This window comes from Jatropha curcas, chromosome 9 (genome assembly GCF_041381405.1).
Source record: "Jatropha curcas cultivar XTBG-Jc1 chromosome 9, XTBG_Jcur_1.0, whole genome shotgun sequence".
In the NCBI taxonomy this organism is placed as follows: domain Eukaryota; kingdom Viridiplantae; phylum Streptophyta; class Magnoliopsida; order Malpighiales; family Euphorbiaceae; genus Jatropha; species Jatropha curcas.
In genome coordinates, this window is record NC_143159.1 from 9,250,644 (window position 1) to 9,322,732 (window position 72,089).

Genomic DNA, 72,089 nt, shown 5'->3' on the forward strand with positions numbered 1-72,089 from the left:
CGTCCTTGGAGATAATTAATTTTATAAAACATCATGGATGAAATAATTATTTTCCCTAAAATAAATATTATAAAAATATCATTGTCATGAAAGATTTATAAATATAGTTATGAATAATTTTAGAAATCAAATTTGTTGACCATGCTTACATTCCAATTCAGCGAATTGAAGATTGAGGTGTTTAGATGAGTTTCCAACTGCTTAAATAACTTTCAAAAAAACCATCATCCCTCAAACCCTCTTTCCAAACGACTAAATAATCTCTCTTTACCTCGCCTTATTCTCAAACTCACCAAATAACATTCAAATGATATGTAAGTAAGGTAAAAGGGGCTAAAATTGGTATAAAGTAAGTTGGAACTACGTTGTTTTGATTCCTCTAAGCTCCAAGACCAAGAGGATACATAGGTAATTTAAGTTTTGAAAAAAAAAAGTTTAAGCCCTTAATTTTTTTTTTCCTTCAAGTTATTTTAAAAAATTATTTCATAAATATTTAAATTTTAAATTTTAAACAAAAAAATGTTCCCTAATCTTTTGATTTTAAAATTATGCGATCCGCTCAAAAAATTGGCTGGAGAATCGTCTGAAACCATTGGTTTTGGAACCAGTAAGAAACCGGAACCAAGCGTCAGTTTTCAGTTCCACATCATTTGGAATTGGAATCGTCTATTTTGAAACCAAAACATGTGGTTCTAGAACCGAGGCACTCGTATCTCCCAACCGACATCCAAAGCCCCATTAATTAATATATGGAAATTACACTTGTCTAGTCAGGGTCCATGATACCACTTATGAACTAAACAAATGAAATTTAAGATTCTTTAAAAAATGTTCCAACTTTATTCTTTTTTTTTTCTAATTATATGGTCAGAAATACATTTATTTTTAATAAAAATATTTAATTTTATTGGTTTAGTCAATAAATGTAATCTAGAGAAATTTTTCCCTTAATATATAGGGACATGTCAACATGTATATCGACATAACTATAAGAATCAATGATTTGATTGTCAAGATTGATCTAATAACATGATTGTACTAGAGATTATTCAATTATACATCGTTTTCTTTTCCTTTTATATATAAAAATCAGACTATTCGACAAATGAATTCATCTTAAAATCCAAAATTTCTTTTTCAATAATAAGTCCTATAACAATAGGAATAGATTTACATGCCTTTCAAATACTTGAAGGCAAAACATTAAATATCTTACTAATTTAAAAGAAAAGATTGTTTTATATATACATGTCAAAAAACTGTTAAAAGATGGTTGAGGATGCCTGAAATAATTAAGTATTTAATTTCAAAACTACTTATTCAAAAAAAAAAATTTTTTATTTTTTTATATATTATCCAAACGTGAGGATTTTAATTCATGAACTTTTATGCTAAAAACTATTTGAATTTGACAAACTTAACATAATAATTCATTCAAAAAAAAAAACATAATAATATAAAATTTGGTTTTCATGACATATCGGATGTTGCTTATGCTCAGGATGCTTTTAGTTTACTTTTGATTATTCTCATTTTCCATAAAAAAAATAAATAAAAAAAAGATTTGTTTCTCAAAAAATTAATTTGGTTCGACACGTAATCAACACGGGTTAACTGTCTCCCTAATACCGTTAGAATTTGATTAATTATTTGAATGCTCAAGTTTTTTTTATTAAAAATCAACTTCCAAGCCTTACTGTCACTTATAAATAGCCTTCACATATCATAAGCTCTCCACATTCAACCATTGATAGTAAGTGACAAGCTTTTCTCACCTTCATTAATTGCATTCTTGTTATACCACTGAACCCATGGCAGAAGAGAAGCACCACCACCACCTCTTTGGCCACCGCAACCGCAAGGAGGAGGAGGAAAAACCTACTGGGTACTCTCAGACCACCGAATTTTCTGAGACTACTGCCTACTCTTCCGATTACCCGCCAAAAACTGGCGGTTTTGATACTTCTAGCGATTATCCTCCAACAACTGGGGCTTACTCTTCCGACTACCCTCCATCCTCAGGCGGAGCTTATTCTTCCGACTTTGCTCCGTCCTCAGGTGGAGCTTACAGTAGCGATGTTCCAAAGCCGGCAGGGGCGTACTCTACTGATGCCCCACTACAGGATGATGCACCAGATTACAAAAAGGAGGAGAAGCACCATAAGCACCTTGAACAGATTGGAGGGCTCGGGGCCGCCGCTGCTGGCGCTTATGCCTTGGTAATTAACTAGTATAATTTTATATCGGTTTTTATGATTAATTTCATTTACAAAAATTCTTCTTTTTTTAACGATCTGATAATGGTATTTCCCTGATTGATTTATTTCTATAATAACAATCTAATAATTAGATTCTTTCTATTTTTGAATTCTTTATCAAAATCAAATTTGTAAAAAAATCTTGAGGAAAAAAAAATGATAAAAAATTATTTTTAATTGAAACAATCTCATAATATTGGAAATGAATATAATATTTTTTTCCCATAGAATTGTCACTCTGTTTAGCTAAAAGACTAATTTTATTTTGGGGTTTGTGGCTATTTCTCCGAACTCTAGACTGTACATAAGTGCCTGGAAAATCTAAGCGTGTTTTATTATTTGAATCATTCTTTATCATATTCACTTAATATTATATTATTATTAAATTTGGTTGGTTATGAAAACCCTTTTTCATTTAAATTATAGAAAAATAATACAATTTTACCTAATGGTCAAATTTGGAAAGCCTAATTATAATTATATATAAATTATTGATTTGAAATTCTGCTTAATTAATTTCAGTATGAGAAGCATGAGGCAAAGAAAGATCCAGAGCATGCACATAGACACAAGATAGAAGAAGAAATAGCAGCAGCAGCTGCAGTTGGAGCTGGTGGATTTGCATTTCATGAGCATCATGAGAAGAAAGAAGCCAAAGAAGAGGATAAAGAAGCTCATGGAAAGAAACATCACCATCTCTTTTAGTTAATTAATTATTAAATATGTGTGTTATATAATATCCCTTGAATAATTAATTTCTATTTCTTGTATTTTCTTGTGTTGGTAGTTGTCTTTGTCAAAAAACCAGTTCTATCTGGTTCCTTTGCTTAGTTTGGATGCCAAACATATGTATTATTTATGTTATTAATAATAATAATAATATCTTGAGGTGTATACATTTCTGCTGTGCCTATTACCTTAATTATACTCAAATGTATTGTTAATTACCAAAATATATAAATTCACTTTAGTACTTCACCTAAAAAGTTATGACACTCTAAACTTTGTAAATTTCTACTGTGCCTTTTTTATTTTTGAGAACTTGAAAAAATTTATTAATAATGAATATAAGTTGAGTATATTATAATATTCTCTTAAAAATAAGAAATATAAATTTAGAAAATTGAAATTTTCTAAGAAGTTAATTTTCTGTAATATTGTTCAATTTTTTTTTTGGGAAACTTGTTACAACTGATACCTACAGAAGAGTTTAATTAAAATTATGAATTTTACTATATGCACTCCTCTTCGTACTAACAACAATAATTTTTTAATATTTTTAATTTTTATATACAAAATATTAATTTGATTTGTGCTTATTATAACTTTTTAGAACAATATTCATATTTTTTAACTACTCAATAAATATTTAATTGATCTAATTTTATAGGTCTAAAATTTAATATAAAAATTTTCAAATTGAAATGTTCAATATATGCAATTCTATAAGTTGAGGAGTTCAATTTAAAATAGAAGTTGAAGATGTTGCAAAAACTTATTACGTAAAATCTATCGGTGAATTTATGCATTTCGCCTATTGCTAATTAATCCTCAACTTATTAGGATTTAAGTCTCATAATCTTTTTAGATTATGAGATTAATAATCAATTCTAGATGTCTTTTATAATAATTTCACAACAATTAAGGAAATCATTATACAACTTTAATTTTAGCACAAAATAATATTAAATAACTAAATCACCTTTTTATCGCTACTCTAAATAATTATTGTTTATTTTGTGTTCGGGAAGATACAAAAGGCAACGCTAAAATTAGAAAAAAATAATTAATAATTTATTGATATTTGTGACAAAAAAAAAAAAAAAAAAAAAACCTTAAGAGATATTTATAATATATAAAATTGAAGTAGTGATATTCATGTTCTTGATAATGCTCTATTAGGGTTAGATAATTGAATTCTTCGTGATGTTGTTTGCAGGGTAGCTTGTTATAAATTATGTTTTTAGAGATTTTTTCTCCTATTTTGTAAAAAAAAAAAAAAAAGAATAAATAAACCGAACAAATTTCTATATGAAAGAAATAAATTTTGCATATCTCCCAGTTGATTGAACATCACCACAATCAACACGCACCAAAAATATCACATACCACTTAGCAGCATCATAAAAATTTAATGGCCTCTAACCACTGAAGCCACGTATAACTTTTACCACAATTTTTTTTTATACACGGCTTTAAATTAAATTCAGGTCAAGGTAATATTTAAATAAACTTTATATATATATATATATATATAGCTATTCTAAATTTCAAATCTCTATAAATAAAGTTTGTTAGAACACTTTTAGTTAAGTTTGATGCTTCAAGCGGCAGAATATATGACTGTTAGTTGAAGAGACAAAGTTTGGTTATCTCCAAATGGTTTCCCTTTAATTAAATCATACATGAAGATATTATATACACATTTATTTTACAAGATTAGGTAATATTATATATTATTTTTCATATTTATAATTAATTTTAGTTAATGGTAAATTATTTCACACCCAATGTTAAAAAATATATGAAGAGAAATAATTTTTGTTACCATAATATGGTTCCAAGATTTCAATTATGAATTTTTTTAAATAGATGATATTTTTGAATCATAAAATATCAATCGGAAATAAATTTATTCATTAAAATGAGTTAATTTTTTAAATTAATGAAAAAATTTAGATAAATCTTTTTAACTGAGTTATATAATATTAAAGAATTTTTCTTTCTTTTTTTTTTTTTTTGCTTTTTTTAAATATCTTTTTTTGTCATTTATTCATGTTTAAATTTGAATTTTACATACATTTGTTATAAGCTTTATTATGGTCCTCTAAAATGTAAAATCTAGCTTTTATACTGTTTTTTAGTCATCAGGAGACATAATAGGAGAAATAATTTTTCTCAACTCATCAAATTAGTCAATATTCAATTTTCTTATGATTCAGAAAATTAAATTGAAAACTTCTCATTTTTTATATCTTAAGTGGGAAAATCGATCAGACTGTATCGCCAAATTCAGCTTTTATATTGAATATAAATATTTAATATTTTTTAACGATTATTTGACCTGAAATGCTCTCTATCCAATAGAGTGACGACAGCTCGAATCACTATGCTGGGTCATTTAACAAAGCGTGGCTAATGTGCAGTGGAGCGACGGCGAGTCCAAAGGAGAAATATCTCTTCTTACCAATTTTTCTTCCACATCTGTCTGAAGTAGTTAGATAACGACGTACATGAATTTGGACAGGGAAATATCTGTTGCGCTATGTCTGGAAAAGAAAGAAAAGAAAACAGGAGAGGAAGAAAAATATTAAAGGATAATGGATATATATATATATATATATATATATAGGTCCATGTGTATAATATTATTAAATCAATTTAATAAAAACACACAGGATAAATAAAAGTCTTTTTAATAATTTATTTGAAAGAAAACGACAAAAAAAGTCCTAAATGGTTAAAAAAAATTTTGAATTTACCGTGACTCACTGATTTAATTTTTACACCAAGTACTACTTGTTAATATTACAATTAGTTGTCTGTTCTGTGATTCTCGCGGAATTTAAAACTAATATTCAAAGGGTGAATTTACAACTAATGTTTTTTTTTTTTTGTTGTATTTGAATATATATATATACACACACAAATTATACGTGTTGTGTTTCTGACCCGTATACAATCAATTTAATTAAATTTGGTTGAATTTATTTATTCATGCATGACTCATTTAATTAAACGAGTTACATATATTATGTTCACGTCACTTGTTTAAGTTTCATGTTATGTTCGTGTTTAAATATTTGATACGTTTTTTAAACAGAGCGTGTTCATGTTGACTCTAATCGTGTAGCGTATTATGTGGATTCGTATTGAACCCAAAACGTCAACACATTTTGACACTTCCATATTAGAGTAGATAGATACTTGTGTGGAAAAAATATTTGTCTACATTAGATCCCTATTCATTCTACATACACTCAATTAATAGTTAATTAGTCAAATTCCTTTAATAATTAGACTTACAATGAATTACGCTATTTTTAATTTAAAATAACTTAAAATCATTTTGATTAATTTACCTTCTTTATTATATTTCAATTACTAAATATATACTTATCCAATTTGGTATTCTTCTTACATTATCAATACAAATATATACTTATACGTTTATTTAGGTGAATTATTTGTTATTAGATTCTTTTTAATGTATATACCTTTTGTCAAGGACAGATTCAAAATTTGCTTTGGTGGGTGTATATATATAATAAAATATAATATAATATAATATATAATTTTAAATTTTTGATAAAAGAATAAAGTCATAGAATAATATATCTTACAGATAATTTGTGGACAATTTCATATTTTTTAAATCGTGTTTAGTATTTTTTTGAATCTAAGAAATGGAAGTCCATGTGAAAGCCTACGAAGACGCTGCACGCATTTAATATTTTCATTACAGGTAGGTCCAGCAAAAATAAAAATACGACAAAAGTCTGAAGAAAAATGATACACTTTTTTTTTTTTTTAAATTTTTGGTATTAGCTACAGGTATCTCAATCCACTGAATTAGGACTACGAGAATATTTCGTTCAGTTGATTCATGCTACTGATAGCAATGGTGGATCCATTATATAAAAAGAGGTATCAATTGATTCTTTTTTTTTCTAACAAATATATATAATGTCTAATGATAGGTGTCCAATCCACCAAAATCAATTATCTTACTACCAAGTTAAAGAATCGAAGAAAATGGTGAGTAAGGTCAAAATCCACAGAAACTAAAGATTAAAAATATTATTTTTAAAAACTAGAAAATTTAATAAAAATAAATGGGGATTTAGATTTGAAAATATTGAATTTAGCAAATGCAGTAAATTAAAGTAGAAAAATCAATTAGCGAAATATTTCCAGCTGAAGATCATCCTTGTACTAGTTCTACAGTGTTGATCATTGAAATAAAAATTAACTCATTAACACAATCAATAAATTAGTTAGAGGTGCCAAAAATGCTTCTAACAACTTAATGTTTACGTAATAATGGATTAAACTAGACAACGCGCTATGAATAATCCCTTACCAATAATTAAATTTGACACGTGCCTAGAATTAAAATTAATTGGCAACTTAAAAAAAAAAAAAATGAGAAAGACCCAATTCTATCTAATAAACCACATGCGTATCCTATTCAAATAGATTGTTTATCTCCTTAATATAACTTGAAAACATGGTTCTAATCAAGCCATATTAATTGCTACAATTGTTAATTCAATCAAACAATTAAGGATTTGATTTTATTAACTAACACATATCACTCTAAATTAACTAAATAACTGTCCAATTTACCTAGTTAAATAGAACAACAATATCCATCATAACCATTAATTGCAAGAGATAAACAAATATTGAAGAATTAAAAGAGTAAAAAGAAGAACAATTCTCACAACACTTTGATAGAACTAAACACTTAATTAAACCTTGAGCTGGAATAAAATGAACTTAGCCATGTATGGCCATTTTCGAATTTACAAAACTAAAGAAAAGAATATTGTAGAAAACTTAGCTGCCCCAATACTAGCAGCTCCTCCCTTTTATAGAAGAAAAGAGATGATTATTTCAAAGAAAATCAAGAAAAAAATATATTTACAATCAAATCAAACTAACAAAATAAAATCTCATGATATTCTACTCTTCAAATCAACCAAGACCTTTGAATATGTCTTCCAAAAAGAATGCAGCAGCACATTAAACCTTGAATTGGTCAACTTTAGCCAATACTCTAATAAATTTGTCAAAACAATACCTGATATCTAATTAATCATATAGGCAAACAAACTCATCAAAAACACCAAATTATATGACAAAATAATCAACATTTTCTCATGTTATTTAATAAAATTAATAAACCCATTGTCTAAATTAATCCATAATTTCAATTTCTTTATGTGTTTGACCCTTCTTTTTTTCAAAAAATTATATATTGAACTAGATAAAAATATTTCTAGATCTTTCATTAGCTGATAGCTAATTCGTACCGAACAAATATGTTGTAGAAGTTTGGTAAGGATTTTAATCAGCAGCTCATAACTAATGAAAGTGCCAAACAACTGTTGATTCCATCAACTCCATTTTAGAGCTTTTTTTCGTATTTGTATTTATATTATAGTTGGACTCGCCTTATAAAGTAGTTACCCAATCATATATGGTTTGATTTGGTTTCGAACCCTCTCGATCACAATAACTTTCACCAATTTGATGAGTTAAGGAAATGGTTAATCTTGTTATGTAGCGCGCAGTATTATTTTCACCTATCGGCTCTCCCTATATAAAAAATAGTTACTAATAAAATTATATTTTTAAAATTACTATTTTTAAGTAATTAATTTTATTATTAGTCATTTAAAAATAGAAATTTAGGAGGTACTAATCTCCTTCCAAACGCAAAGGGTAAATACAATAAGTGCATTTTTCCAAAATTAAATTTGTATTCTCATTCTTACTGAAATCGAGACTACTTATCATCTCAACCAATATATTATTGGTATTAGAGAAATGATTTTTTTATAATTGAAGGAGGGAATAAAAGAAAGAATTTTTTAGTGGAGTCTCTCAATTAACAAAAAAAAAATTTTTTTTTTTTTGAGCATTGGGAGAGTGGAATTCAAACCTAACTAAATTTATTGTCAGATTGTATATACACTTACCACTAGGCTGTGTTGCGTGCAACAATATTATCTCTTTATTTTTTTTTTCACAATGTAATTAATAATAAAAAAAATGTCTTTTTTTTTTTTTGAAAGGATAAAAAAATGTCTTTAATCTTGATCCTCTACATAGTGAAAACTTCCTCTGTCTTGAATTTTAGAGGATTGAATTTGTTTTATAATGTATAGAGTCCTTAACCACCTTTTTTATAGGATATCCCTTTGATTGAGGAAGCATATAAAAGCTGACAGATAAGGGCAAATGAATTTTGGTCCACACAGAATTGTTTGACACATTTTTCTTAATATAATTGTAAATGAGGTTATCCATTACATTATTAAGTTTAGATCATTTTGCTCATTTTTAGATAATTTAACCTTACGATTAGGTTAGGCACCATTGGATTAGAACTAATTAAGATGAAATAATACAACAAATTTCATGTATTTTACGTGTTGTATTTAATTAATTTCACTAAGTTGCAGAAAAATTGTTTAGGTCCGAAATTTAAATTCTTGAAAGAAAATGAGCATGAACTATAAAAGTGATATTAATTATATAAATTAATTTGTTATTTACTTCTATTATTCATGACAATTCTCTAGTTAAATCCTTTTTAATCTTTATCATGCTAGTTAAGGTAGTGATAATTCAACATTGAAAATACTTCAAAATTAGAAAATTAATATATTATTGTTTATATATGAAACACCCCGAATTTTTATTTTTGAAATCTTTGGACTTTTATTTAATTAAAAATCGGGAATTTTGACCGTGTGGGCTGTAAATGTAATACAGTCTCAATTCGAGTCCAAATTTTCGAATTGGGCGCAAGCCCAAATATAATGTCGAAAATTTTGAATCGAGAACAGTTAAATTTTCGAATAATAATGTGAAGTCCAGCAATTAATCTATTATGTATATATATAAATTAATTTTCCTAAAAAATCAAATGTCACAATTGTTCATATTCTATTAATATTGACTAAATGGAGAAAATATTATGGAATCGAACTGCATAATTAAAATAAATCAAACCGGGCCTTAAAATCAAACTGATTTTTCGAAAACCACACGAAAAATTCGAAAACCGAGAGAAAAACCTGCAACTGAGCAAGAATCGAGCCAAATCGTTGAATTTGATCAAACCGGTTCGAATCGAACCCGAATGACCTAGAAACCGACATACCTTTCTTTTCTTTCTTTTCCTTCCCTTCCTCCTCTCCTTCTTCGCGGGCGGGCGCGACTCCCTCCTCTCCCTCTCCTTCTGTCTCCGGCCACCAGACTGACGATGGTGGGTGGCGATCGATTCCTCTCATGCCGTCGGTCACGTTGCCAGTCTTTCTTCACGCCGATCAGGCCCTCAGCGGCGACAATGCAAGCCTCTTCCTCTTAGCGACGCAGCTTCGATTCCGGCGAAATCCACCCCGTTTACGACTGCTTCACATGCAACTGAGGGACTCAATTGACTCCGCATCACTTGCTTGACGTTTTCCCTGCATCGATTCCGGCGATGAAGCCTGGATGACGGAACTGCCATGAATGGCAATGGCGAAGCCATTGTCGAAGTAATTTTCGGCCAATTAAGGCACAGTCAGTCCAATTTGAACACAGATCCGGAGTCCCCATGAGATTTCGAACATTTTGGTGTATATATTGTAAAATTCTGGGCAAAAGTCGTTTTTCCGACCACCGTGCACGGAGGCGACGGCGGCGGTCCGGTTACCGGCCGGCGACACTCCGGCGAGGCCTCCGAGAGACAGAATTCTCTTCTCTTCATGCTGATTACGGAATCGTCGCCCGATTCCCAATTGGTACGTTCTGAACTAAATTTTCAATTTTTGTATATAACGAATTAATTGATTAATGAATTTAATTGAGTTATTAAATAGATTAAATTGAATAACAAGAAATTAGGTTATTGCATTAGCTTAAAAATATATGAACATTTATAGTCTTGTAAATAAATGAGATTGATTAGTGTGTGTATTTGAATAGTGAATATGATTTGTTAATTGGCTTAGGATTTTAGAGTAATGTAATTGCAAATTAGCTTAGAACATGGTCAAATAAATCACGCATGGAGGTTAACTAGTTGAAATCATTTAAGTATATATGTAAGTGTGATGAATGATATATGTAGCTTGAAGTTGATGGGCTGTCTGAATTGATTGATCTATGATTGAAAAATAGGATTATGGTGAACGGGTTGAGTTGTTTTGAAAGGAGGATGGGAATATAGCTGATTGATTGCCCGACAGATGGGCTGTGTGCATTGATTCATAAAAATATACTAATATTGTGATATTTGAGCAGGTAGATAGTCCAATATTTAGGGGAGGTGCTGCCGAAATTTCGATAGAACTTAGGCTAGTTTAGTTAACAATGTAAAGTAATAAGTTTACTTAGAATAATTCTATAACTCAATACATAGTAAATAAAGTATTCTAATTATTTTACTATCATCACTATTTACTTAATTATTCAATTACTTATTTATTTTCATTGTTATTGTTTATTTTCATTATTATTGTTTATTCTATCATTTTTGTTTATTGTTAATATTATTCATTTATTTGCATTTGAGTATGAATGTCTAATTATGCATTGCATTCCGATGTTTAACTTTGCAATATTTCTGCAATTAATTGCAATGCTTGATTAGTTGTGATGTGACAATGCCTTGCTTTGTTTGTGTGGAATTGGGATGAAGTGGGTCACCATGGGTTTGTGAGACTGTTTCTGTTATATGGATCCTGATTCTGATTCTGTTATATTCTGATTCTGTTATATGGATCCTGATTCTGTTTCTGTTAGCCGGGTAAATGGGAGATCGGCGCCCCCGTGTGCACCTACCGTTACCGTTTCTGTTAACCACGGGTTGGCTTCTTTATTGGGCACACCGGATAATCTAGATTTGATCGCAGCCCGCAGGGTGGCCTCCTGTTGTGAGCGCCTGATAATCTAGATTTGATGGAGACGACCGGGTTGCCTCCTGTTGGTATGGAAAAGAAAAGAGAGAATGGAAAAATAATGAGAGGGCTGGTCAAGTGAGGATTAGACCGGTCGGCCAGTATGGGGGATCGGCTCCCTGGTGCACATGTGAGAGGATGAGCCATGTGGGAGGACGGCTCATCGGGGGTTCGGTGACTCCACTGACTAATTTCCACTTGATGTGATTATATGAAGATGTTAATAATTGTGAGTGCTGGTGATATGCCATTTGTGTGACTGGCTGTGTGAGCATATACCTAGTCGGATGACTAGGTTGATATATTTATACAAATGTGTGAATGTGTGTGTTGTGCAATAATTATTATTCATTTATAAGTCACATCCCTTTTGTTCAATTCTTTCAGGAAGTAGCATTTTCTAAATCCCAGTTATAACTCTGCTCTTCACCGTTAAAAAGAAATTCGCTAATTTTAGTATTGATCAATTAAATAGATAATTGTCCGAAGACTTATATGTATACATCCGTCAGTAAACTCCGCAGTTATAGAACTTGTATACTTTTAAGTTGTGTATTATTATAGATGGAATAATTCTGTGAGCCTGTATTATAACTATAGTGTATTGTAAGCAGGGAAATTTGTAAATGTTTAAAATTTTATTGAGATAGCAAATTTGTAGCGTTTCAGGCTTACTACGGGCCTCGGGGGCCTTAAGCTTACCTGGGCCCTAGTGCCGGTCCGGCCCATGGAAATGGGTCGTGACAATATATATACACAATTCAGGATGTGTATTGTACAAGTTGCTTCTCATTGCAGGTAATCATTATTTAATTTATATTTTTTTATTATCTATCAAGAATGATACTCATTCTTATTTTAATTCCTTGTAAAAAAAATTAAAAATAATAATTAATAAAATACAAATAAAATTATAAAAATAGTTGATAATTAAATAAAATATTTACTATAATCTTACATATTTTATTGTTCTTTTCCTATAAAATTTGAATAAAAATATTAATAAATTAAAAATTCAAAAAAAGATTTTAGAACAATTTAAATTTAAAATTTACTTAATTAGTTATATTTATATTTAAATTAAAATTTTAATTAGTATAAAACTTTTCAAATAAATTTTTTACTTTATTAAATTTATAATTATTTCATACACTATTAAAGATTTTTATTTTATTTTAAAAATTTTTTATTCTATTTTTTAGCCAATATAATTAAACTCAAATAAGATATCAATATAATTAATCAAATTAAATTACTTTGTATCATGATTACTAATTGACTTATAATTATAATTCTTTTATATATTTCTAGTGAGTTTTAATTTATATTTTATATTAAACAATAAATCTTTTAATATATTTCTTAATAATAAATAATAATAAATTATATTTACTTTTTGTACAATAAGTTATTTGTAAAAAATTATAACCAATCAAATTAAATATTTACTAAAATTAGTAATTAAATAATATTATATTGTTACCATATTTAGTATATACCTAATTATATAATATAATATAACTAATCAAAATTAAATTATCTTGATTTTTCAACTAACAAAATTAAATATTTAAAGATATTATATTCTTACTATATATAATATAATATAATATAATTTCTTAGTTTATCCAATAGAATTAAGATTTGCATAAGAAATTAAAATCCTTTGTTTTTTCAATCGATAAATTAAAATCTTTAAGAATATTATATTCCTATCATATTTAATATATATCATATATAGCATATAATATAATTTATTATTTTATCCAATAGAATTTAGATTTAAATAAAAAATTAATATGATAAATCAAAATTATATTACCTTTATTTTTTAACCAATAAAATCAAATTTCTTAATGATATTTTGTGATTACATAAACTTAGTAAAAACATTATTCATAATCTCAATGTTCTCCCATTTCCAGATATATGTATATATACTAGTTTTTTTTTTAATGTGCATTGCAAGTTATTTATACTTGTTAATTTTTATTCATGAAAGTAAATTTAATTTAATTTCTAATACATAATTTTCTATTAATCTTTTGTTATGAATTATAATATTATGACTAAACATCTAAGAGCTTTCACAAAATAATAGAAAAAAATTATATAGAAAAATAAAATAATAAAAAATAAATATTCTTAGAGTGAGGGTGAAACACCCCGAATTTTTATTTTCGAAACCTCTGAATTTTTATTAAATCAAAAATCAGAAATTTTGATCGTGTGGGCTGCAATTAGAATAAAAATCCCAATTCGAGCCCAAGTTTGCGAGTTGGGCCTAAGCCCAAATATATCATCAGAAGTTTGGATTTGAAAACAGTTAAAATTTTCAAGAAATAATATGAAACTTCAGCAATTTAATCTATTATGAATATATATAAATTAATTATCCTAAAATCAAATATCATTTCTATTAATATTTGTAATTTTTGTTGAGTAAATGGAGAAAAAGTTAAGGAACCTAAGTAAAATAATTAAAAATAAATCGAACCGGACCTAGAAATCAAATTAATTTTCGAAACCACGCGAATAACCTAAAAACCAAGTGAAAAACCAAATAACAAAATAAAAATCGAGCTAAATCGCTGAATTGAATCAAACCGGTTCGAATCGAACCGAAATGACCCAGATTTTTCTAGAACCGCCTTTCTTTCTCTTTTCTTTCTTCTTCCCCTTCTTCTTCCTGGGCGCGCGACAGCTCCTCCTCTTCCCTCTCCTTCTCGCTTCCGGCCACCGTTCGACAAGAATGAAGTGGCGATCGATTCCTTTGGCGATACTGGGCACGATTCCAGTCTTCCCTCGCTTCGATCGGACCTCCAGTGGCGCAAATATGGCCTTATCTTCTTCGCGACGCAGCTGCAACTCCGGCGAGATCGAGCGATTCCGGCGACGTGAAGCTTCAAGGTGAGCTCCGATCGACTCCTCCATCCTGTGTGAACATTTTCCATCCAATAAACGACAGTCTTAGTGGAAGAAATCGAAAACACCATGATCGCCGGCAAGGAAGGGACTGTCGGGCTTGTTCCGGCCAAACGAGCCACTAGCTCAACAAACTGATTGTAGATTTGGAATCCTCACGAAAATTGGAGTCGGGTGGTGGTAACCTTGCAACTTTCTGTGCATTCGCGACTTTCCGGCCACCGTGCACGGCGGCGGGCGGCGGCGGTTCGGTGACCGGCCGGCGACACTCCGGCGGGCCCCGAGAGACAGAATGTTCCTCTCTTCACGCTGATCACGGAATCGTCGCCCGATTCCCAATTGGTACGTTCTAAGACTCAATTCTCAATTTTTTTGTATATAAAGAATTAATTGATTAATGAATTTAATTGAGTTATTAAATAGACTAAATTGAATAACAAGAAATTAGGTTATTGGATTAGCTTAAAAATATATGAACATTTATAGTCTTTTGTAAATAAATTAGATTGATTAGTGTGCGTATTTGGATAGCGAACATGATTTGTTAACTGGTTTAGGATTTTAGAATAATGTAATTGTAAATTAGTTTAGAACATTGTCAAATAAATTACATGATTATTATTATAATTAGGTGATTTGAGGAGAAAATAAATTAGAATTAGTTAGTTAGTCAATTAGATAACCATTAGTTTAAAACTAGCCGATTGTGCATAAGAGTAGTAAGGCGAATTTTAGTTGGTTAACGGTTAGAATCGAAATTTTGATAAATTAAGATTTGGGAGGCCTAGCCATTTTCGATATTGATATAAAAATCGAATTTTAATAGGCAGTAGTTATAATTAGTTATTGTTAAAATATGTTTTAGCTGCTTAACAAATTAGTTACCGTAAAGCTAATAATTTAATTAACTAATGACTTAATAAGTGATCTTATATGGATATTATTAGAATTAATTTGTAAATTTTTGGTTGGGTGTTGATATTGTTGTTATGGAAGGAGGATGGGATTTTAAATTGATTGATTGCCCGACGGATGGGCTGTGTGTATTGATTGATAAATATGGAATAATACTGTGTTATCTAAACAGGTGGATAGTCCAATTTTTAGGGGAGGTGCTGCCGAAATTTCGATAGAATTTAGACTAGTTTTAATTAATAACATAATTAATAAGTTTATTTAGATTAATTCTATAATTTAATACATAATAAACAGAGTGCTCTAATTATTTTTATCATCATTATTCATTTAACTATTCAATTACTTATTTATTTTCATTATTATTGTTTATTATTATTATTTATTTTATCGTTGTCGTTTATTGTTAATATTATTTATTTATTTATTTGCATTTGAGTATGATTGTCTAATTGTGCATTGCATTTCGATGTTTAATTGGTCAATATGTCTGCATTTAATTGCAATACTTGATTAATTGTGTTGTGATAATGCTATGCTTTGTTTGTGTGGAATTGGGATGGAGTGGACCACCATGGGTTTGTGAGGACGGTCTGTGATATGGATCCTGAATATGATATGATATTTGACCGTCGGCCGGGAAAATGGGAGATCGGCGCCCCCTTGTGCACCTGATGATATAGATTATATGGAAATTCACAGGATGGCTTCTTGTTGTTGCGCACCTGATAATCTAGATTTGATTGTAGCCCGCAGGGTGGCCTCCTGTTGTGAGCGCTTGATGATCTAGATTGGATGGAGACCACCGAGTTGCCTCCTGTTGGTATGGAAAAGAACGAGAGAGTGGAAAAATAATGAGAGGACTAGTCAGTGAGGATTAGACCAGTTGGCCGTATGGGGGATCGGCTCCCTGGTGCACATGTATGAGAGGGCGAGCCATGTGTGAGGACGGCTCGTTGGGGTTTCAGGTGGCGCCACTGACTAATTTCCACGTGATATGATTACATGAAGGTGATGATAGTTGTGAGTGCTGGTGATATGCTATTTGTGTGACTGGCTGCGTGAGCATATAACTAATCGGATGACTAGATTAAAATGTGTACACATTTGTGTGACTGCGTGTGTTATGCAATAATTATTACTCCTTAGAAAACTCACATGTCTTGTTTAAATTTTTCAGGAAGTAAGTTTCTCTTTAATTCGGCTTAAGCTATGTTTCTTCGCCGCAGGGTTATAAAGAAGTTTAATTATATTGCTATGTAATTATATGTATAAGAAACTATGTATAACAAACAGTTAGTGACTCCGCAGTTGTAGAATTTACATACATCTAGTCGTGTAGTAATACAAATGAAGTAATTCTGTTAGCCCATATTAAAAATGTGTTGTATTGTAGATGGGCTCGAACTGTGAAACGTTGAAGATGATAAATTGGGCCGAGATATAATAAAAATTTTGAGGTATATTTTTCATATTAATATAGGCTGAATGTTTGAAATATATATTGAAATAATAGATTTTAGTGATTCAGGCTTACTACGGGCCTCGGGGACCTTAAGCTTACCTGGGCCCTAGTGCCGGTCCGGCCCATGGAAATGGGTCATGACAGAGGGTTATCTTGACTTGGTTTATAAAGTTTCTAATTTATATTATAGATATAATTGATATATTAATTATTGTATTAGAGCATCATTTATAATTTTGTTTTTTTTTTCAATTTTCGTTAAAAGTCTGTAAGCATATAATTAAGTTTATGGTCACTTTTTTTAAGAAAAAAAATGTCTTTAAAACATGTCATATGTGTTCCTAATATTACATATTATATCATAGTTTTATATTATATATAAAATGTTTAATAATCTTCCATACTTTATGCTCTTTTATATAAAACTTTAATAAATATAATCAAAAATAAAAAGGATTTTAAGAACACTTTAATATTATTTCATTAGTTATATTTATATTGTAAATAAAAAACTTAATTAGTGTAAAACTTTTCAATTAAGGATTGTATTATAATTTTCACTTTATTAAATTTTACAATTATTCTATACACTATTAAAGATTTTTTATTTTATTTTTATCCAATAGAATTAAATTCAAATAAAAATCAATATAATTAATCAAATTACATTACTTGTTTTAGATTATTTAATTGACTTATAATTATAATTTCTAAGTAAGATATGATGAAATTTCCATAAGAGTACAATATATTATTAGCAAATTAATATTATAGTATTATTTAGTTTAATATTAATGTGAAAAGCAAATTAATATTAACATTTTGAGTTTAATATGATTGTGAATAATAAAATAGGACAATATCAGAACGGAATATTCCATAAAAGAAAACATAAAAACATCTCAAGGGGGTGAAATGGGATGGCATGGATCCCTTCTCCTTTAACTAGAAGTTTTGAATTCGAACCCTAAGTATGTAGTCCTTTTAAACACTCGAAAATGAGCGTTTTGCCTTTTTGTGGGCTTGCCCGATGCGATTCCGAATTGTTCGAGAACTGAATTTCGGATATCGGATGATTAAAATAAAAAACTTATAAACACAAAGTTTATTCCTTCTTAAAAAAAATACTGAGTTAATGTAATATTATTGATATATGTTATTAAACATTAAAATAGAATTTTAGGATTTTGTTACGGATCTATTTTGCAATTTATTCATAGTTTTTAAAAGAAAATTAAATATTTTTCTTGTTAATTTTTTAATTTTCTCTTGAAATTCCTAATTAAATTAATATTTATAATTAATTAATGTTTGTCATTTTGTTAAATATTTTTTATTTTATTAACATATTAATTAATCAATAAAATTTAGATTTAAACAGGAAATCAATATGATTAATCAAATACAATTTTCTTTATTTTTTTATCCAATAAAATTAAAATCTTAAAATTTTTTTTCCAATAAAAAAATTTAGCATGATTATTTTTTTTCCGGTCTAAACGTTCCCTCTCTTTACTAATCTCACACATACATCTATGCACACACATTAATAGGGAGAGAGATTGTCATAATCACTAAAATGAGATCAATTTCGTACTCTAAAAATAGGCATAGAGCTACTCGTTGAAAATTAAAAAAATAAAATAATACTAATTCATATTATTTTCTAAAAATTATGTCATTATTGTCTTAGGAGACAGTTACTAATTATATAATTAATTGGATAATATTTATATAATTATATGTGGGGACGTGGAAAAGTAGATGATATATAGATAAGTATTATATTAGTATAATAAAAGGGTTCCTATTAATTTCTGACAATCATATACAGCTCACTAATTGAAAAACAAAAAATAAAAAATAAAAAAATATACTCCGTCAATTTCGCTTCCAACAGCCATAAATAGCCCCATTTCTCCAAACTGAATTTCCACATTGCAACAAAGACACACTAACCATCGGTCCACCACCATGGCAGAAGAGAAACAGCACCACCACCTCTTCCACCACCACAAGGAAGGCGAAGGAGGAGGAGAAGTTGACCACAAGAAGGAGGAGAAACACCACAAGCATCTTGAGCACCTCGGCGAGCTAGGCGCGGCTGCTGCCGGCGCTTACGCTTTGGTAATTAAATCAAATTAATGTTAACCATGGCTTAAAAAGAGTTTTTCTTTTATATTTACTAATATTTTATTATATAAAAACCCAGTTGTGCAATTCATAGTGCTCACTATTTATTTTAATATTTTTATTGAGAAAAAAAAATTTAATTCTGTTTCTTTTTAAGTAATGGGGAGATTTATATTTATCTACTGATATGCAGCATGAGAAGCATGAGGCTAAAAAAGACCCAGAGCATGGCCACAGCCATAAATTAAAGGAGGAGATCGCGGCGACGGCTGCCGTGGGAGCCGGAGGATTTGTCTTGCATGAGCATCATGAGAAGAAAGAAGCCAAAAAGGAAGATGAGGAAGCTCATGGAAAGAAACACCACCATCTCTTTTAATTAAATATAATTATATATCTATTTTGTGTGCTGTGTGTAATGGTTTCACGATATCCATGTTGTTTAATTACCCTAAACTGGAATATTGAGAATCCTTTACTAAACCAGATCATATATACTGTCTGGTTCTCTTTTTATGTATCTAATTATAAAATAATGTTAATTTTGGATATGTTTCTATGAGTTTAATTATTTTCAATAAATTATATTTTGCAATTTGACCTATTTCATTTTATATTTATTGGTGAAAACTACTGTATTGACTTCCTCAACCTAACCTTAATTATCTTGTTAAGATATTAGATGCCCAAAATGTTAGGGAACAGATTTTGATTAGGTCTATTAATTGATGATACTATTGTGTCTTTACTACCTCTTTTTGAAATTTATTAAAAAAAAAAGAAATGAACTGTCTTTAATCTTGATTTTCTACAAAGTGAAAGCTTCCTCTCTCTTGAATTTTAGAAGGGTAGAATTTGTTTTATAATGTAGTGTTCTTATTTTACTTCTTTTTTGCCAATTAAAGTCTGTTTTTAGAATCAAGAAAATTCCCTCTTTTGTTTTTTTTTTTTAAATAGATTAAAAATTTTATTTATTTTTTCATTAACATTGGTATTCCTACCCTATTGAATTAAAATTAAATCTTGCTCGTATCGGGTCGGTCCATTGCTCCATCCATAAGGATCAATTTCTCAACCTCGATTAAGGAAAAAATAAGAGTGTCGAATTACTCATAGATAAATTAAAAAATTTCTTTAATCGAGTGTCAGTCATGTAAAGTGTTTTGTACACTGAATCGCTGTTAACTTGCTCAAACATAAAGGTTGATGGAATTTGGTCCACACAAAATTGACACTATTTATTTGTTATAACATTAGTTGAGGTTATTAATTAATTATATAGAATTACAGCCTCAATTCACAAACCTAACGCCCAAAGTTACTTGATATGTATCTCTACTTTCTTACGCACATGAAGATTAGATAGCAACGTATAGCTATGGATTAAGAATATAATAACTCCTTTTTAATAGCGAAACAATTTTATAAAAAAAAAAAAAAAAAAAAGAAAGAAAGAAAGAAAAAAAAAGAAAAAAAAAGAAGCTAATTTATATAATCTACATACATTTTCCATAAGAGTTGTGCAATTATTTGTATAGCTTTTCCAATGACATAGGCCCAAGACATGTTTGCAATCATGGCTCATGTCGGAAATCAGATATGCAGATGGAAATGAAAAGTGAGGTGGATAGAGATAAACTCATAAAAGGTGAGATATTGTTGTATCTGACACCACTTAATCATCTCTTTCTTACATCTAATCATTCATCACGCACCAATTTAGATATTTATGATTAATCTGCAAAAAAAAAAAAAAAAAAAAAGAAAACATGTGAAAAAGCCCCACGTGATGTCATCTTACGTTTTACCACTCTTTTCAACCTTGTATTAGTGATTTTTTTTTTTATGAAATAACCCTTTATTAGTGAATTTCTTTTTAATTATTTAAATTGAAAGACCAAAATCATTATTATCTGAATCACCATAGTAAATGAGCAATTAATTAATAAAATAACACCAAAGATATCACTATTAGTATTACTTTATTAATTTTTTAATTATTTATCAGAAGTTAGAAATTATGAATTAAAACTAAAAGGCTACACAGATAAGTATTTCTTCAGCCAACTCTGCTTGGAATAAAAATTACAACAGAGAAAGAAAATTTTAAGAGCGTTCCTAGCTAAACCATGAGCTAGACCATAGCTCTCCATAAAAGGATTCGAATGTTATTTGGATTTGGGAGACAACGCACAGATTTCCAAAGTGCAGTAATTATTTATATAGAATCTTATTTCAAATCTAATTTTAAACTAAATTTTCTATACAAAACTATTTATATAGAATAATTATTTTGTTTTCTCTATTTTTAATGTTATTTCGGGAATTAAACGTGGTCGTAGTACGATAAATGTTCTACGACGAGAAGTCTTTATATAATTATATTCTCCTCAAGGACCTAAAGAGCCCAATAGACATTATGGGCTTCATTAGTCTAGTCCATGACGAACCAGATTTTGGAGGCCATTACCAATCACCCTGCCCAAAAAGGCAAAAACCTTGTCCAGGAACACTAATGTGCATGCATGGTAGGCTCTTAGTTTAGGTAATTAGGTATTGGACGATCATTAATAATGGTTTCTATTAATTGAATTTGAGGTATATTAATCAAATTGGCCTAATTTTTTAATTATCTATAAGGGATGATAATAACCCAACCACATGTATCCACACTTTTACTCAATCCACCACGTGTCAAACATTCTTAATGCAAGCACTAAAAAGTTTAGCTTTTGCCCCCAAAAATTAAAAAATTAGTAGAAGAATATGAAATTTTATTTTTTAAAAAAAATGATTTCATGTCTCATTGATCATAATGAAATGCAACTATCTTGCATAGTTTTCTTCACCACTAACTATATATTAAGATCCAATTGGCAATGGAGAGGCTCTTACCTTTTTCTTTATTTCATGATTGGTCATCATTTGAAGCCAACATTTTATCTAACACTTTTTTCGCTTTTGTTTCATTTTATTTTATAATTTGGATTTAGGGTTTTGATTTTTTCTTATGAAATTGTACTTTAGGTATCATTAAACCACCTTCTTATTCCTTGCACACGAGTGGGGAAGATAGGATGGGTTGTGAATCCAACTATTAGCTCCACGATTGCCTTATTGATAAAGTTTACCTAGAATTTAATTTCACCTCCATAAATATTTATGTTCTTAATTATGTTATCAAAAGTATTTTTTTTCCCCCTACTTAATACATATTCAACAACAAATTCATTATGTGATAAAATATTAAAAATGAAGTTCATCTCATAATCAAGTTGGCGTACCATGCTATTCCATTTCGACCTTTGTGGTTTAGTGTAATTTCAACTTATTATGACCGCCATATAATTTCACCTTAATTAATACTCATTTAATATTCATTTAAACTTTACGATAACCACACTCTAAAAGAGAAAGTTAAGAGTGTTTACACCCTAAAATTAAATTAAGGATTGATTTGTAATAAAAAATATATTTTCACGTAGCCTAATGCAAAATCCATTTTTTATTTGTGAATAATGAGAAATATCACCACTAACATCATTACCTTTCGATGTTGCTGGTTGGTTCAAATTATAAAACAAAACTAATTAAATAGATTTTTTAGTTTAAATAATATTAATATATGTATATTGTAAAAATAATGGAGGTGCACGGGCTAATGTTAGTTACAACATAAATTCTAAATATGCATAAATCATTCCAAATTCATCAAATCCTAGGATTATCAAATTATTAAAATTTTTGTTTTTTTAATATTTATTTTCAACTATCCTTCTCACGTACAATAAATATATAAATTAATACATAATACCATATATGTCTATCAATATATATAAACATATAAGAATTAAAATGAAAAAAAATCAACATACCAATTTTGAAGTCAATGTTCGAACTCGAAATGCTTTCTATGAATTAACTGCTTTCTATGAAAGCAAAATTTTGCAATAATCAATTATGTCTTCAAGTGATAGATGATAGCTATTTTAAATTAGAATTTTTTTTTTCCTCCTTACAAGTAATATTTCGAGTTTGGATTTAAATTCTAGTTAAATTAACCCGAGCCCAGTTATGGTCTCATGAAAATATATTTTTTATTGCAAAGTCAACTATTAATTTAATTGTGGAGTGTAAATACTCTCAACCTTTTATTTTAGGATACGGCTGTCACAAAATTCAAATTAGAGCATAAGTGCAACAAACTCCAAAGTTCGGGGTATAAATGTATATTAAGCCTATGAAGTTTACTGCAAATATTTAGACAATGATAACATTGAAATAAAATAATTAATGTTATTTTGATTTTTTAAAAGCATCATCTGAAATGAAAATAAAAAAATAAAAAACTATCCAACTTAACGGGAGGGAGAAAATATTCTTCAGCTCCATAGAATTAATTCATAACATAAGTTATTGTGTATTCAGAATTTCGATCTGGGAGAGTACATGAATCAAAACTAAGAATCATTATTCAATATAAACCTATTATGCATAAATGTTTCAAAAATCATGCTATTCTATACTATTACGTGAATCAAATGATACCCATGGTCAAATGACATACCAATCTTTATATCAGAAGATTGCACACCTACATGAAATGGCTTCATCTTCGCGTTACGAACTACCATTGTAGCTCTTTCAAAAATAATAATAATAATAAAAAAAAAAAAACCCTACGGTTGTAGCTATCTCCAACTATAAAAATACCATTTGGGATTTTTTGAGGCTTGATTTTTTTTTTTTTTTTTTTTACCCAAAAGCTGAAAGTTTTACCTTTTAATTATTCATGGCCTTCAAATTTCTCAATATGCTAGGTTTCTGCAGCTAAGCATCTCTACTATCAGTCCTTCAAATTATTTCATTAGTTTAATAATCAAATTAATTCTTCACGAGAAAAGAAATAATCCTAAATTTATTAATAATCTTTCTCAAATTTATTAATTATTTTATTTCAACTCATTACCTATTTCTCGATAGCTATAATCAAATACGAATTAAATCATTAAAATCAATGATTATTTAAGAAAAATACTCTGAAAAGTCAAATCTTAACTCTTGCATTAAGTTATTGTTTTCATTTTTTTTTTCTTATGAATAAACTTTCTTTCTTCCGATAGCAATTATTGAAATAAATCAATCTAAAAAAATAACTAAGATTGAAAATATTAAACACAATAATAAACTTTATCATAAAAAAATCAAATCTAATATCATAAATTGGAAATCGAATTAAGCTATATTAAATTTCTAGCAACAAAATTTACTAGTTCAACATTATAAAGAAATTAAACCCAAACAAACTTGTAAAAATAAACATGATGAGAATAACTACAAATAAAGTTTAAGAAGAAAAACTTTATAGACGCTTGGCTTGATTTGAATTGCTTCTTTGAATCTTAACTCTATAAAAATCTTGTTTGAAGTCTTTAAAAAGAAAAAGCGATATAGAAAGTAAAAGTATAAAGATTATGGAATATCTTCTCTTATGATATAATTCCCTTTATATAAATATCAATATTCTACGCTTCTTTGAATCTCATTAGAAAAAATAATTTTTCTCAGTTGAGAAAGAAATCAAATCGCATTTGGAAAGCATTGAATCACCAATTCCTTCCCAAATTAGGAGTCAAAAGTGTCCAAATAGAATAGAAATTCAAATAAGACAATTATGTACGTGGTTGAATACAAACATACATGCAGCTACAAGTCCAAATCTCAGCACATGATATGGGCTAAATAATTAAATACAGCCCAAATAAAAATCCATGAATTTCACTAATAGGGGGGCGCAATATAACACGGGCAAATCGTGCTATTTCTATTCTAGAGCGTTTGAAATAGTGTTTAGTATTTTGATTATATTAAAATATTATTTTAATTAATTATTGTGTTCGGTAATATCACATTTATTTTAAACGTTTAAAGTTTGAGGTAGTATTTCATAAAACATTATCTTCGTTGATGTTTAGCGTTTTATAAATTTTTTATCAAATTTATGCTCATCACTTCTCTTTGTTTTGTTCTCTATGATATTATCTTTTTTTTATATATTAAACAGTCAATCAAACACTTATTTTTACCAAACACTTTTATTTTAAACCGCTATAAAAACAACTAACAACTAGTATCTAACCATTAACAGCTAGTAAAACAGTTGATAACTACTACAACAACTAACATATACTATAACGGTTAAAATTGGATAACAGAACCGTATTGTCTCTTGAGATTATATCTCTTTTTCTTGTCTTTTTCAGCTTCAAATTGTTTGCATAACTGGTTAATTCTTAATTAAAATCCTACAAAATATACTTTAAACGAAGCTCAATAAAATCAAGGAAGCAATAACTACCTAAAGTAATTAATTATATATATAAAAAAAAACCTAGCAATGGTCTTTCAATCATTATTGTTTGTTATTTAGTAACACTTACCAAAAAACAATAAAAAGATGAAAGAAAGTAATAATAACAAAGCATGTCCAAACTATTACGTCTTTTTTTATATCTCATATCAAATTTGCATGTCAATTAATTATTATTAAGTGGAAACAAGCAACACAAAAGCTAGACAAATGTCATCACATATGTCAAAAGAGAAATATGCAAAGATAATTGTTTTCCACTAAAAATATTTTTTTGTTATTTTTATTTATAAGCAAACATATATCAGGTAATGATAATTGTTTACACGAGATAACAAATCTCATCTTGGCTAAATATATATATATCTCCCCTATATGATTGACTACGATCAGCAACGTCCACATACACATACATAGCATATGTATGAAAGCAGTATCAAATCCTAATCACCTATATGTGAGATCATTGTATTACCTTGGTCCAAAGACTGATGACTAGGATGATAAATTATTGACAAGTAGTAAACCTCCATGTGAGATCATCGTATTTGCATTCTGATTCTCTTCCAATCAAACAGTGTGAGACTCACTATTTCCATAATCATCAGCATCTCATACTAATCATGGAAAACCGATAGAGGTTCTGGATTAGTCGTGCCCAACAACATGTCTTATGACCATGAACTATTTAAAGTATATGTAGTAGTGAATCTGTCATTCATATGCACATCGTCTTGTGAATAGATTCTCTAATAATTTGCTTAAGACTTATATGTTTAATATAATAAACACATTCATTAAAAATGTATAATTTTATTGCATAAAAGAGGAAATGTTTACAAACATACACATTGAGATATGGGTTAAGGCATATCCTAACACTAATATAAGACACCCAAATGTAACTTAGATTAGGTCACACTTAGTCATATGTGGAATTAAATTAAATTAAGACTTCCAAGTTGGAAATAAATCAAATCACAATCTATTAAGGTAATATTCGGTAATAGCTTTTATGTAATATTTAGTGTTTTAACTAAGATCAGAATAGTATATCTATTATTTATAATAGTTTTCAATGACTTAGCATTTACACTAATGTTCATAGTTTGAGGAAGCAAATTATGAAACATTATTCTCTTTAATGTTTGATGAAAATGATAGTAAAAAGCGTAATATTTGATCAAATTAAATTAAGAAATCCAAATTGAAATTAGATTAAGTTACAACTAATTAAGTCATGTTTGAAATTAAGACACTCTAATTTGAATTAAATCAAGTCATACTTGATTCAGTCGCATTTGGTTATGCATGGATTGAATTAAGTTAAATTAAGACACTCAAATTGGAATTAGATTAATTCTGAGTTAATTAAGTAACATTTGCTCATAAATGTAAATTAAATTAAATTAAGATACCTAAATTGAAATTAAATTAAGTTACCAATTGATTAAGTCACATTTGACAACATTTGATTAAGTCATACTTAGAAGTAGATAAAAATTAAGAGACTCTAATTGAAAATTAAATTAAGTTGCACTTGGTTACACTTGAAGTTAAATTAAATAAAGACATCCCATTTGAAATTAAATTAAGTCATACTTGGATACATTTGATATTAAATTAAATTAAGATACTCAAATTGAAATTAAATTAAGTTACTTTTGATCAAATTTATTATTTAATATGGACTTTAGTTATATAACTTTATATCACATTTCAATCAAGGCCAAATGCATAAACTCACATTTATTATACTTTACGTAAAAAAACATATTAACTTACAAAATTGCACCTATAAACACTTTAACTTTTAATATTATTATATAAAACGCTTAAGTTTATAAAATTAGATTGATTAAGTACTTATTGAATAATTAAAAAATGTGAAAATTATTATTGCAAAAATTATATTATTTGCATTAAATTAATATTTTACATATAAAAATTAAAACATCAAAAGAATATTAATGTTAGTGTGAAGAAATATACAATATTACCAAAATTCATAACTTTAAAATATAATAAAGTCTTTAAAAAAGTTTGCAGTACCATAAAATTTTATCCAATATGTGTATGTTAATTAATGGACGTGCCCAAATTAAATTTACTTTTTGTGAAGCTCTTTGAAATTTGCACACAGTTCTATGGCTAATCTTGACCTTTCTATCAATTTCATACCAATTTCTAACTTTTTATACCAATAGCATTCTCAATTGCAAACTAAAAAATATTTCATAACTTTTTAGACATCATGAAATTTAAACATCATTAATTTATTCAATTTATGTTGCATAGATTAAAATTTTAAAATAAAAAATTAATAATTAATAATTAAATAAGTAAATTTGCTTAACTTACTAAAAAAATCACAAAGTATGGCATAAAAATTAAATTAATAATATATAATTTTTTTTCATTATATCTATATGTTAAAAATAAAAAACACCTAATTATTATTTTTTTTATTAATAATATAGCTATAATAAAAAATAAATAAATAACTTCTTAATTGTTTTAGTTTCACGTTTCAAATATCATATTTCTATATCGGTAAATATAAATATTGTACTTATTAAATGTGAATATAATTTTATATTCAAACGATATTTGAAATTTTTTTTTTATTATTTTTTATTTACTCAATAATAAAAAGCTATACTTAAGAAAGGGTAAAAATATATATTTTTTTTATTTGCAACAATAACTCAAAAATAATTTATGGTCTGGTTCAGTATGATATGATGTTTTACTACAAACCGGATAGCTTTAATTTTAAATAAAAAAAATTAAATTTTTTTCTATAAACTAAATGGATCAAATGGATAAAGCATAAAAATACTTCTTCAAAAGGTCATAGATTTAAATTTTGGGACCTATAAATTTTTCCTCTTAAAAACTCATACCTTGAAATTCACTAAATTTCATAAATAATAGGTCCAAAAATTACAAATAAATAATCTAATTTTCTTTGAAAAATCAACTTCAATAAGGTGTATCCAATTTTTTTAAAATTCTTATTTTATAATGAATAGTTATTTATGTTATTTAATAAAATAATAAAAAAATAACTTAATTATCACACAAATAGTTTTAAATTTCTTTGTGATTTATGAATGATTTAAATATTACTATATTTATATTTTGATACGTATATTATTATATTATATATACAATATAATATTTGATGTGGATAATAAATAATATAAAAATTAGTGGTCATAAATTAATATTAAATAATGAGTAGTTTGAGAATAATTATATATTTATAATTACATTATTACTTTTCAACAAAATTATTTATGAATATATTTTATTAAATTTTTATAGCCAAATTACAAAAAATTAAAAACTAAACAAATTCGGTTGAATTGACTTGATCCGATCCAACTGGTATCCACTCGTTTAAGTCGGTTTAATATCCGGTCCCATATTAAAAGTATTGTTTCACATTACTCTTTTTACAATCCAAGTTGAGTTGGAGTGCTTCAATTGGTTTTTAACCAAGCCATTTTTGTCAGTGACAGTGACTGTAATTTTAACCTTTTAGATATTGTAAGACGTGGCGTGCGTCGCTTTCAACCGACGAAAACAGAACCTATCTAGCTGTCATTTAACACGTGTAAACATGTCTGAATCTGGGACCCATTGCTTACGTATATTCTAAACGTGGCATGTCTGAGTGTTTTTCATGTCTGGATTGTTATCCATGTCTGGAGTGTTATTTTTCTAAAAATATCTTCAATGCAACCGCTTACTGCGCTATCTTATTTCTCCCGTTTAAAAAAATTGAAAGTTAAAAATAAAAAATATTTTAAATATTATTATCTGTTTAATTTGTAAGTCTGATGTGTCAAAATAAAGATATATTATTTATTTTCAGAGGGTCTATGACTCAGCTTTTTATTTTTTTCTATTTATTTATTTATTTATTTTTTATGTTTCTTTATGCATTCTCTTTTATTTGCGCTTAAATTTTTTATTGCACTAAAATTAATTTCTTTTTCGTATATTAAAAAACCATTTTTAAAATATAATATCAATAAATACATATTCAGCCCCGTCACAATCCATAATTTCTATCATAAAAATACATCAACCACAATTCATAGTTACATTGGAGATACACAATGTATTCAATGTCATAAAATGTCATCTTATCTCATCTCATCTACAAATAGTTTATGCCATTCATTAAATAATTTTTACACTACTTTCTTTTTTTATTATTTATCTTGGATAATAATCTTATTTTGTATTGAAGACTTTCATTGTCTCCGATAATAATTATACTTTTTTTTAATTGAAGAGAATAATTTTGAATTTTCTATTATATTTCTATTTAATCTGTATTTTTAATTTTCATTAACAAAGCTATTATTATTGCCATCAATATTAGACTAATTCTTAATTTTTATTGCATTAAGTTTTATAGTAAAAAAGTCAAATATCGATTAGTTTCAGCATAATTTTGACTAGTTTAATTGTAATAAAATACTATAATCATTTAATAATTAATAATATAAAGGTTTATTAGAAAAAATAAGTAAAAATTATAATTTAACCATATTAATTATATTTCCTTAAGTTATGTGAGATTCAAATTAATTATGAGACTGAAGTTTATATCAAAATGAAATTTAAATCAAAATTAAAATTGAAAGCTTAATCAATTGAGAAACAATTAATAAGTAACACTTATCGAAATTTGGTGTATGCATTATGCATATCAAATTAATAAAATAAAAACATTTGGAATAAGCATGTTGGCTCGAAGAAAAAGACAAAATACTAATAAATGATAATAATTTTTTTAATTGACAAATGGCCATTGTTTTAGTATATGGATGAGTCCATATACTAGGTATAAATAAATATTTTTTTTCAAAATTAATACTAATAAACTAATGGTAGCATAGCATTCATATAATAAATTAATAACTCAGATAATATTAACAATAAAAAAATTTACATTTTGGGGAAGTGATTATGTTCTTTGACATTAACGATTTGACGTAAGCTTCTATTATAAGCAAGAAATATTATTATTAAACTAATTATTAACTTGATGTTTTCTTCAGATTTGTTATTAAGCTAATAATTAATGTTTGTTTTGTATGATGTAATAATTATGAATTTAATCTTTATCTTAGCATATGTTAGGTTTCTAAAAGTAATGTGTGTATATGTATAGTGTAATAAACTTTGAGACAGATGCAAAGTGCCTTCACCAATGTCCTTTGAAAAGATTTAGTATATTCCACTATTCTCTTAACAATTTAATTAGTGTTCTTATTATTCTCCTGATACCTTTTAAATATTAAAAAAAACATAGTTAGTTTGGTCCATGGCTCCATTTATGAACTAAACCAATGAAACTAAGAATTTTTTAAAAAATTGTTTCGACTTTATCTCTTTTTTTCAAGTGTATGGTTAGAAATACAATTGTTTCAATAAAATTTTTTAATTTCATTGGTTTGGTTCATAAGTGGGGTTATGGACTAGACTAGTTAAGTTTTTGTTTGCTTTTATTGAAATAAAATTATGGATCTCTCTCTAATTAAACCCTATTTTGATAATTGTTTTTCCTTTTATGATTTTTTCTCATGTGCAATAAAAAAAGTATAAACAAAGAATATGCCCAAATGGTCAAATGGACATGATCTTCTACCTTTAAAAAAGAAATAAAAATAGGGGAATACAATCTTAATTAGCTTTCCAAAATGCTAATCTTGATTGAAAAAAAAAAAAAGAAAAATTACATTATCTAAAAGGGAAATACTTAAAAGAAGATGCTTGTTCAATCCCACTAGTACCTAGCCAAAATAGAAACAATAAATAAAAGTGAGTGCATGACCAATTTGCCATCATAAAAAGGGTCATGGACACCCAATTGGATGGCCTTTTTGACATGCTCCAAGGGAGGGGACTGTTTCCCTTGAAGTAGAAACTACACTACTAGCAATTTTGGTCAGCTAAGCAAAAGTCTAAAAAGGAAGAAGAAGAAGAAGAAGAAGAGGTATCAAAGGGACAATTTTGACAAGTATAGGGTTGAGTTGCACAAAAGAAATCTAGTTGTCTAATGCTATGTATGGTCCAATTCTTCAAAATTATTGATTCTTTTCATTGCTTTTTCTTTCATATGAAGTGTTCCATTGCCCAAATTTCAAAAAAAATAAAAAAGTGTCTCCCATTGCAAAAGATTTTATTCTCAAGAAAAGGAAACTGTGCCCCTTTTGATGGTGAAGTTTGAAGACAAAGAACAACCACATATAAGGGATATTGCCTAGTCCAATGGTGAAACTCTTAGAAACTAAAATGGGGATGATGATAATTTTAGTGTTTGGACTTTTCAATTTCTTTTATTTGAGTGTCTGATCATTTTCATTTGAGTATCTAAACGTTTTAAAATAACCGATTGAGTGCTTATTGTTGATTTTGTTTATCGAATTGCTGACTTCAATATTGCAATCCTTTTCTCCTAAAAAAGTGCTCTAGTTCTAGTATAATCTATTTTTTCATATTTTTAATAGAAAAATCAACTCTCAAAAGAAAATAATTAAATTAAGCAATTAATTATGATTAAAGCCACACACTTATATTATAATTTAAAGATGGAGTAGATATAGATTATTAGAAATAAAGCTCAATCAACTCCATTTATTTTTTTTAAATAAAGCCTATATTTTTAATATTTCTTTATTTTCCTCATAAAATCTAATTTGAACCCGCTCCGTCGTATCACAATGCAGGATAAATATATATTTTATCTAGCGACTTAATTATGGATATCCAAAAATCTACTCGTACCTGATTCGTTAGCATCCTAATTTTACTATTTCAAATATCACCAATATAAAATTATTGTCTGTACTACTTGAAAAGAAAGAAAAAATTAATTTAATTTTCTCCTAAAACGTACATAATTGTGAAGAAGCAGAAGAAGGGTGAGGAAACTGTCGGTGCAATACATTTGTTGTTAGGATATCCATTCAGTTGAAATATGCACGTAAGGCTTTTTTCACACCATACATGTCACTATTGATGGCTGTCTAACATCTTGACAAACCCTATAGTGAAAATGAAATCTCAACCATACATATGATTCCTAATTAACTTTTTTTTTCTTTGAAAGGATTTCTAATTAACTTAATTGGTTTATTAATTTATTTAATCAAAATATGAACCTAGATTTTGTAATTAATAGTGATTTGTTATCTATTTATAACATATTAATTAATGTAGTTGAAACTATGAATCTATTAAGTAAGACATGAAATTAATTTTTGGATTATATTAGAATTCTAAACGGGTTAGAAAGTTTATTTTCAATTGAGACAAACAGAAATTAAAAATGACACATTAACTAAATCTTTAGATGTTCTTGTTTTTGTTTCATTCCCAAATATGTGCTGACTTCTCAGGATGGTGATTGTACTACCTACTCATATATATATATATATATATATATTTTTTTTTTTTTTTTTTTTTTGAAACTTGAATATTTTCTTTTTAACTTTAATCTAATGGAGGGAGCTCCGTCTGTTTTCAGAAAATAATTTATTTTTAAAAATATTTCAAATGACTTATTATTAAATTAGTGGTTGCAATATTTCTATTGTTTGGTTGCATTATTGAAATTAGTTATTGCAATATTAAAAATGAGTTAAAAATATTAAAATATTTAACTCATAATACCATAATAATAATATAATATAAATTGGGTATTTTAAAAATTTTATAATTAAATATGAGAATAATGCAAAAAGTGGTAAATTATGAAAGTCGTTGATCGATGGTGGTGGCCGGTGATGAACGGTGAGTGGTGGTAATGACTAACAATAATTAACAAATTAAAAAAATATAAATTTATAAGATTATAATAACTTGCCAAAGTAAAAAAAATGTTTTATACTTTTGAAAAAGTTTCTTATTTTTTTTTTTTTTCTAAAGATGATTGAAGTTTTATATAGTGGAAAATTCAATTAGCTGTCGATTAAGTGTGCATGCACAGGACTGACTTAGCTGCCACATCAGCGAAAATTTGATGAAAGAGGGATGGAGTGCGACTGTAAAAATAAATTAATACAAGGTATCAATTTATACAATTAAAAATTGAATAAAATTGTAAAAAAAAATTGTCTTTTCTAAAAATATAAATAAAATTTATAGAAGAAGGATTGCACTTTGAGTAGTTTGGAACGTGAAATCAAATTTACATATATATTCTCTCCTATTTCCCTCCATTTAATATTTTGGTTTTTATGTATAAAGTTTTATGAACTATAAATTTTTTTTTATTTTTATCAGAAAAAAAGTAAAATAAAACAACATTTGCTATTAAATTTTTTATTAGTAAAGCATCTAGAGATCACCCGCTTGCAATGCCAAATTTTTTTTTAAATGGAAAAAAAAAAAGAAAGAAATATAAATATTCATATACACACATCTATTTTTAATATTTTTTTTTAAAAAAAAAATTCTTTGGATTCTCCCACTAATATCATAATGTGCTAGAACATATATATGTATAATTGGCAAAGGGCTTTTCTTTATTCTTAAATTACATGATTTATAAAACTAAATAAATAAATAAATCACAACCACTCTTTTGGAATCTATTATCCATACATAGAATATATATGACAAAAGAGAAACAGAAACAATCATTAGTTGCTCAATCACTTTCTTTATCATAACCCATGATAAGATTTGAGATTAAGTGTATTGGCTTTATTCTTCTTCTCTTCTTAACCTGGAATTTATGGCTACCGACACTTTTTTTTTTCCCCGAAATAAATAATTTATTTAGATGGAATTCATACCAAATTAATAAAATTAAAGACTTTTATTAAAACGAGATGTTTCTAGCTATATACTTAAAAAAAAATAAAATATTTTTTGAAAAATCTTTGTTTTTATTTGTTTGGTCCATAAATGGGGCGGTTTAGGTAAATTTTTTCTATAAAAAAATTATAGATACTAATTACATATTAGACGGACTTTTTATTTTTTTAAAAAAAAATTGATTTGTGAACAAATCTCTTTTATCTGCCAATTACTTAATAATTTATTTTTTTAATATGTACAAAAATTAAAAATTATTTTTTAATATTTTACTTTAAAAAACATAAATATACATATCCATTTACTAATCCAACTATGATTATTTTAAACATAAGTTAGTTGCAACATCAATGTGGCAATATTAGAATTTAGTTGCTACTTAAATTTATATTACTTGAAATGCTAATGCACGTTTTATTTATAAATATATATTAATAGATAGATCTAAATCTATGGAAGAAGAAATGTCAACTACAAATTAATCAATTATAATACGAAAGCTCAAGTGGGTGAACTTAAACTTGAAATTGAAAGTTATTTAATTGGTATTAAATAATTAAATGATTCAAATAATTTATAGTGTATCTAAAAATACATTTACTCCTTTTATAATAAGCACAATACGATATATTTATCGGAAAATATTTTTGACACAATTTATGTCCTTAAACAATTTTTTAGCAGTTTAGATATTATTGACGTCATACTAAGGATGTAATTGTAAATGAGTGCAGATTGTGCCATTTAGCAAAATTCTTTATTTATTTATTTTATACCAAATGCATATAATTTATGAGTTTAAAATATAAAGTCTTCTTTCAAATAAAGAAACCAAAGAGGCTTGTTTTTCCTTTTCAGTATAAAAACCCATTAGACTTGGCTAAATACAGCTTATGCAAAGTCTTTCTCTTTCCTTTTTTTTGGTGGTTAAAAAATTCCAAAAGCAAACCTTTCAAAAAGAAAATTATAGAAGCAATTACTAGAGAAAAGGAAAAAGCACAACAAATCAAAAAGTCTTGAATTCGAACCTGAGGAATGAAGTTCCTTTAAATACTCGGAAGGATGGCCTTTTGTAGACCTGAGCTAAGTCAAATCTGAATTAGTCGGACCAGTGAATTTTGAATATTGAAAAAAAATACAATAGAGTTTTAACATAAAATGCTTCCAATCTTTTTGTCTGTTAAAATTAAATTAATACCCTTACTAAACAAGTCTAAAGAGGTTCTTCATCATGTGTAGCCACTGGTCTGATTTGAATCAAAACCAAATTGAAAAAAGGCTTGGACTGTCAATCCAAAAATATTGATCTTGAATCAAATCAAAATTGATTAGAAAGCCAAGTTTTGGCCTATTCCATCAAATTCCACAAAAGTTTTTGGACTGAAACTGATAGTATCAGTGCTTTTGGTGATCTCATTTTTTTTTAAAAAAAAAAACTAACTTATGAGCCTAACAATCAAAAGGGTCGTTTGCGTCTTTTCTTATTTTTCTCCATTTAAATTAAAAAGAGGTCGAATTGAAATCGAAATCAGAATCGACTTGAATCATAGATAAGAAAGGAAATTAATCCAAAACCAATTAAATTGGAATCAAAACCACAATTTTAAATATTCAAGTAAGTCCTGATTCCATTTTCCTTTCCCAAATCACTGATTCAATGAACCAACCATTCTTATCCTCAATGTTGAATCTTTACATTCAACAATCTCTTAAGAGTTAAAATCTCATCATATTGATTGTAGTACAATTGCATTAAAATTTCATTAATAAGAATAATTCATCACTCAGTAACAAAATATCCCCTCTGTCAAGAACTATAATTCATTTAAAGTTTTTGCACGGGATTGAAACAATTAATTCTCCTAAATTATAATAAAGCAAATAGTAATCTGATCAAATTATCTTTTATCTCAAAATTAAATTTTATTTATAAAAGTAGTTATTGTATCAAATGTAACATTGGAAAAACATCATTTAACATATAGATTAATCAAAGTAAAATATCCAAATAGTTAAATGTAAAATGTTTATCTTTAAAATCTCATATTTAAATCAGATAAAATATTAGAAATTATGAAATTTGAGAGAATCATCCTAATTATAGAACCCATTTCAATTCTTAAAAAAAAAAGAAAAAGAAGAAGAACAAGAAGAAAGCATACATATTAATATATGCTTGCACAGAAAAAAACATAATCAATCAAGCTAACCAAAATTATATATAGATTATTACTTTTTTTTTTCCTTTGTAAAATAATTAAAAAAAAAAAAGACAACATTTTCTATGTAGAAAGCTAAAAGCAAAGGTGCATTCCTTGTATGCATAACCTTAACATCCTTGAGTATTAAGTAATAACTACCAATTACATTAACCTAAACCTTGAACCCACATTAACATATTATATATAAAATAAAAATACCCATGCGCACCAATACAATACTTTACTTCCATGCCAAGCTATACACATAACACTTATATAGAAATAAAGAATAGAACCCAAAAAAAAAAAAAAAAAATGAAAGGAAAGAGCTTTTTGTTGTTTATTATTTTGTTATTTTTAGGAATAGCGATGTAATACATTTTGTTGCAATTACTTTTTGTCAATAAAGTGAGTGAATTAGGTATTCAGAACAAGCATTCAATTTGCTTTCCTCTTCTGTTACAAAGGCATTAAAACGTATACAGATACAAAAACAAAGAAACGTTTCCCACAACATAAGGCTATTTTGGTCGCATATGAAATCATTAGAGCAAGAAATTAAATAATTTCCATTTATTGCAATACAATAGAAATTTAAATGAAAAATAATTAAATGAAAAAAGTGATTGCCAAGATTGACATTCAAGTAATTAAAAATGATCACTCTAAATTTTGAATTCTTAACCCGTTAATTTTTAAATCAAATTCGCTCAGAATTTGAGATTTCTTGTATGAATAATGTGAGAAGACTAATTAGACCATATGTAATTAATAGATAGAACTCTTTTAAAATTTGTTTAAAGATGATTTTTAGAAATTTTGCATCTTTCGTTTTGCACTCAAACCTGAGATTTCACTTCTCAATTTTCATATAAAGAATATAAAGAATGTGAGAGAATTACTACATCTCATTAATAAATAAATCTCTTTTTTTTTAAGTTCTAAATAAATCTCTTTTAAAACTAAGAATTTATAAATTTGTATTTTTGTTGTATAAAATTTTAGTAAATTAAAGATTTTTTGTATCTATTTTACCATTACTTTTAAAAAGTAAACTAAATATATATCAAATATATTTTTTTATATCTATTTCGTGCCAGAAAACACCATTTTCACGAGCCACACGTGGCACTTTCGTTCTGATATAATATAACTCGTCTTTGAAAAGTGAAAACAAACACATTCTCTTTTCACTCTTAAAAAAAAACTATTATCTCTCCTTTGACTGCTCACAATACAGTTGACCGGCAACGCAAATTACAAAAATACCCATCAATCACCACCACAATACCACTAGCGATGGAGTACCACCCTCTAGTCCCACCACCGGCAGCTCTGTTTTCACCATTGTAAAATTGAAATTCTGGGTCCCCATCAAACATCATTTCCATTTCTTTATTTAATCCAGGTAGAGTATTTATACCGTATGTGCATATACATACAGTGAGGTAACTCCTCAGTCCTGATCTCTTCTCTTGTCCCCGTCTCTATCTCGTCTCCTTCTGTGTTGAACTGCATTTTGTTAGATTCTTCTCTTTCTCTTTTATTTTTTCAAATTAAAAATAAATAAGAAGACTTTCTCTTTCTCTCTTTAAAAATTTACTTTTTGTCTCTGTAATTTTATATTCCAAGAAATGAACAAAATGGTGTCACAGATCAAGACCAATGACCTTAACACAGAGAACCCGTCTAGTGGAAAGCTGGGTCTTTGAAGAAAGGAATCATTCACCAACAAACGCTAACAAAGACACTGTTGTTATTATTATAATTATTGTTATTGTTCTTTTTTTTAATAAAATACTTTTGTCCAATTTCTCATTTTCTCTTATTATTTTATCGTTTATTGGCATTTCTAAAATTCTTTTTCTATTTCTTTATCTCTCCTCTCTTTCTTTCTCTCTCTGTCATTAATACTATAATGGGATGTGAGGTTGTTTGGTGTTTCTTGTAACGGGAGCCTACAAGAGTGGGCTAAAGCTGTGAAAGAGAGCGAGTGAGGGAGAGAGTTAAAGAGAGCTTTGTGCTTAGTGGGTTTTGAGTGATGAATGAAGAAAAGGGGTTGATACAGTGAAGGTACTGAGTTGAGTTTCAAAGCTTTCTATTTTTGGCTTCATGGAAACGAAAGGGAGACTCATTGCAGGTTCTCACAACAGAAACGAGTTTGTTCTCATCAATGCTGATGAGATTTCAAGAGTAAGTGCTCTTCAGATATCTGCTGTTGTTAAACTTTGAAGAGTTTTAGCTTCAGAAATCAGAAATGTGTTGGTTTTGAGTCTTTTAAAGTATTTCTTTAACCCATTCCTACGGTTTGAAGATATCCATTGGCCCATTTTGAAGTTATTTACGCGGTAACAATTGATTTTGTATGAAGCTCAATGTTACAAGTTGGTTTCAAAGCTATAACTATTGTTTTGTGATGGTTCCCCCTGTCCTTTTAATCCAATGCCTCATTCGATACCTTTTAAGTTTACTGTTGACGAAAAATTAGTAGTTTAAACCATTGTATTTATGCAAAATATGCATTTTCTTTTGTTTATCCATGTGCTAATGTATGTTTCTCAAAATTTTTCATCATCAATTAGTTACTGTTTTTTCTTCCTCTTTAGTTTCTAGATTTCAGAGCCAGTCAATACAACTTGGTTCTGCATGAATAATCTGATTACAAATCCTTGAGTGAAATGAATCGTTAAAATTCACTTTTGTAACTTTTGGTTTGATGCTCTACAATCTTATTGAGTTTATGTTGACACGGTGTTTTCCAATTGCAGGTGACTTCTGTTGAAGAACTGAGTGGGCAAATTTGCCAGATCTGTGGGGATGAGATAGAGTTTACAAGAGATGGGGAGCCTTTTGTTGCTTGTAATGAATGTGCATTCCCTGTTTGTAGACATTGCTACGAGTATGAAAGAAGAGAGGGAAACCAAGCCTGTCCTCAATGCAAAACCAGATATAAGCGAATTAAAGGTTAGTCTCTCGCTTGTTTGTTCTGTTGTTCATTTTGTTTCTTGCCACCCGTCATAGCAGTTTAGTGATTACTAAAAACCTGAGCTATTGCAGGGAGCCCTAGAGTTGAAGGGGATGAAGAAGAGGAAGATATAGATGATTTGGAGAATGAGTTTGATATTTCTGCTCATGACAGAAGAGACCCTCAACATATTGCTGAGGCTATGCTCTCTGCTCACCTTAATATCGGCAGGAGTACACATGCAAATGTTTCAGAGTTTGGAACACCATCTGAGTCGGATTCTGTTTCTGCAGCTCCTGGGATTCCTCTCCTCACTTATCGTGAAGAGGTGAATTGTGTTTTTATGGAAGTTTTCTTCTTTTTTTGGGTCTTCAATGTAATTATTATTTATAACTCATATTTTAATTTGTCGTTGGTACTCTATTCTTGGAATATAATCACAATTTATAGCTAGCTATTCATTTGGTGTTATTGTGACTCTTTTGGTGTAGGATGTTGGTATTTCCTCTGATAAGCATGCCCTTATTATACCACCATTTTGTGGGAAACGGATTCACCCATTGCCATTTCCTGATTCACCAATGTCTTGTAAGTCTAATATTTCTGAAATTCATTTGATTCTGATTGCTTTTTAGATTTGTTATTCCCTTGCTTAGTTTTGCTTACTTTGTGTGATGCTGCAGTACCACCAAGGGCAATGGATCCTAAGAAAGACTTGGCAGTGTATGGGTATGGAACCATTGCATGGAAGGAGAGAATGGAGGAGTGGAAGAAAAAGCAGAATGAAAAACTTCAGGTGGTTAAGCATCAAGGTGGAAAGGATGGTGGAGATGAATTGGATGATCCTGATTTGCCAATGTAAGTCATTTTCTCAGCTTTCTCATTGAATTGGCTGAATTGTATCTAATTTATTGCAATTAAGTAACTTAATATCTTTTTCAGATAGCTTGAACTCCATGCATGTAAATGTGTTGTATTGGCACAATGCTATAAGTACCAGGTTTCACCATGGATGTGGGGCTGCAAATGAAACCTATCAGAATGTAAAAACATTTGGATATGACTGCAGGCTTTTCACAACTATGCCTTAGCAATAAAGCTGTAATGTAACTGCAATGAAACTGACAAAATGAAGATATTTAGTATCTCATAATAGTACGCACTATGCAGGCATACTGCATACTTGTGTGCGTTTGTTAAGCAAGACATTTTAGGCACCAAAAGAGTGCAATTAGGCATGTCTTTGGTATATGTGCCCAGAATTTATTAGATTAAATTCTTGCACATTGCAAAAGTTTGCCTATCATAAGTGGCAGGATTCTAGACATTACCTAATTCTTGACGTAAGAGTGGACTTAATTGTAAATAAAGCACAATAGAAACCAAAAATTCATATAGTTGATCCCAACTTGTTTGTGATTACGGGTTGGTTTTTGTTTTAAGTGGCAGTATTCTGCAATTTCATTGCTTAAACTGGTCTAGGAAGCAAAGATCCAATTTTTTTACTGTGTTTTTTTTGTTTGAATTGATTCTGCTAATAGTCCATTTTATAGCAATTAATTTATTTATATGCTTTGGTAGGATGGATGAAGGGAGGCAGCCTCTATCAAGGAAGTTACCGATCTCATCCAGCAAGATAAATCCTTATAGAATGATAGTTATTCTCCGGCTTGCAATTCTTGGCCTCTTCTTTCACTACAGAATTCTCCACCCTGTCAATGATGCTTATGGATTGTGGCTAACGTCGATAATTTGTGAAATATGGTTTGCCATATCTTGGATATTTGATCAGTTCCCTAAATGGTACCCCATTAAGCGTGAAACATATCTTGATCGATTATCATTGAGGTAGACATTCTTTTCTCTCTGATGGTAGCATGCGTTGGCAATTTCACATTTTAATGTTTAAGATTTGTTAACAGGTATGAGAAAGAGGGGAAACCATCTGAGTTGGCTGCTATAGACATATTTGTTAGTACTGTTGATCCTTTGAAAGAACCTCCACTCATTACTGCAAACACAGTTTTGTCCATTCTTTCTGTAGATTATCCAGTAGACAAAGTTGCGTGCTATGTCTCAGATGATGGTGCTGCCATGCTTACCTTTGAAGCACTCTCAGAAACATCCGAATTTGCAAGAAAGTGGGTCCCTTTCTGCAAGAAGTTCAAAATTGAACCCAGGGCCCCAGAATGGTACTTTGCCCAGAAGGTTGACTATTTGAAAGATAAAGTAGATCCAACATTCATTAGGGAACGCCGTGCCATGAAGGTTTTTGGATTTTCCCTTTAGAGTTTGTACAAATGTTAAATTACTCTCCTGGATATAAACATCTTTGGTTGTCTCCAAATAATGATTTTTTTTTTCTTTTCATTGGTTCCATGTGTTGGTGCAGAGAGAATATGAAGAGTTTAAAGTTCGAATAAATGGATTGGTTGCCATGGCACAGAAGGTTCCTGAGGATGGTTGGACAATGCAGGATGGGACTCCTTGGCCTGGGAATAATGTCAGGGATCATCCTGGAATGATTCAGGTAAAGAAGTTATTTGAATGTATTCGTTAGTATCATGCGTGTTCCATGTTATGCATCTGGCTCAACCTTATACTAAGATGATGAAAATTTTAGTGATCTAAAACTCATTATCTCTCTTCAGGTTTTCTTGGGTCGTAACGGTGTTCATGATCTTGAAGGAAATGAATTGCCTCGTCTAGTTTATGTGTCTCGTGAGAAGAGACCAGGATTTGATCACCACAAAAAGGCCGGGGCAATGAATGCTTTGGTAGAGCTTCCTCCCTCTCTAACTTATTCGGCCAGTTTATCAATGTTTTCCCATATCTAACTGTTTTGTTTTGGCTGGTTAATGAAGGTGAGGGTATCTGCAATCATAACAAATGCTCCATACCTTCTGAATGTTGATTGTGATCACTATATAAACAACAGTAAGGCACTTCGTGAAGCCATGTGCTTTATGATGGATCCAACATCTGGAAAGAAAGTATGTTATGTACAATTTCCTCAAAGATTTGATGGGATTGACCGTCATGATAGATACTCCAATCGGAATGTTGTATTCTTTGATGTATGTAACTATCTCAATACTGCTGTATGGTAAACACAAATATACCTGTTTTATTGTCTTGAGGAGACTGATTTTTTTTATAATTGCAGATCAACATGAAAGGATTGGATGGGATCCAAGGTCCTATATATGTTGGTACTGGATGTGTCTTCAGGAGGCAGGCACTTTATGGATATGATGCGCCCATCAAGAAGAAGCCACCAGGGAAGACGTGTAATTGCTGGCCAAGATGGTGTTGTTGCTGCTGTTGCAAATCTAGAAAGAAGAAGAATAAGAAAGCAAAATCAAATGAGAAAAAGATGAAGAACAAGGAGGCTAACAAGCAGATATATGCATTAGAAAATATCGAGGAGGGTATTGAAGGTGAGGGTATAAAGCTTGCTGATGAAGTTGACACCTCTATATAACAAATGAGCTTTCCTTCACACTTTGGCACCTCTTAATTCGATCTTAAATTTTCTCGACTGAATTAACTACATTTAGCAATTTTACTTGGTGCTCTTTTTTTTCTCTATGGTTTTACTGATCTTTAGTTGTATGTTTATATAGTAATTGCATTTTCAATGCAGGAATAGATAATGACAAATCAGAGTTAATGTCCCAAGTAAAATTTGAGAAAAAATTTGGACAGTCACCAGTTTTTATAGCATCAACTCTCATGGAAGAAGGCGGTATTCCAAAAGAAGCAACTTCTGCATCTCTTTTGAAAGAGGCTATTCATGTCATTAGCTGTGGATATGAAGACAAAACTGAATGGGGAAAAGAGGTACATATATGCCATAAGTCAATATTCCAAACTCAATGTTCTGTTTCCCAAGGCTTTCTTTAAAGCTCTTGTATAAATTTTAATTATATTCTAGGTCGGGTGGATCTATGGTTCTGTCACTGAGGATATATTGACAGGCTTCAAGATGCATTGCCATGGTTGGCGATCTGTATATTGCATACCAGACAGACCTGCATTTAAGGGATCAGCTCCAATAAACCTTTCAGATCGTCTACACCAGGTTCTCCGATGGGCACTAGGTTCTGTCGAGATTTTGTTGAGTAGGCATTGTCCAATATGGTATGGATATGGGAATGGATTGAAACCGCTGGAGCGCTTTTCATACATAAACTCAGTTGTGTACCCATTGACATCAATTCCCTTGCTTGTCTACTGTACATTGCCAGCTGTTTGCCTTGTTACGGGGAAATTCATTGTCCCTGAGGTATTCCCTTTTGTCACCAACCTAATGTCTTTTTATTTCTAAAATTTAAGCTTAGTTTCAGTAATTTGCAAGATTTCCTCACGAATATTGTCTACATGTGAATGCAGATAAGTAACTATGCAGGTCTCATTTTCATAGCCCTCTTCATTTCCATAGCTGCAACTGGCATACTTGAAATGCAATGGGGAGGTGTTGGCATACATGACTGGTGGAGAAATGAGCAGTTTTGGGTGATTGGTGGAACCTCATCCCATCTATTTGCTCTTTTTCAAGGTCTGCTTAAGGTCTTGGCAGGTGTTAATACTAATTTTACAGTTACTTCTAAAGCAGCAGATGACGGGGAATTTTCCGAGCTCTACGTGTTTAAATGGACATCCCTGTTGATCCCTCCCATGACCTTGCTTATCATAAACATAATCGGCATCATGGTCGGAGTTGGAGATGCCATTGGTAACGGTTATGATTCATGGGGTCCACTCTTTGGTAGGTTATTCTTTGCTGTCTGGGTCATTGCCCATCTTTATCCATTCCTCAAAGGACTGATGGCGAAACAAGACCGGGTTCCCACCATTGTTGTTGTCTGGGCGATACTTCTAGCTTCAATATTCTCACTTTTGTGGGTTCGGGTCAACCCATTTTTGTCGAAAGATGGTATTGTGTTAGAAATTTGTGGGCTAAATTGTGACTAAGGTACATGATATAGAAGGTTAGATTTTGAGTTTAAATGTAGAAAGTCATTTTAGGCATGCATAAGAAAGCTATATTTTTCATGATAGTTGAAAGGCATCCTTTAAAACAGTTTGGTTCTTCTTCAATAAGCTCTCGAGGAAAATTAGGGTGGGGGGTGGTGTAGATATAAGGGCATAGACATATAGTCACCTGTTTTGCCTATTTGATATTCATTCTTTTGATACATGTGGATTTTCTGGTTGCTATTAGTTCTGTCTGTAATTTCAGAGAACAAGCTTTCACATAAATTATATACCATAATCCCCTTCTCAAGGAAGAACAAATACAAAATTGCTTCTTTTCTTGGAACTATCCCTCCTCAGAAATGGATTGAGTTTTATATTTGTCCGAATTTATGTTCTGCGATTGCCACGTGCATGAACAATTGCTTCTAGAAATAAATCTCAAGGAGAATCATAACTTCAAAAACTTTCAACTCTCCAAGTGCAACCAGAAATATCACATACACTAGTTGCTTAAACTTAGACAAATCAAATGCTATATGGGTAAATAAAACGTTTAACTTCAGTGTCCTATGGTTTCGTTCACATTAGTTTCTGAGCAACTAGAAACTATATATGTTGATCAACTTGTTCCATACCTTTCTTTACAAATAATGCATGAGATATGCTGATATTAAGACAAAAAGAAACACAAATAAAAGAGTAAATAAAATATCCAATGAGCAAGAACAATAATTTCTATTTCTTGCTAATATCCTCCAGAGGACGCCTCTTTATCAAGGTCTTAGGGGCTGTCAGACTACCAACTTGGACCTTCTTCATGCTCAGTGCATTCTCGTTAATAGCACATGAGTCAAAAACCTTTTGGGGTGTTCCTTGAATAAAGCCAGTCAAGTTCCTCAATGGACTTGCCTTTTTAGCTGATTGAAACATGCCTTGGCAGCTTTTACCATCTCCAGCAGTGAAGTCTGACAGAAAATTCATAACATGTTAAGGAACAAGTGCAAACTGCAAACAAAAGAAAATAAAATGTTTTGGTAACGAGTTTTTACCTTGACCAACCCCAGAAGATAGCACTGCAGATTGATGATCCACTTTCGTTTCACCTATTTCTGGGACATCCTTTACCAACTTCATTTCTTCCTCACTTTCACCAATAAGATTAGCAATCAGATCTTCTTTTAAATTGCTTGGATCGCAATCCAGTGTTTGCTCAAATAAAACAGTATCATGAAAAGCATTTTCCTTGACCTCTACAGGTTCATTTTCTTGTAAATCTTTGTCCTGTTCAAAATTGTTCTCTGCAAGGTTACTGACTTCCATTAGATACTCAGGTTCAGTTTGTTTATCTTCAATGACTTGTGTAGCAGAGGATTCAATAAAAATTGCATTTCCAGGCAACACTCCAGCATCCTTACTTATCAAATTGATTTGTGGTGCCTGCTCACTTTGCTTTTCCTCATATTCAAAGGCTTCATTTTCTGATATTTAAAGAGATGAAAAATTGTTAGGGACTGCAAAACCAAGCTTCAATAACATCAAAGGATCTATACTGGACTCCTTTACTTCAGGCATTATGTACCTACCATTTAAGGGAGAACCACTAGAAGCAGATATAATCTTGCAGTCAGCCACTGCCTCATTTTTGGTAGGAATAGCGTTTAGGTCTTCAAAGTTGGGAAATAGTTTTCTTAGAGTTAAACAATCATGAACATCCATTAAATCTGCTCCACTAGCTTGACAGTCGTTAAGTTGCTCTTTAGCATCCTCCTGGTGATTTCTTGCATTGTTATCTAGGCTTCGACCATCTGTAGAATCATTTAGATTCTCAAAAGCTATCAGAGCTCCATCATTTTCTCCTGCTATAATTTCTTGATCCTTCAACATTTGATCCTCGAGCTCTTCTGCAATGCACACTTAAAATGTTTATCTACAAGAAAAGTTATTCACATATGCCAATTAAGAACTATGGTAGAGTGAAGCTAAGTTAATTTTATCATATTTTCTGTGATTCTATCTATCAAATTGAAAGCAGGTATTACAAATAATTTCTATGTGAATATTTTCTTGTGCCTAAATCCAAGAACAAAAAAAGATAACACGAACTTCAGATAAAAAGGGTTGTACCTTGACAAACCCCAGAAGATTGGTCCAGTGCCGTTTGACATGTTTTTGGCAAAACATCTGTCAACTCTGTTGCTTCTCCCTCATTTTCAACAATGAAATTGGCATTTGACTCGGTCTTGTCCGATCTATTTTCTTGAAACCCAGAAAAGATAAAATCTTGCATGTCATCAAAAACGTTAGACACACTAGCCTGAATCTGCGGCTCTTTAGCTTTGTCAAAATTAGCCTCATCTGAATTTGGAAGGTAATGGCCTTCTATTTGATCTTCACATTCACCATGTTGGTCTTCAGCAACTTGTTTAGCAGGTGAATCGATAATCATTATTTTTTCTGGTGACTCTCTAGCTTCCTCACTTGTCAAATTGACTTGTGATGCCTGTTCTCTTGGTTCTTCAATATCATATTCTTCTCCCATCCCGAAAAACAAATTCAGCTCCAGGGCTTCATTTTCTGGCAGTTTGGATAGCAAAATTGTTAAAAATTGCATAACCAAGTCGTAATAGCATTAATCTTTTATTGACCTTTAATTAAAGCATTAAGTACCTACCCTTATAAGAAGAAGCTCTAACTGCAGAAATAGTCTTGGAATCAACAACAGGCTCATTTTTGAATGGAGAAATTGCATCAGGGCTTTCAAAGTTGGCAGCTTTCTTAGAATCAGTAACAGATGGAAGCTCATCTTCAAGCTCGTTCAAACAATGCGCTTCCCCACCCTCTGCAGAGTGGATCATATTTTTATTATCACGTAAGAGTTTGTTTAGAATTACAGAATCATGATCATCCGTTAAAGCTGTTTCAATATCTTGATGCACATTAAGTTGATCTTTCACAGCCTCCTGATGATTTCTCACTTTATTTCCTAGGCTTGAACCATCTGCAGGATATTTTAGATCTTCACAAGCTATCTGAGTTCCACTTTTCTCTGTTAATAAAATTTCTTTATGCTCTTGATCCTCAAACTCTAATCAATTTTACACATAAAAAGGATATCTCAAGTTAACAAAGTAAGAAAAATATTAGCCTGCTGTAAAGCCAACTCAGAATTCTGGTAGTTAAGCTAAGTTTATATCAAGTTTCTAGTCTATCAAATTCAAACCAAATTTTGTAGAAAAAGCTCCGCCAATATACTACTTTGAAGAGACAATAAGGTGTTGGGATCAATTACCATGAAATGCTTGAGAATTCTTCTGTGTAAAAGAAGTACCTGATACAAATTCAGGTTTACCACAAAAGTTATCAGCAAATAATAGAATTTCTGCGGGTCTGCTGCCTTCCCACTTGCTGCAACTTGATAGTATGGACCCCACTGTTTCATGTGATGTGTCATCTGAAAAAACTGATAAAGCAGTTTCTCCAACTGTTCCTACCTCTTCTAGTTCGTCAAACTCTCCAGGGGTTGCCGGGCAAACTTTTCTGCCTTCTGCATATGCACCATTATCACTGATGCCTTGATGCACATTAAGTTGTTCCTTAGCGACGTCCTGATGATCTCCTACACTGTTTCTTGGGCTCAAACTATCTATAGGATCATGCAGATCCTCACAAGCCATCTGATTCCTGCCATTTTCTCCATTTATAGTTCCACCATCCTCCATCACTTGATCCTTGACCTCTTCTGCATTTCCCACAAAAAAAAGTTCATATCCAAATTAAGAAACCGAGGATATTGTAAACATATACTGTAATACTATTCAATAATTCACGTAGTGAGAAGCTAAGCTGATATCAAAATACTTTCTTTATCATATTCAAACCAATCTTCTTAGATATAAATCTCTTCAAAATAACACGTTCTTGCAACACTACAGTAGGAGGTATCACTTACCATAAGATCCATTTGTATTCTGCTGTGTAATAAAACCACCTGAAGCAATTTCAGTTTTCCCACAATAGGAATCATGTGATGCATCATCCGAAAAAACTGACAAAGCAGCCTCTCTAACTTGCACATCTTCTTGTTTATCAATATCTCCACAGGTTGCTGTGCAAACTTCTTTATCTTCAGAATATGCACCATTTTCGCTGATGCTTTGAAAACCAGAAGAGGAAATATTGTTATCAGGAGAACGTTTTGCAATGCACTTGTCTAAATCATCATTTTTCTTATCATTAACTTTAGGAGCATCTTCACAAATCCCTTCACGTGCAGCAGAGAGAGAATTATCAACCCTCTTATCCCCATGATTCTGAAGATAAACAAAATGTTGCTTGGCAGAACATACTTCATTAAACCTATCCCCAAATATGGGTTCATCTGTAACAGAGCGGAAAACCTCAACAAAATTCATTTCAGCAACTTTCCCAGCTTTCTCAATATTGGTAATATCTTCTACTGGCACATTACGCTCAAAATCCTTGGCTCCTAAGTTTTCCCCTTCAGATTTTTCAACTACACCTTGTTCTGCATGCATTATCTGATCGGAATCCTTGCTTCCTGAATTGTCATCCAAGGTATACTCATCAGATTCTGCAAATCTCCCTTGTTGTTCTCCATTCCCTTGAATCAAATTGGACTCCCGCTTAGTGAACATGGCAGATTCAGATTGAATCTTGAAGGACGTAACTTCTGCCCATCCAAGAGATATAATTATTAGTTAGGGGAATTCATGCCATTTTGCATCAAATGACTCAAAGGAAGGAGAAAAAGAATAGGTAAAATTTGTATACTTGTCAAAACTGTCCAACAGAATCTGCTGTTAAGAAACAAGGAGTTTTATAACAAATAATATGGATGTGCATCACTGCATTCCAACAGAAATACAGTCATTCTATTCCCAGATTATTTTCCTTACGATGCCCTTGCGGCTTAAAGTTGTTGTCTAGCAACCTGTTGGATAGTTATTCAAAGTATTTTTCCCTTCAGTCTGTCTCAATCCTAATGTAGTTACCAAATAGGTTGTCTACTAAATTCACATAGGGAAAGAATAAATTAACTTGCTTCAATTAATAAAAAAAAAAAAAAAAAAGAGACTAAGATCAATACTAATTACTTTTAGACAGTTTCAGGTAAAAAAGAAATTCGCATTCTAGGATCATCATAAATTAAATGTTTCAGAGAGAAAAGGCAAAGATGATAACCACGGTATGAGAAAAAAGTATTCTCAAATTCCTTCTCAGCATCACTGTTGATGTCCTTAACTTCAAAAATGTCATCTTTTCTTCCAAAATTTACCCTTGTATGTGCAGCTTTGACATCCGCGTTCAAATCTATAAAATCACCTGTGCCAGACTCCATGACGTATTTCTCTCTGAGACTGTCAACATAAACTGCCTTGCCTTCAAATTGACTTTCCGTGTCCACGGCCCCACTATATGTCTTATCAATGCTCCTAAAATTAGTAGATGCAAGCTCATCCAAAGCAACCAGACTAGAATCTTTAATATTCAATAACTCATCTCCAAAGTTTGAAACCGTTTTACCGGGTACTGCTGTGCTATTTGATTGCATACCACCCGCAACCTCATCTATTGCCGCCTGTATGCTCATTGTCACCGTGCGTGTTTCTTCATCAGCTACTTCATCATTTTCACATAGACCATCACATGATTCTGGAACCCTCTTATCTTCCAAGTGCTCAACAATGAAATACTCAGAAGTTATAACCTTTAAATCTCTCTTTTCACATGACTTTTCTTTCTCCTCCCTCCTGTCAATCCTTTTGATGCTGACGGAAGACTTTGCAATCAATTCAACATTCTTTCCAGAAGATATTTCATTTTCTTGACAAGTAGTTTGAGACAAAATTTCATCAACACTGCCATTCACCTTTCTAACCACTTCCTCACTACCATCATGGTCTGAAAGCTTAGTTACCCAAGAACACTCTGCATTTCCCTCTCTTACAACCTCTTCACGCTGATCTGCATTCAACTGTCCTTCCACAACTTTACCACTTCTGTTTACAACCTCTTTGATAGAATTAATACTCCACTTCCCCTCTACAGCTGATTCTTTCTCAGAAGGCTGTTCTTGAATAATTGGTTCGGAGGATGCTTCCATTGAAAATGGTTGACCACCATTACTGTCAAAATTAACTTCTTTTCTCCCAGCCATGCAATCTACAAAACCTTGTTGACAGAAGACATCATCATTATAGTTCTTTGTTATTGCAGTATTGCTCTCTTTTCTATCTTGCACTTCTTCTAGATTAAATTGAGGTGAATGATCTACTAGTGCTTCTTCCAAAACATTCTTTTCAACTTCACAATTTGAATTAGCCATTCCTGTATTCTCATCTGCAATATCTACAAAGTTGTAACATATGAATTCGAGTAAGCAGGAGAGAAAGAAAAAAAAAAAAATTCTATAGCATGGTTATAAGTGATTAAGAATGTTGTCAAGAAAAGTAAAAAACTTGTGGTAATGTTGTTTTCCGTTCTCCAAAAGAAAAAAAATTTTGCATGAGAACTAACCCAATGACAATTAGAACGAAAGCCCATCAAGTTATAGTATGAAGTCTTACAGAAGGCAAATCTTAGATTCTCTTGCCCGCAGACATTGTTCAATAATCCTTTTGAAAATCTTAGAAATTTTTTTATGTCCAATTAAACATTATTAGAGAACCACCAAAAGAGTATCCAATTCTTGAAAAGTAGTAAGTACGGAACAAACCTTGTTGACGTTCACAGTTATCTTTTGAAGTTGTGCATCCAATATGAAGGGCTGCAACAAATGTAACAACAAGCATTTTAAAATAATGGTCCATTACAAGACAAAGGAAAAAGCACATTAAACGATTCAAATAACATATAAGAGTTGATGGATTCTTACATTTTAAATCAACACTGGTAGTAGAAAAATTTTGATATTCGTTGGTATCCTCCACTTCTGGTGTAAACAGATATGTAGCTTTCCCACATTGATGTTCATTTGCGAAACTCGTTCTTGGTAGCTCAGCAGCATCACTGGCATTTCCCTCTTCATCAACAAATTGGATAACACTGTTCTCAGAAGTAAACAAGCTTGCTTTCCCAGTACAAGGTACCGCTTCATACTGAAGTTTATCTGTTGTATCATCGTGTTCAGTCTTTTTGAGAGTATCGACTCCATCTCCTTGACCATGTATTTTTCCAACTGCCGTAGAAGAAACATCACCATCACTTTCCAGGAATACATCTTTTGTGCTCTTTGTAACAATATCTGTTCTGACTGCTGGTAATGAACTCCCGTTATCATGAACTATTTTCTGCTCAATTTCTTCCGTTGTATTATCCTGTTCAGTTCTATTTAGGTCATGCACTCCATCTCCCTGAATAGAGACGCAATCAACTTCAGTTGAGTGATTAATGATACCGTTAGTTCCATCGTGCCCATTCTTGCCCTTTATTATTTCCTCTATTGCTGACTCTTTCTCCGATTCTAAGGAATTGAAGCTTTCACCTATAGATTAAGAACATAGTTAGTAAACACTAAAGACATTCAAAATCATCCTTTCATAGAAATTCTGTTACCTGCAAAAGCTGGTGGATTTGCACTTAAGAAACCATCAAATAGCAAAACTACATCACAAGTTTTTTCTTGAACTCTGGCAAATTTAATTTCAGCTGAATTATTACCAACTAAATTTGCACTGCTATCAAACGTTCGAGATGATTGATCATCTGCACCACCATCGATACAATCATTTGAGATCGATTTTCCTCTGTCATCCTTCAAATCAATGTTCTTCTCATAAACAACCAAATTATTATTAGCAACTGTTGATGTTTCTTCTGTAGAAGCACTTGCCAACTTGATTGGAATTGCAAACAAAGTTTGCTCAGAATCTGTTACAATACCTATCTGTTCCCCAGTGTCAGATTGCAGAGCAATATTACTTTTTCCAGTGGATTTGCTTTTGGCTTCCCCTTTCTTCCCCAAGCTTTTGACATCTGTCATAACCGATCCAGAATCTTCACTTTGTGAAGTTTTACTAAATGTAGTTTCTTTTATTACAATTGGCATATTTAATGAGGATTTTTGCTTCTTCTCAACAGATTCAGAAGCAAATCGTGTAGAGAGTCTAGGAGGTTGTCCAACTAAGGGTTTATCCAAAACCATGGACGTTTCCGTCTCGTGAATAGCTTCATGTTCAAATTTTCTTTTCCGCCGCCCAAGTCTAGCAGCAACTTCATTCATTTTATCAGTGATTGCTACTGAACTGCGTCTAGTAGACCTCCTTCGAACTTCATTAGTCAAAGAGGCTTCTCTTCCTGAAACTTCTTTGTTTAGTTGCTTCACTTTGCCAGCAAGAACAACTTTTCCTGTCCTCTCTTCAACAGTGACAGAAGAAGAGTTCAACACTGCAGTTTTGCGCCTCGACCTCCGTAGGCCAGCAGCAGGGAGAGAAGCCTTCTCAATATCTTCTCTAGTTTGCAAAGTAGCTTTAACTTCATTAGCTACTTTCAAATCTGTATTTCTCAATCTCTTTCTGTCCTCCGTGAACACCTTTTCTCCATCTTTTCCCACCTTATCATTAATGCAGGCAAAAGATTTACGCCTAGAACCATTTCTACCTAAACCCTTTGAAGATTCGTCCATAACGCCAATAAATTCATTTTCACCGCCAATTACACGATCATTCTTTACAGACTGCCTTTGAGACCGTCTAATCTTACCCACGACTTCAACTTCAATAAATTCTGCATCTACAAGGTTGCCTACATTTCTTTTTGATCTCCTAACACTATGAGGCTCTTTAGATTTCTGCTTCAGACCATTTCTCCCTATCCTCTTTAACTCACTCTCAATCAAAGAATTAGAGATCTCCTTATTAACCTTTGCTTGAGACCGAGTGACTCGACCTACATTTCCAACTTTTTCACTTGGTCTGCCCCTCTTCTTTCCCGAACCGTTATTAGAAGGATTGCTCGTTCCTATTTCCTTTAACTCGGGATTAGCCAAGCTTGTTCTCCTGGTCCTTCTGCCTCCTATTCTATACACTGATGGTTCATATTCGCGTATTTCGTCATCAGGACTGAACCTGACTTCCTTTTTCCTCTTTACAAGTTCCCTATCTTCCCCAGAAATGGGTTTATCGTTTACCTGTGTACAATTTAGAAAATTGCATATCTTGCTATTAATCAATCTGAATAGTATTTAAGTTATATATATAAAAAGTGGGACAAAATTTTTAATTTTTTTTTCAATATATCATTTTGCAAAAGATAATAGAATTTAATTAAATAAAGAATTGGAAAATATAAATCTCGATTTTTCCTTACCCTCTAATCCATTTCCATAGCAATCAAACAGAACAAACAGTAATAATCACTGAGTTACTCAATAATAAGAAAAATTACAAACAAAGAAACAAAATTTAAATAGAATATGAATAACGTCAAACCTTTAGAGTCAAAGTCAAAGAATCCGCCATTTGAATGTTGGTTTTATTTGCAGGTAAACCATGTTTCTTGCAGAGAGCCTGCAATTCCTTTCTCTTCAAAGAATGAAAATCCATGTTTATTTTTTGAAACTCGAATTTCTCATCGGTTCAGGATAATTAAACTTAAGTAGGTGAAGAAGGTAACTAAGTCCTCCGTTGGGAATTTGAAGGTCTGTTAGTTTAAATTCAAAACGGGGAAGTTGTTCCCGCTTTTGGAAATTGTATTTGTTCAATAGTTGTGTTTTTCTTGTACCACTCGCTGTTGTAGATTTTGTATTAGCTACTCGCTTCAGTAGCCTGCCAAATCAATTATTTTAAGGGTAAAATGGTAATTCTGAAGAAAGATTTAGTCTAGTTTGGTGAATTTCAACGTTGAGTTACTTGGGTGATGTAAAGCGCATGGCTATGCGTATTCCTTTGGATGGATAAGGCGCTTTTTACAGGTTGCCACGTGCAAGAGCTTATTTATTGAATTATCGATTTCTCCTAGTCCTACCGGAATCTTGTTCGAGAAGTATGTTGGAGTGGCACGTGCAAAACACGTGCTAACTAATCACATTGTAAATATTACTAGTAAAAAATTATTTTTTATCTTATTTCACCTAAAAATGTTAGGATATAATAGTAATTAGTTAATGAGTTAGCTTATATAAATAGGTTATCAAATATATACTATTCTAATTTTCGACAAATTTAATATATCATTTTATTATTCTGTTTTACTTTTTTTTTTTCTCTCTATTTTCCCTTCCCAATCACTTTAGTTAGGTTGTTTCCTAACATAAAATTGATTAAAATTTTATTGCAAATGCATAAAATACCTTTAACCGGAGTATGTATTAATGGTGTAATATACTGAATTTTATGAGGACTTATTGTGTCCCTCAATTAAACAATGCATACTTATAAAAATTACTCTATTAAACATCATATTTAATTAAATTATATCAATTATACACTCTATGGATAGTTAAAAAAACTGAAAAATTATATTTCAAAAGTTGTACAAATCGTATATGTATAATATCAATACTTTGTACATAAAAAATAAAAATCTTAAAAATTATTATTACTAATATCAAGAGGGACATAAAATATGTAAAATTCACAAGTTAAAAAATCTTAAGTACTCTACGAAATTAAATGTGTCATAACAATGAAATTGCAAAGTTTAAAAGTAAATTTATATATTTAACGTAAATTTTTATAAATAGAACCTTGATCCTAACATATATTAACTACAATTATTTTATTTTATTTAAATTAAATATACTATATCGCATAAAGATACTTTTTTTAGTTGTAACAAATTATAATCTCATTTTCCTTTTTTTCATTTTAAAAGAGAAAATCGTTATAATTTCTTCTTCTATTTGTAATTATTATGCTTCTGTACCAATAGCTATTACTTATTATTAATAAAATTTTTGAATAAACAAAATCATTAATGTTGTTATTTATGTTAATTGGCAAAACCATTAAAAAGAAGCGCATCCCAATTTGAAATCAACTCAATTTAATGAAATAAAATATTATTTTTATAGATTCCACCGTCTGCAGCTTGGTTAGAGTAACCCAAGGACTGATGTGGTCAATATAAATGACGCCTGCAATGCTCACATATTTTATTGATGTATTGGTGTAGTCTATATATGATTTATAGAAATATTAATTGAAAATGTCACTTAGACAAATAAAGTTTTAGAAACTTAATATTCAAAATAATAAAATTTAAGGACACTAGAATGTGTTTTTTAAAATATATTAATATTTGAATGTTTTATTGAAAAATTATATTCTAATTAGTAAGAAAAAAAAAATCAAATTCATTCTATTCTTTCAATTAAGGAATATAATTTTAAATAATAAAATTTTTAAATGATTTTGTGATTTTGATCGGCTAAAAAAGTAAAAATAAAAAACAAAAAAAAAATATTATTTATAAATATTTAAGTCAATTTATTAGATTAGTTTCTTATTCAATTGTTAAAGTATATTTATTTACTAAAAGAAATTATAGTGAAATTTATTAACAAAACTTATAAATTAATTATAAAACTTAAAATAAAAGCTATGTGATGATTTTTATAAATCAATTTGGTACTTAAACAAAAAATAAAAGCAACTAGCATATAATAAAAACTATATGAGTCAATATGTTGAAGAGAATATAAATGACATATTTCATATTTAAATTGTTATTTTTAAGAGAGAAACCAATATATCAATTTTTTTTCAATGAGATTACAGTGCAAAATATATAATTACACAGAATATTTTAATATATATATATATATATATATATAAATTACTATATTTATTGTAATTTAAATGAAAATTTATACTCTAATTATATAAATAAAAAGCTAAACAAGTATAAAAAATGAATATATAACGAGTATACTAGTCATCATGCATAATACGTAATAAAAAGAAATTATAAGTGTAAAAATCACTACATTTTAGTATTATTATAAGTGTAAAAATCACTACATGTTTGGCATTTGGTGAACGAATTTCATGGCTGTTCTTCATTTTCTTCCTCTTTGTTCTAAACCATCAATTAATTTACATAACTATAACTTGTTTACTTATTTCTTTTAATCAGTTAAAAATTTTTTAATAGAAAATTATATTCCTTGGTAGAATATGAGATTTAGAACAAAATTAATACAATTGACAGAATTTAAATTTAAAAAAAAATTAATATAAATACGAATTTTTTTTTGTTTAAATAGAAAATGTTTTATTTCCATTTTTGCATTTATATATATTATAATAATAATAATTTCATTTATATATATTATAATAATAATATAAATTATAGACTTAGTTAAGACTGTACGTGGGTCGGGTATTAATTTAAAGTACCTAATCTGTATATATAGGTCAATAATCCAACCCATTAAATATGTGAACCTATGGGTTATAAATGACTTTGATTAAGTATGAGTTCAATATAAATTTATGGGTCAAATAAATGATGGTAATCATAATATTTTTAAATAAAATAAACTCTTTAAAAAGATTACTGAAAAATTTAAATAATTTAAAAATATAATTATATAATAAATTTCATAAATTATATTTCAAGGTCGATATTAAAATTAAATTTCTTAATATGATCATTATTATCATCATTATAATATAATCAACAATGAAAAATTAAATTTCTTAATAAAAAAGACAACTAATAAAATTAAAAATATTTGGTAATATAGTTATAGAACATCTTTTAAACTACAATATACTCTAATGGCAGAGATAATATCTATATTAGAGATAATATCTATTTAATATGTAAATAATTTAGTATTAATATTCATCGAATCAAATTAATTTATAATTTATTTATAGATCGGATCTTATCCAGTAAACCGCGACCTAATTCAACCGTGATTATAAACCAACCTGTGTGAAATTAAAACGGATCGTAACGGATCATATTCAGCCATAGACTTCCTCAAATTAGGAATTGTTTGGTAATTTACGAATGTCGGTGAGGCAAAATAATCCTACTGCATCACTTTTACAGCACAAGCTGAATCAGATGAATTTGGTTTGTATTTCAAGTCAATAGAGTCTCACTTTCTCTTTTTACTTTTCTTGGCTTTTCTCAGGAACCAAACACCAAAGAGAAAAGGAAAATTAAAGATTTGAAATACAAGAAAACAAAAATGGAAGGAAGAGAATGTCAAAAAAAAAAATGGAAGGAAGAGTCAGAAATCTCGTGTGGAAGTGCCGCTCATAGCGCGAGTCTTAAGATAGATCGGCGCTGCGTTTGCACAAAAGATTCATCACTCTCAATCAACCAAGAAAACAAAACGAAGAATCTGGGATCATAACCAGTAGTTGATTCGATTTCAAGAAAGCAATTAAAAAAAAAAAGGTTTCTTTCTTCCACGTTTTGGACGGGTTTAAGGCGAAGTAGTGGTCAAGTAAGTTGGGCATTTTATAGTGGTGGCGACGCTGATGCGCGTTAGTTTTGCCCTAATTCCCAACCGGATTTTATGTTTGGCTAAGATTTGAAACGGTGTCGCATTTATGTCAATGTCAACACGATTTGTCGTAATGTTGGTAAAGGATAGCTAATCGTAAAGTTGACAAGATTTGCTCCATTTACAGTCAAAGCATAGTAGATGTCAACAATAGTTAGTTGTTTATGAAATTTATTTAAAATTTTATATTAATTTTAAAATTTATAAATAATTTTAATTTTGATAATGGAAGAAATTAATGAAATTATAAATTTGAAATGAATTTTATATTTAATACTTGAGATTCTAAATATAAGAAATTTTTTATAGTCTTTTTTTTAGCTTATTCGATACTCAAAACATTCATCTAATAAACTGTCACGATCCGATTTCATGGGCCGGACCGGCACTAGAGCCCAGATAAGCTTAAAGCCCCCGAAGTCTGTAGTAAGCCTGAAACACTAGAATCTATTATCTCGGTATAAATTTTCACATTCAGCCCATATGATTATGAAAAATAAATCTCAATATATTTTATTATTTCTCGGCCCATGTTTATCTTCTACAGCATTCCATAGTTCGGACCCAATTTACAATACATCACATTCTAATATAGGCTTACAGAATTATTTTGTCTATGTTAATATATGACTAAGTATATGAAAATCCTACAACTGCAGAGTCACTAACTCTTTGGTATACATAGTTTGGTACACATAATTACATAGAAAAATAATTATGGAACTAGGAAAAATTTCTCTATTGCTCTGCGCCGAAGGAACATAACCTAAATCGGATTAAAGAAAAACTTACTTCCTGAAACATCAAACAAAACATGTGAGTTTTCTAAGAAGTAATAATTATTGCACAATACACGCAGTCACACAAATGTGTAAACATGTCAATCTAGTCATCCGACTAGTTATATGTTCACGCAGCCAGTCACACAAATGGCAAATCACCAGCACTCACAATCATTAACATCTTCATATATTCACATCACGTGGAAATTGGTCAGTGGCGTCACTGAAACCCCGATGAGCTGTCCTCCCACATGGCTCATCCTCTCACATGTGCACCAGGGAGCCGATCCCCCATACTGGCCAACCGGTCTAATCCTCACTTGACCAGCCCTCTCATTGTTTTTCTATCCTCTCTTTTCTTTTTCATACCAACAGGAGGCAACCCGGTGGTCTCCATCCAATCTAGATCATCAAGCGCTCACAACAGGAGGCCACCCTGCAGGCTGCGATCAAATCTAGACTGTCCGGTGCGCAACGACGAGAAGCCAACTCGTGGTTAACGGTAACGGTAACGGTAGGTGCACACGAGGGCGCCAATCTCCTATTTATCCGGCTAACAGAAATAGAATCAGGATCCATATAACAGAATCAAAATATAACAGAAATCAGAATCAGGATTCGTATAACAGAAACAGTCTCACAAACCCATGGTGACCCATTTCATCCCAACTCCACACAAACAAAGCATATCATTATCACAACACAATTAATCAAACATTGCAATTAATTGTAGACATATTGATCAGTTGAACATTGTAATGCAATGTACAAATAGACATCCATTCTTAAATGCAAATAACTAAATAAATAAATAAAAATTAACAATAAACAACAATGATGAAATAAAAAAATAATTGGATAATTAAATGAATAATCATGATAATAATAAAATAATCAGAGCACTTTATTTATTAAATAACAAGTTATAGAGTTAATCTAAATAAACTTATTGATTATGTTATTAAATAAAACCAGACTAAGTTCTAGCGAAATTTCGGCAGCACTTGCCCTAAAAATTGGACTATCTGCTTGCTCAAATATCACAATATTGTTATATCTGTATCAATCAATACACGCAGCCCATCTGTCGGGCAATCAATCAATTTAAAATCCCATCCTCCTTCCAAAACAACAATATCGACACTCAACCAAAAATTTACAAACTAATTCTAATAATATCCATATAAGATCATTTATTAAGTCATTAGTTAACTAAATTATTAGCTTTATGGTAACTAATTTGTTAAGCAGCTAAAACATATTTTAACAATAACTAATTATAACTACTATCTATTAAAATTCAGTTTTTATATCAATATCAAAAATGGCTAGGCCTCCCAAATCTTAATTTATCAAAATTTCAGATCTAACCGTTAACCAACTAAAATTCGCCTTATTTTTCTTATGCACAATCGGCTAGTTTTAAACTAATGATTATCTATTAACTAATTAACTAATTCTAATTTATTTTTCCTCCTCAATTCACCTAATTATAATAATAATCATGTAATTTATTTGATAATGTTCAAAATTAATTTGTAACTACATTATATCAGTTAATTAATTTCATAGCAAGGATTATATTTGATTTCAACTTAATCAATTGATAGTTTTAAATTTGAAGTTTAAAACAAAAATTGGGAAATAGATATTAGGGCGTACCGTTTGAGAATCGGACCTCAATTTCATGATCCACGCGAAGAGGAGATCATTCTGCCTCTTGGGCCTCGCCGGAGTGTCACCGGCCGGTCACCGGACCGCCGCCACTAGCCGCCTTGCACGGTGGCCGGAAAAATGGTTCTCGCCCAGAATTTTGCGATCCACACCCCCTAAACTCGAAATCTAGTAGGGAGCTTGATTTTGTCGTCCGTTTGCTGAGCCCGTGGCTGGTCTAGCCGGAACGGGCATCAACAGCCATTGTCACCATTGCCGTCGATCCAAAGGAGGAGAACCGCATCTCACCTGAGCTGCAACAGCTGCCGGAGACGAAGGGAAGAACGAAGGAGAGACCGCGTTTCTCCGTGATGCGAGAGGAGTCGGCGTCGCCAGAAAGTCACGGAACAGGAAAGCTCGACACAACTCCCATCGCGACCCCTCCTGCGCTGCCACTCATACCAGAGACGAACAGAGAGAGACGAGATCAACGCTGTGGCTAGGAGACGACGGCGAGGAGCTCAGGTGGTCGGAAAACGAGAGGAGGTGAGGGTGGGGGGGTCGCGTGCTGGCGCTGGCGCAAGGAAGAAGAAGGGAAAAGAGAAAAAAAAGGAAAAGAAAAAAAATCTTGGGGCTTCTAGACCATTCTGGTTCGATTCGAACCGATTTGGTCTAATTTAATGGTTCGGCTCAATTTTTACTCGGTTTGCAGGGTTTTCACTTGGTTTTCAGAAAATTCAAGCTGGTTTTCGACAAATCAATTTGATTTTTAGGAAATTAATTTATAGATATATACATAATAGATTAATTGCTGGAGTTTTATATTATTTCTAGAAAATTTAACTGTTCTCAAATCGAAAATTTCTATGATATATTTGAGCTTAGGCCCAACTCGCAACCTTGGGCTCGAATTGAGACTTTATTACATTTACAGCTCACACGGTCAAAATTTTCGATTTGTGATTTAAATTAAATTTGAAAATTTTGAAAATAAAAATTCGGGGTGTTTCATAAATAAATTTTATATATTTTAATTGTAGACAGGTGATATATGTTTTGCTTTCTTTTTATTAGTGATAATGTGGTATTATGAAATAGTTTTCTCATATTATATTAAATTAAATCTACCTTAAAAATAAACTATTTATGGGATTAAATAAATATTAAAATAAATTAACAAAACTTTATTTATAATATAGTTTTAAATAATCAATTAAATCGGTGAAAGTAATGGATATGTTGAATGCTAAGGAGTATCTTCATTCAATTGTACTTATGAACATTCTAATCCGCACAGTAAATTTATAATTGCATTCTAATAGGATAGTTGAATATTTTTTTTTATTTTATTTCATGTTTAGTAAAAACAGGCTAAAAAGGTTTCTGAACTCCCTAAATTGTAAAAAAAGAAAAAGAAAAAAAAAAAAAAAAAGACACGCCCCAAATTAAAGGCTACGGGCCCAATTAAAATATAAATTGCAATGACGGGCCTCATACAATATAAAGAAAGTCAGGGTGGGCTTGGGCAAATTAAGGAAAGTAGGAGCTGATTTTTGAAAACAAGATTATTATATAAGCAGCAGCTAGGGTTTATTGAGGGTCTCTGGAGCAAAGTGTGAGTCGCCGCACGAGAGGTACGCAGCTAACCTCCTCTTACGTCTCCTCTTTATCTCTCATTTTCTCTCTTTCTGTGTTTTGTTGTTTAGAAGGTAGAGAAAAATGGTGTTCTAAATTGAAAATCTGAAACCTAGCGTATTCCCTTCAGCATTCTTAGCTTCCGTATCTCTAGCTTGTTACTGATTGATCTGTTTTTTTTTTTTTTTCTCTTTGTTTTCACTTTGTGGCGATGTAGGAGGAGAGATGTCTCACAGGAAGTTTGAGCACCCAAGACATGGTTCCTTGGGATTTCTTCCAAGGAAGAGAGCTTCTCGTCACAGGGGAAAGGGTATTGTTTTACGTTGTTCTATTTCTGTTTGTATTGTCATTAGAAATGCTGAAACTGTATTTTATCTAACTGGTGAATTGGCACAGTTATGTTCAATTAAGATTGACATAAATGTCTGGACTGTGGTCTAGTAATTCTGTATTTGATTAAAAAAGACACTAAGAATGATTCTTATAACTAGGCTGCTGTCTAGATGATATTGAGCAGTATTTTTTTTTGTTTCTTGGAAATGGGATCTTCTAAGTATGTACGATAGATGGATTTATTGTGATTTGAGGGCTTTAACACAAGCTGTTATTTTGTTTTCTAATTTATTGAATATATTTTTCTTAACTAGGTTTAATCCTTTATTAATTTATATTCGTATGTTTTACTAGTCTGATCCATCGGATCATGTATATTCGAGACTTCTCATGTTATATTCATGTTTTGGGGGTATGCAGTGAAGGCTTTCCCCAAGGATGACCCCACTAAGCCTTGCAAGCTTACTGCCTTTTTGGGTTACAAGGCTGGGATGACACACATTGTCAGGGAGGTCGAAAAACCTGGGTCAAGTAAGTAAATTTTAGTAAATATACACGTAGTTCTTGTGCTTTAAAGAATCCAGTTTATTTAATATCAGATCTCATTGAAACTTAAAAGAAAAGCACTCTTGCCAGCTATCTAACTAGATTTTGAGGATTTATTTGAACTACATTTATTGTTTTAGCATTTCTAATCTTATACAATTACTTTTCTTAGAGCTTCACAAGAAGGAGACCTGCGAGGCTGTTACAATCGTTGAGACACCCCCAATGGTGGTGGTTGGAGTCGTTGGTTATGTTAAGACACCACGTGGTCTGCGTTCTCTGAACACTGTTTGGGCTCAGCATCTTAGTGAGGAGGTGAAAAGAAGGTTCTATAAGAACTGGTGCAAGTCCAAGAAGAAGGCATTCACAAAGTACTCAAAACAGTATGAGACTGATGAAGGAAAGAAAAGCATCCAAGCCCAGCTTGAGAAGTTGAAGAAATATGCCACTGTTATTCGTGTTTTGGCCCACACTCAGGTAATAACCCTTAGCTTGCTAGATGATTATTGAATTTCCTTTTGAGAGTTTTTGGTCATGGTGGTGTTTTCTGGTCTCAGTTATAATCTTGAAAAGTCACCTTGATTCTGCTCAAATAGCTAGGAGTCCACAAATTAAACAAACTTTGATTTTTTGTCTTGGTATTTGGCTTGATACAGTCTGTGGCTTATCTTGTGCTGCTTTCTGCAACCTAGAATCTAGTTATTTTGGATTATAGGCTTAATTTGCGAGGTTTATTACATTACAGATCAGGAAAATGAAGGGATTGAAGCAGAAGAAAGCTCACCTAATGGAGATCCAGGTCAATGGTGGAACTGTTGCTCAGAAGGTGGATTATGCCTACGGGTTTTTTGAGAAGCAAATCCCAATTGATGCTGTCTTCCAGAAGGATGAAATGATTGACATCATTGGTGTCACCAAGGGTAAAGGTTATGAAGGTGTTGTCACTCGTTGGGGTGTCACCCGTCTGCCTCGTAAAACCCACAGGGGTCTCCGCAAGGTGGCTTGTATTGGTGCCTGGCATCCAGCTAGAGTTTCATTTACTGTTGCCAGGGCTGGTCAGAATGGATATCATCACCGTACCGAAATGAACAAGAAAGTTTACAAACTTGGCAAAGCTGGACAGGAGTCCCACACTGCTATAACTGAGTATGACAGGTAATTATCGTGTCACTTGACGGTTGTAAATGTGTTACCATAAATTTGGACAAAATAATGTTTTCAACTTCTTCCCAATCATACAGTTACAGTAGTTTATTTTTCTTGGCACTTTCCTTTGAACAATTGAAAAGAGGTTGTATTTTAGGTTGATCATATTAGCAGGCCAGAGACATTTGTGTAACATACTAATTTGTTTTACAAACCTTAGATAATTTTGATTTGCTAAGTATCTATGCCTGAAACATTGTTGTCTCTGGCTGATGGGACAGGACTGAGAAAGGTATCAATCCAATTGGTGGTTTCCCTCACTATGGTGAGGTGAAGGATGACTACATAATGATCAAGGGATGCTGTGTTGGAACTAAAAAGAGGGTTGTTACTCTCCGCCAGTCTCTGCTTACCCAGACATCTCGGTTGGCTCTGGAGGAGATTAAGCTCAAGTTTATTGATACATCTTCAAAGTTTGGACATGGCCGCTTCCAGACAACACAGGAGAAACAGAAGTTCTTTGGACGTCTGAAGGCATAATTATGTTTTTTTAGTATCAAATTTTGTGTCAGTACTAGTAAATTAGTCTATTAAGATTGTTATGCCCCTGATATTTTTGCTTATGATGATTATTTTCTGTTTTAAGATCGGATATTTGAAGTGTTAAAGAGTTTGAACTGTTTCATTTCAGTTGAATTACTTTTGAGTATGAGTTTCCATATTTTGCTTTCAATTTTGTTTTTTTACATGTGTGTCATGGGCAATTTATATTTGATATATGTGTTGGTTATCTATTTTCGCATGTTGTCTTAATCAGAGTTGCTTTAAACATTTGATCTGGTTCTTTACAGTCTGCATTGTTCTTTGCACTATCTATGCAGCCCAAAAATGAATAATGCCTTGAATTTTCTCTATGTTTTAACTGAGATGATACTTGCCCTTTGTAATTATGGGAATCCTAGGTGAGTGAAAATAGAGAAGAAATTTTGATTTTGAAGAAAATAAGAATTTATTTTGGTTATTTTATTCTAAATTTTGATTTTTATTTGTAATGGTACCTACCTTACTTTGAAAATTGAAGCCCCTAATTTGTTGGATCTTAACTTGTACTATCAAGTTCCGAATTTGGAGACTTGCATGAATTATTCGTTGTCTGATCACATAAATCAATTGTCTTATTTCTTTGTGAAATTAGGAAACAAATACTAAGTAGTTTTTGCATTTTGCAATTTCCAATTTCCTTCTATTAACCTTGAATGACTTTAGTAGGGTAAAAAATATTTTAATGAAGCCCAGCCCGTGGTTAACCTTAGTTAAACTTTATCTCAAGCTGGTTTTTCCTTCTGCTCCTCCACCACCAACCATCAGTCAAATTAGAGATGGAACGATCACCACCGTCCATTATGCATCATTCAAAACTACAACCAAGCCATTAAAACAGCAGAATTGATCCTAATTACGAGGATGTTTTGGTTAATTTATATGTTTGCTAATTTCTGCCTTTCAGTAATAATTTGGCAGTTTTTTTTTTACTTTAATTTTGTTTCCATTAACTCCATTTGGATTTTCTTCAGACTACTAGTTCTTGTTATTTTTTCTGGTTCGTTAGTATCAAAAATATCATCCTACCTCTTAAACTTTTATTGTTAGTTTCAAAAGAGAATTGCATGAGATTTGTCTGCAATTTTCACATGTGGGTTAGTCATGAAATTTATCGGTCACAGTTGAAATTTGTGTGTGAGGTTTTTTAGTCCCTGGGTTAAGTTTAACCAAGGTTAACATGTGAGCCCTGTTAAATCATTACTTTATTCTAAATTTTAACTCTGATTTTATTCTTTAGTGCTAATATATTTAAGTTTAAAAACGAGAGTGCGCAAAGGTCAAAATAGGGTGATTCTAAAACAAATGTAAAAATTAGGGGTATTTTTGTGGATTAAGCTTTTTTTTTTTTGGAAAAATTATAATCTTATATCTTTATTTGGCTAAAATTAACTATTTTTTTCCCTTTATTTTCTACTTTGTCCCTGTAGTTTAGCATCGTTCAATGTTATTGTTCTTTGTTCAACTTTTCAATTTTAGACGATAATTGCATGGAAAAAGACAGAAACGCCTTCTGTATAGAATTCAAATAATAAAAATAAAGGAGTCTAGTGAGAAAATCGAATATGGAAGCAAAACTTGAGAGCAACTACTGAGGAACGCAATACAGCTGCTGCTAAGTACATGGACCTTGCATTACAGTTGGAAGTTGCCTGTGAAGCTGAAGATTTTAAGACAGCTGAAAGTATTGATAACATGCACGAGGACCTTGAATTACAACATTTTTTTAGCATCTCTAATTTCTTCATATGCGAACAAATAGTTGCCTAGAGTAAAAAAAAGTAATCCAGAATCCTCAAAGATGAGGATGAGAAAACAAACATTTTAGTATGATATGCTAAACTACCTCTCTTCCTTTGATTTCTTCTTTTCTCGTCACTTATGCTTCTCTTCTATCACATTTGCCTCCACAATTTGATCTTGAATGGAAGTCCTTGATTCTACTTGGCAGGAAGTGGACATTTTTCTTTTTTTTTTTTTTCCGAGCATACACACATGTGGTCGAGAGAATTCAAATCCGTGACCTCTCGCTCCTCACATAAACGAGAAGGCCCAACTAAATCATATATAATTTACAAAACATGTTTTAATTTAGCAGTTTAATAAAACTAATGATTGATAAATAATGAGTATTTAATTAATATATAATTTTTTTTTTTAACAATAAAAGGAGAACTCTATTAATTAATTGAAATAATATCAACTATAAAACAAGTAGCATTGTTCCATACTTTGTTTTAGGAAATCTGTGAGAGTTTATGTGCAGTAGCATGGTCAAAGAATCTGATTCCAGTACGAAAGCATCAATTCCCATATCCAGAGCTTTACTCAATCCAAATGGTATTGCTTCAAACTTCTATTTTTAAGAAAGGGCAAAATATATAAATTTATCTCTGAACTTTGTTACTTTAACCTCGTGACACCATCAATTTTTTATTTTAACCCATTAAACATTTCAACTTATAAAATTAGACATATTGAATATTTCAATATTCAAATTTATTTTATTAAATACATTAACTTGCAAAATTATATCAATTAAGAGTATCACTAAAAAATTGAAATTTATGCAGATTATTGTTCTAAAAGTCATATTAATTACATATCAAGTTAATATTTTGCAGATAAAAGGTAAAAATCCTAAAAATGATTGATATTAGTGTCGAAAGATGTGTGATATTACAAAAATTTATAAGTTTAGGTGCATAATATGTCATCCGCAAAATTCAAGATGCCACAAAGTTAAAGTTGCAAAGTTGAGGGGTGAGTTTAGCGGCGGATCTACTCTATAAAAAGAGGTGGTCAATTGACCCCTCTTTTTTTGGAATTTTTTAATATATATATATATATATATATATATATATATATATATATATATATATAAATTAATCCATAAAATTCAGTTTATTTATATTTTTGACCCTCTTTTTTAAGAATTATATATTCACCCCGGAAAAAAATATTTCTACATCCCCTACTGGGCGAGTTTATGTATTCAACCTTGAGAAAGAGAGCTACATTACTTGACTGGATACTTGATTCCATCACTTTGCCCCTTGCATTTCTGATAATGAAACTAGAGGTGTGCAAAACATTCAACCGAACCAATCCTTTTCGATTTGATTTGATCAACTTGCTCAAGGGAATTCAATTTTATTGATTTAGTCGATTTGAATTGAAGTTATTGGTGGTCTGGTTCGGTTTTACAAAAAATAATCGGTTAAGTTTAAAACCGAGTTGATATGGTAAAAAAAAAAAAAAAAAACACAACTGGCTGGTTTGGTTTGAGTTAGTTTAGTTAGTTGCCAACTTCAGTTTGATTCGATTCCAAGTGTGAAAAGTTCAATGTTACCTTGATTCAGTTCGATTTTAACTGAACCCCTAATGAAATCAAACCCACAACCTTGCCCTTCCTCAGTCGAAGCATCCAATTTGAGTTTGTAACATCCATTCGGTAGAGAGTTCTAAAGCTATTAGCAAAGTTGCTCTCCTCTCTTGACAACACTAGCCCGTTGAAGCTTAAAGAGACGTGTTAGCATATTTGTAAAATATGATCTTCATGCAATTAGACCTACTGCAACTCCTGGCTCTCCAAATGAACCATGTGATGATAGAAAATATCTCCAATCACTGCTCAAATCTTCTGGTCAAAACTTGAAGTGAAATCAATATAAAGAGATGTCTAATAATGATATATTTTTGATAAACTTAAATTAGATAATTTGATTTTTGTTGAATTAACAAATAAGAAAATTTACAAATTAAAATACTCCAACAAAATTAATTAATTACTTAAAACTAGGAAAAAAAATGCAATATTTTTTTTTTTTTTTTGAGTATCGGGGGAGAAGAAATTCGAATCCGAATTTATTGACAATTATATATGCACTTCCCACTAAGATATGTCTTGGTGTACAAAAATGTAATAGTCACGGTAATCAATAAAGAATTAGTTATATAAGAGAAAACTTATTGTTTTTACTAAGATATTCTTTTCTCAATTGATTGTCGCTAGTTCCACTGTATAGAGTCAGAATAATATATTATGCATTATTAGGCATTAAGATTATTTTTGTCCACTAGTAAAAATTTGTGAAAATTTCTAATAGATTATCACCTACTAATTAAAATTTTTATGGTCAAATGTATAAATATACGTTGTACTTTGCGGAAAAATTGTGACACTTCAAATTTTTAATTAACCTATTATACCCGTGAAGTTATAAATTTTACTAATATTATATCAATCTTTATACTCATAATAACATTTTTTTTTATTTTTAATATTTATATGCAAGATATTCATTTAATATATGATTAATATAATATTTGAAATAATAATCTTCACATTTTTTTCAACTATCTAATAAGTGTTTAATTAATCTAATTTTAGAAATTTGAATATTTAATAGAAAAAATTTTTACAAATTGAAGTATTTAATTAATATAATTTTATAAATTAAATGTTTAATATATAAAAATAAAAGTTAAAAATATCATAAGATTTTTCGGTTATTCTTTTCGCCTTTTCTATAATACCAAAACGTGCATTCCCCGACTTTTATTAAACATATTTGAAATGATAATGGGATATAAATCAATTACGTCCCATGTGGAACAATTGAGCTAAATGTCCAGTCAATAATAAATAACAAAAATAAAAATTATTGGCGAAAACAATATATTAGGTCTTGCACTCGTAACTAAAAATTCAAACGGAACCAAGTGATTTGGTTTGGTTCGGTAGTTAATAGATTAGTTTTGGTTTGAAATCGGTCAGTTATAAATATTAATTTGATTTTTTGGCTATGGTGCAGTTAGTCTGAAAAAAAATTCAATTAATCAGAGTGCAAACTATATTTATATAGTTTTTATGATAGGTGACAATAATATGATATAACTTTTAAGATCATTGATAAAGAACATCATACTTAATTAATTACCAGCTATAATTTTGTAACTGAAAGTTTAACGAAGGTTTCTTTTAATGTTAATTATATTAATTGTTATTTAGATAGTTGGATTTATATATGATTTTCTTTATAATTTTTATTTGGATACTTTTGACTTTTTAGATTAATTAATTAATTAATTTTTATTTTTTTATCCTAATTGTCTATAAATTTATAAAAATATGTATATAATTACTTTGCAGATTGCAAATCTGGAGACAGAACACATATATTGAAAAAATTTGGATTTAGATATTTTCTCGTAATTAATTTAAATTAATTGACTAAAAATACTAATCCAGCTATTTAGAAGGTTGCGATTTTTTATAAAAAAATTGCATATTTTTAGCTTGGGATAGTTTTCGGGTTTATTTTAAATATAATTTAAATTAAATAATAAATTTATAAAATTTGACTATATTTAAATTGTGTTATTCGATTTGAATTGATTCGGTTAACTAAATGCTCACCCTCGAATTGATTCGGTTAACTAAATGCTCACCCTACTCGTAGCAATAATTTCATTTTTTTTTGCATAAAATATATATCAATAAAAAAAAAAAAAAAAACGATCGTAGAAGATAAAATGGGCCCCAAATAAAAAATAACAACGGGTCCCACCACCACTCTACTCCGAAGTAGAAGTATTTTAATTGTGAGAGAGAGATAGAGAGATAGGGTAAAACTGCTTCTAACAGGAACAATCTGCGTAGCAGTCGATCTATTCATTTCTGATCTTCTCTCTCTATTACTTCTATTTATCGCCTTCTCTCTTTCTCGCTCAGGCAAGTTCTCTATCTCTCTCTTCGATTTTCGATCTCCGCTTTCTTTCCGTATGGTTGCTGAGAGGGTTTTTGCAGATATAAAATTAATAGCTTGCAGTTTATTTCGTACTTCAATAGGGGGCTTTTGTTAGCAATTGTTTAGATTCAAAGTTTCCTTTCGACTTTTTCTGCTATTTCTCTCCCAGTTACTGAAAAGAGAGCTAGGTTTTTGAGTTTCATATGCTCTAATGCTCTTTTTGGGTTTTGATTTTTCCCCTGTTTTTGGCTTTGTACTTTATTGTTTTGATTTTCAGTTGTTCTATGTTTTAATATTTTACTGGGTTCGGATTGTTTGGTTCTTAATTTACTTCCGTAATTGATTTTGATTTATTGAATTGGTTGCAGGAAAAATTGCTTAGATTTTTGTTTTGATGGCTTATAAGATAAATTTTCTTGAATTGATTTTGTTTTTAATCAATTTATGTTTTAATGAATAAATACTGGTCCGTGCATAAATAAATTTTGGCTTGAGTTATGTAAATGTTGATATTAATTTGACATTGAATGGGCATTTTAATTTATTGTTTTTATGAGTGGGCGGGATGGGTATATTTTAGTTGCTTAGTATTCGAGTGAGTGATAAACTCTGAATGCAATTTGATCGTTTTGATTACTGGATGGAAATTATGGATTAACCGTTGGCATTGATTTTACTGCAGGGTGCTTCAGAATGACAGAACCTTCCAAAGTTATCCATGTTCGTAATGTTGGGCATGAAATTTCTGAAGTATGTTCTCTCCTCTCTCTCTCTCTCTCTCTCTCTCTCTCTCTCTCTCACTTACATACTTTTTTTTTTTTTTTCATAGTTCTACTTTAAGCAGTTGACATATTCTATTTATGTGAGAATTAAATGTCTTTAAGAAGTTTTTATGCACTCCAAACAGATAAGTTTGTTAAACATTGTGAAAATAGGAATTACCAAGACGCTATTTCTTCAATTTTCTATGGAGGTAGTAAAATTTCAAAAAGGCCATCCATTTTATTGTGAAGAAGTTTAATTGAAATGGTAAAATGGGAATGCAACAGTATGAGAATAAGTTTCTGATTAATATCAAGAAAGGCAGTGAAAGAATCTACAACAGAGTATCATAATTGCGGTGTTTTCTGTCTCTATTAAGTTGAGTTATTACCTTAATGCTTTGTAGCATGAGCTAAGCTGCCATTTGCTTTAGCACGTGCCTAATCCATTGCTGGGAAGAACTTCTTTTCCTATTGCCATTTAATCTTGGGGAATATTTAGGAGTTCTGAATTGATTATTTGCATAATGGGCCAAGTGTATTTATGTCTGATATACCATTCACTATTCTTTTCAGAATGATTTGCTTCAGCTATTCCAGCCATTTGGAGTCATAACAAAGCTTGTTATGCTTCGTGCTAAAAATCAGGTTTGCT

The 72,089-nt window shown here is 30.3% G+C and overlaps 6 protein-coding genes across 17 annotated transcripts in view; 5 read left to right on the plus strand and 1 right to left on the minus strand.

The window, feature by feature from the left end:
* The first annotated feature begins 1,722 nt into the window (after positions 1-1,722).
* Positions 1,723-3,156, plus strand: LOC149493587 (uncharacterized). Its single transcript, XM_089726510.1, has 2 exons — positions 1,723-2,219; positions 2,781-3,156. The coding sequence occupies exons 1-2, from the start codon at positions 1,812-1,814 to the stop codon at positions 2,961-2,963; spliced, it is 591 nt and encodes a 196-aa protein (XP_089582636.1). The 5' UTR covers positions 1,723-1,811; the 3' UTR covers positions 2,964-3,156.
* Positions 3,157-19,165: 16,009 nt separating this feature from the next.
* Positions 19,166-19,968, plus strand: LOC105640929 (abscisic stress-ripening protein 3). Its single transcript, XM_012225339.4, has 2 exons — positions 19,166-19,370; positions 19,570-19,968. The coding sequence occupies exons 1-2, from the start codon at positions 19,218-19,220 to the stop codon at positions 19,750-19,752; spliced, it is 336 nt and encodes a 111-aa protein (XP_012080729.1). The 5' UTR covers positions 19,166-19,217; the 3' UTR covers positions 19,753-19,968.
* Positions 19,969-38,323: 18,355 nt separating this feature from the next.
* Positions 38,324-45,082, plus strand: LOC105640928 (cellulose synthase A catalytic subunit 2 [UDP-forming]). The gene is made up of 14 exons (XM_012225338.4): positions 38,324-38,984; positions 39,560-39,755; positions 39,849-40,084; positions 40,248-40,344; positions 40,440-40,614; positions 41,338-41,604; positions 41,679-42,024; positions 42,149-42,286; positions 42,408-42,533; positions 42,621-42,833; positions 42,923-43,196; positions 43,403-43,599; positions 43,694-44,044; positions 44,152-45,082. Exons 1-14 carry the CDS (start codon positions 38,904-38,906, stop codon positions 44,731-44,733), a joined length of 3,279 nt encoding a protein of 1,092 aa, XP_012080728.1. The 5' UTR covers positions 38,324-38,903; the 3' UTR covers positions 44,734-45,082.
* A 194-nt stretch (positions 45,083-45,276) lies between these two features.
* On the minus strand, positions 45,277-54,404 carry LOC105640927 (uncharacterized). 9 transcript variants are annotated; one of them, XM_012225336.4, is made up of 13 exons: positions 54,189-54,404; positions 52,315-53,887; positions 51,635-52,243; positions 51,476-51,526; positions 49,942-51,108; positions 48,689-49,429; positions 48,029-48,478; positions 47,411-47,824; positions 46,864-47,313; positions 46,323-46,640; positions 46,155-46,217; positions 45,789-46,037; positions 45,277-45,704 (listed from the first exon to the last, which is right to left on the minus strand). In XM_012225336.4, the coding sequence occupies exons 1-13, from the start codon at positions 54,300-54,302 to the stop codon at positions 45,475-45,477; spliced, it is 6,429 nt and encodes a 2,142-aa protein (XP_012080726.1). In that variant the 5' UTR covers positions 54,303-54,404; the 3' UTR covers positions 45,277-45,474. The 9 variants fall into 9 exon arrangements, with proteins under 9 accessions (XP_012080726.1, XP_020537682.1, XP_012080725.1 ...); XM_020682023.3 differs by having other exon boundaries at positions 45,789-46,217; positions 49,945-51,108; XM_012225335.4 differs by having other exon boundaries at positions 45,789-46,217; positions 49,942-51,099; positions 54,189-54,403.
* Positions 54,405-62,169: 7,765 nt separating this feature from the next.
* On the plus strand, positions 62,170-65,053 carry RP1 (ribosomal protein 1). The gene is made up of 6 exons (XM_012225332.4): positions 62,170-62,294; positions 62,513-62,605; positions 63,049-63,159; positions 63,347-63,651; positions 63,920-64,329; positions 64,602-65,053. The coding sequence occupies exons 2-6, from the start codon at positions 62,521-62,523 to the stop codon at positions 64,858-64,860; spliced, it is 1,170 nt and encodes a 389-aa protein (XP_012080722.1). The 5' UTR covers positions 62,170-62,294; positions 62,513-62,520; the 3' UTR covers positions 64,861-65,053.
* Positions 65,054-70,499: 5,446 nt separating this feature from the next.
* Positions 70,500-72,089, plus strand: part of PTB3 (polypyrimidine tract-binding protein 3) — a 5,925-nt gene continuing 4,335 nt past the window's right edge. For 3 of the 4 annotated variants that reach the window (XM_089726039.1, XM_089726041.1, XM_089726040.1), the window contains exons 1-3: positions 70,500-70,657; positions 71,356-71,423; positions 72,011-72,082. In XM_089726039.1, coding sequence (XP_089582165.1) covers positions 71,367-71,423; positions 72,011-72,082 — 129 coding nt within the window. In that variant the 5' untranslated portion in view covers positions 70,500-70,657; positions 71,356-71,366. The remainder of the gene's footprint in view (positions 70,658-71,355; positions 71,424-72,010; positions 72,083-72,089) is intronic. The other variant, XM_089726042.1, reaches the window with a different exon arrangement.

What these genes read in the sequence shown, in the direction of transcription:
- LOC105640927 (XM_012225334.4), bottom strand. Translation starts at nt 54,302, where the DNA reads ATGGATTTTCATTCTTTGAAGAGAAAGGAATTGCAGGCTCTCTGCAAG. An exon ending in CTTTGACTTTGACTCTAAAG is followed by an intron (nt 53,888 to 54,188) that starts GTTTGACGTTAT and finishes AATTGTACACAG; the next exon opens with GTAAACGATAAACCCATTTC. An exon ending in GAATTCTCAAGCATTTCATG is followed by an intron (nt 47,825 to 48,028) that starts GTAATTGATCCC and finishes AAAATTGATTAG; the next exon opens with AGTTTGAGGATCAAGAGCAT.
- LOC105640928 (XM_012225338.4), top strand. Translation starts at nt 38,904, where the DNA reads ATGGAAACGAAAGGGAGACTCATTGCAGGTTCTCACAACAGAAACGAG. An exon ending in GATGATCCTGATTTGCCAAT is followed by an intron (nt 40,615 to 41,337) that starts GTAAGTCATTTT and finishes ATGCTTTGGTAG; the next exon opens with GATGGATGAAGGGAGGCAGC. An exon ending in AAACTGAATGGGGAAAAGAG is followed by an intron (nt 43,600 to 43,693) that starts GTACATATATGC and finishes ATTATATTCTAG; the next exon opens with GTCGGGTGGATCTATGGTTC.
- LOC149493587 (XM_089726510.1), top strand. Translation starts at nt 1,812, where the DNA reads ATGGCAGAAGAGAAGCACCACCACCACCTCTTTGGCCACCGCAACCGC. An exon ending in CTGCTGGCGCTTATGCCTTG is followed by an intron (nt 2,220 to 2,780) that starts GTAATTAACTAG and finishes AATTAATTTCAG; the next exon opens with TATGAGAAGCATGAGGCAAA.
- RP1 (XM_012225332.4), top strand. Translation starts at nt 62,521, where the DNA reads ATGTCTCACAGGAAGTTTGAGCACCCAAGACATGGTTCCTTGGGATTT. An exon ending in TTCTCGTCACAGGGGAAAGG is followed by an intron (nt 62,606 to 63,048) that starts GTATTGTTTTAC and finishes GGGGGTATGCAG; the next exon opens with TGAAGGCTTTCCCCAAGGAT. An exon ending in GCTATAACTGAGTATGACAG is followed by an intron (nt 64,330 to 64,601) that starts GTAATTATCGTG and finishes CTGATGGGACAG; the next exon opens with GACTGAGAAAGGTATCAATC.
- LOC105640929 (XM_012225339.4), top strand. Translation starts at nt 19,218, where the DNA reads ATGGCAGAAGAGAAACAGCACCACCACCTCTTCCACCACCACAAGGAA. An exon ending in CTGCCGGCGCTTACGCTTTG is followed by an intron (nt 19,371 to 19,569) that starts GTAATTAAATCA and finishes ACTGATATGCAG; the next exon opens with CATGAGAAGCATGAGGCTAA.